Genomic DNA, 60,948 nt, shown 5'->3' on the forward strand with positions numbered 1-60,948 from the left:
GCCTTGCTCAAACCCAACACAGCCACCAACTAGTGTGGGATTGCGCATTTCAGAAGTGAGGTTCACTCAGTGTTAATCTGGCTGTTCTGCTTAGCATGGCAATGTCCACCACGGTCAGGGTGGTCCATTCCAGAAATTACATCAGGAGAGGTTTTCTGGGTGTTCCTCAGTGAATATACCTGTTATTGGGCTTGGTCCATGGCTTCACAGCAGAGTTGTTGTAGGACTTTTATTCTCTCTTTATAATCTAACTATCTAGACTGCACTTTTAAAACTGTATTTAAAATGTCTTAATACTTCTTTAAATCTATTTTCATTGAAATTCATTATAATCCTGAAAGGGCTTATACGTGATTCAATAAAAATTTGTTGTTAAAATGTTATTGATTTTTTTTGGTACTGCTAGGCCCTTCTTTTTCTCTGTCTTCCTTCCCAGAAGGAGTGTTTAGCAAAAGTGCTTAACACTATAGTTGTACTTAAAAAGTAGCTAATGGCATTACAGTTAGGATTACATATGTTCTTTTTTACTGGATGCATAAATCGAAATAAATAAGTTTAAAAGCCCCTAGAAAACCATTCAAAGGAACATTTCAAATCCTGAAAAGAACATATTATGCTGCTTCTTTTGAGACTAGGTCTGTTAATCCATAGGTTGGTAATCAATAGTTATGGTGGGCAACCAGCTCAGCACATGGTCTCCGAGACTGTCTGCAGTGCCAGCCTGCTGTGCCAAAGAGGAAAACACAGCAAAGCAAGAAGTCAAATCAGACTCCATTCAGTTTAACGGGACAGTTTCAAAAGGTCCTGCCACCACCCTGAGCTATTTCCTGCTACCACAGGGAGCAGCAGCCCCTGCCATCTGAAGAATGGGTATCTCACATCCAGGCTTTTGTGTCCTTGGTGCTCCTTGGATTTTCCCATAATAGGAACCACCTCAGCACTGGCACAGCTCTATCAGTCCAGTTCCTCCAGAAAGCCTTTCCAAGGTGACCTGAGGCTGAAGGGTGTCCAGTTTATTCTGACACAAGTATAAATTTTGATCTTGTATCACTTAGACTAGAAGCTTGGGTTGATTTGGGGGAGGAGGGAAAGGTGGTCAGAGCATTTTATCTCTACCAAAATAAGTATTACAGGCATGAAAGAACCTCTTTTGTCCTGTATTTGTCAGGCAATACCTTCCCATACCAATTAATCTAGTGGATCTGCTCAAGTACCATCTATGCAGCAAAAATACAACAAAAGGAAGAACAGTAATTCAGGTAGAGAGGGGAGGGAGACTACATCTGAATGACAGGGCAGGTTATTTTGTCAGATCTCTCAATGCATGTGCACTTGTTTCTGACTCACCTGGACAGGATTCATCACCCATCACTGCAAGTTATCCCCAGTTAAGCCATCGATGCCGGAGCACATTGTGCAGGCTGTCTCTGGAGTCATCAGGATAACAGGCACCTTTATAATGTGACTCACCTTGTGCTAATGCTGATATTTAACATAGTCAAGATGAATCGGGCCCTATTTCCTTCCCTTCACTGACTAAAAGGTAGCCTAGAGCAACCAGCTCTGACAGAGATGTCTGCACTATTGGCATCTTCAGTAGGGTGAAGTCCTGTACTGAGTCATTTAATATGACTTAAAACGTGATCATGGCATTGATTGTCTCAGATTTTTCTATTCATACAGAGCAAAATTCGAACAGGAAAGGAACAAGAAGGAACTTGTGTGAAGGAGCTGGTGTGACATGGTACTCCAGAGGTGAGTCACTCCGATAGCTGGGAGATGGGTGGATGGATAACTCATGACACTGTCGGCACACAGACACATTAGCCGCAGTGACAAAGTCATGAAACCTCTGTTTCTGCTGTAGGTGAAAAATTACAGTAAGAGAAAATCTGAGTCAATTCTGTAATTCAGCCTCCCTTCAGGTATGTGACACATAAGGTGTTAATCAGTTAAAGGACTGGGAAATAGTGAAGTGATCACTGTTCAGCTGTCCTGGATTCAGCAGTAGCAGTCATTTTTTTCTCCTTCTTAGTAGCTGGTGCAGTGCTGTGTTTTTTACTTTCAGCCTGGGAACAGCACTGATAACACCGATGTTTTTAGTTACTGCTCAAATGCTTAGTCTGACCAAGGACTTTGTGAGCCTCATGCTCTGCCAGGGAGGAGGGGAAGCCAGGAGGAAGCAGAGACAGGACACCTGACCCAAACTAGCCAAAGAGGTATTCCATACCACAGCACATCATGCCCAGGATGTAACTGGGGGTAGTTACCCAGAAGGGCTAGTTCACTGCCAGGGTCAGGCTGGGTATCGGTTGGCAGGTGGTGAGTGGTTGTATTATCTTCCCTTGTTATTTCCCTTATAATTATTATTATTATTGGTGGTAGCAGCAGTGGTTTTGTGTTATATTTTAGTTACTGGACTGTTCTTATCTCAGCCCGTGGGAGTTAAATTCTTTCGATTCTCCTCCCCATCCCTCCAGAAGTGGGGGAAGGAAAGGGAGGGAGTGAGAGAGCGACCGCATGATTTATGGCTGAGCTTAAACCATGACATCAGTATAGATGGATCAGAAAATTCAGGTTTCTGGATGCTGCATGTAGAGAATATGTGGTTTGAAAAGTGTATTGGGCAGCGCATTAGTGCTTGATCATCCACACTGGTTTTTGCAGGAAGACAAGCATGTCTGTTATTACCTCCCTATCATTTTAAAGTGAATTATTCCAGGCAGTGTCTGGAGTTGCAGATTTTCTTCTTCTAAATAGATATCAAAATATCACAGGGTATTTCAGTGCACATTTACAATACCTGCACATACTTGCTCAGCCAGGTACCTTTTAATCAGTGTACAAGTGGAATACAGTTGCAATAGAGGAACTCTAATGTCTGTGTAAATCTAGTTCAGAATTAACCTGCTACTGAAAGATGCCTTAAGGAGGGTATTCAATTTTATTTCTTATTATGGTGTAATTAGTGAAAAATGCAGGATTTTTAGATACCTTACACATTTCTGTCTCACATACTGTTGTGATTCGGGTAAAACCCTTTTGATGCTTGGAGTAATATCTGACATTCACTTGGTCAAGAAGGAGGAGAAGTTACATGACCCTTTATTTGGGAAAAGCTCATTGGAAAAGGCTACCACTGAAGCATGGACCTTGTGTCAGTGCCAGGCAGGAGTTGTGTCATCAAGCCACCACATTTCCTAGAACAGAGCTGTGATAAGGACTACCCCACCACTGGAGCTGGCAACATTATCCATGTCCTTGGGAAATGCTGGAAAACACCAGTAAACAGGAGCAGGAAAAGCCACAGACACAGGCAGGGCTTGAACAAGGCATAGAAAATATAAGCTTGTCTCAGTATGACTTACTTTTGGCCAACCCCTGTGGGCTGCTACTGCACATTCGAGTTTCTTCTCCCCAGCACAGTCCAACACTCAATTTTTTAATCAGCCTTTTAATGACTTTGATCTGACCCATAACAGTTCTTCTTTCCCTTTCTCTTTATGTTTAAATCTTTTCCAGTCTTCTGCAACTTTGCAAATCCTCCAAGGTACCAGCAGCTCCTTGATGGAACCTCAGGAGGGCTGAGATGCTCAGGATACAGGCAACCATGCAGGTCCGTAAGAACACAATGCAGAGATTTCCCAAGGTCTTTTTACAGGCTTAGCCCAGATCCAGTTGGACTTATTCTGGACTCATGTTAGATGAACATAACAAGTGGGCTTGAAATGACCCACGCAATTTTCCTCACGCTGCACCTAAGTTCTTCTGGAACTTGGCAAGGAATATGATACAGGTACAGGTGTACACAGTCAGCTCACATCCAGACAGTCTTTCTGAGAGAAGGCCTTAGCTTTGTCCTAAATGGAAGTTATTGGACTATTTCCAGACCCAACCTGACCCTGGAATTTGCAATGCTTTATTCATGTGGTGCTTTTGCTAATGAGTCATGTCAGACCCTAGGTATCTCTGCATCTGTGACACAGATAATCTCCAAACTGGATAATTCAACCACAGATGCCTGGGAGCTGGTTTTAGCTGCAGACACCTCTGTGATTGCTTCAGTGGTGTGCCCAAGTACTCTGGGATGATTTTCATTAGACCCAACCAAGCTGAAATCATCTAATTGAAGGAGTACTTCCTAATCTGTTTCTTCTAGTCTGAGCTCTTCCCCTTTCAACACTGCTGTTAATTGCATTAAACATCTGATAGTAGTTAATCTTTTTAGTGAATATGGACACAGAAAAGAAGAAGATATTAAACTAACTTGAGTGATCATGGAAGTCATGCTGGAATGGGACTCTCTCTCAAAGGGCTGGTTGCATTGCCAGATCTACCAGTCCTTATACAGGCAAAAGTAAGACAATACTTGCTGTGAAGATGCATCCTACTGATTCCTTCTTGAAAAGAGGAAGCCTAAGCACCACTTTGGCAAGGCAGCATGGCACTATTTGCACAAGCCATCACTGAGGTCTGAGAAGGAAGGAGGGTGCAAAGAAACAAGCAATGGACAGCTGTGAAATCCTGAGCTCTGCATTAACTCAGATTACTCTTTCACCCTTAGGTGAAGCAGAAAGCAAATAGCAGCAGGTGTTCAAAAGAGAAAACAGCTACAAACTCAATACAAACTCAACACTTGGTACCTTCCCTGCCTCCCACTCTCAATCTCTCATGTCTTATCTGCTGGTCTTCAGCCCACTGAGTTGTGACAGCACAACCATTTGCAGGGCTGTGTTTTGAACTGGATTAGGGACATAATCCGATTAAAAAAAAATCCTGCCAAGAAATGTCAGCTCTGTGATGGGAATGAGCAATTGTGAGAATAATTGAAACCAGCATCACCACTGAACACGTTGCATTAGGAAACCACAGCTCCAGTTCGATGGCCAGCCTGGCCGGGCTGCTCGGCATTGTTCTGATTTACAAAAGGATGTGCTGTTGGAAGTGGGGAGTCCTCTTTCCTGGGAATTCTTTAGTTCATTTTGTTTTACATAACTGAACACTGATGTCCTCCAGTCACAGCAAATGCTGTGGCTGTCTTCTCCAGTGCTCATGTTTGTTACCTTTCGCCATGAAAATGAAATTTAAAGATGGGAAACAGTGTTAGAAATGGGTGAGAGGTGAAAGTACGTATCAGGGGTTGCAGAGTGCAGAACATTAACTAAGGTTCCAGTTACAACAAAACAAAGCCTTACAAGCTCACCAAAGTCATAGGAAAAGCTGTACTTAAAAATAAAATACAAAATAGTACCTTCTCTTTGGCAAAACTGCCCATGGCTACATTCCAGAGGAGGTGCGTGTCAACCCATGGCACGAGGGCTGAGACTCCTGCTAGTAAGGCTTTCAGGGCAAAGTGCACATCTTACACGTTTTTATACTTCCAACCAAGGGCATAAAAGGGTAGAGTTGCTCCCATTCTTTCTGACATTTTTTCTTCTTGTCCATAGCAGAGGTTGACATTTTCAGGCTGCATCAATACCATGATGTTTAACAGCACCAGGAGCATCCCTCAGCACACTCCATCCTCTGCACCACAGAATTTTTAGCATAACTTGTGGCACATTTTGACCTGTGCCAAGGGCCTCTCTCCTGCAGTTTCTCTGTAGGGTTTAGGAGCCCCACGGGCCAGTGGCTGCTCCCAGCACCAGTTCCTATGTGGCCACCTTGCTTTGGAGAGTAAGAGAGTTTAATGCTACAGATGCAGGCTGCTATTTGCCAACTGGCCTCAGTGCCAGGGAATGGCCCCAGGCACATCTAATTTGTTTGTATAGACACAGCTTCAGTTTCTTTGTGCTGTGGTTCCTCTCTTGCTTGTGCTTTAAAACCTTTTTGGTAATAGTGTGCTTGTGAGCTGACTGGTATTTTAAACAGCAATTCATGGATTTAGCAGAATCCATTATTTCATTTTCTTATAATGAGTCCACTGTAAATATTCAGGTGTTCTGAGGCTTTACAGACACCTCCTGTAGAGCCAGGACAACTGCTAGCAATGGGCATCCAAGCTGAGTGTTTGGGTTAGGCAAGAGGCAAATCCTGTTTGCAAATGCTCCTTCTTACCTTGCACTAAAATTCCAGAGGTTTACTTGAGCTGGCCCTTTGTGAAAGAAACCAAACCTTTCTTGGCAAACCCCAAGCACAGTGGCAAGCCATGATCTTAATTTGCTAAGGCTGTTCTGGTTTAGGGAGTTGCCCTAATGAAACTGTCCTCTGAAGAGGAGAAGAAGGAGTCAGCCCCGAATGTCCTGTTATTTCTTATGGGGTTTATGGGCTCTGCCTGCATTTTGTCTGCAATTCCCCAACAGGACTGGTGTTCAACACAGCCAAACCAGCTGTATGTTGGAAAGCCAGGCAAATACTAATGCCCAATTTAACATGCAGCTCATGTGCCTTTAAATAGCAGTGAGAGCCGAGCCAAACCATCCACTGCAGCAATGTCTGGACATATGTGCAGAGCCCCCCTCCTCCCCTGAGCCCTCCCAGCCCGGAGCTGTGAGCACACACGAGCTGTGCGGAGGGGCTCGGATTGGTGCGTCTTCCTGTCACTTCACAGTCACCCCACTGACGTCTCCTCCACGCTGTTGACTTGATCCCGTTTGTAGCCAATATAATTATAACATGGAGAATCAACAACTGTTAACAATTTAGGTTAAATGTAATTTAATGCCCCGAGATTACTGCACTTAGATGAGATTTCGCTTCACGTGAACCATGCAGGGAGTATGAAGAGCTTCCATACTTCTGCTAAAGTAATTCTAGACAAAGGAAAGATTGACACTGGCTTCCTCAGACTCTATTAAATGCTTCAGTGACTTTGGCATGAGTTTCTAATCTGTCATTACTCCTGGAATTCCACATACAAGAACGGGATCTGTTTGAGAGCAGTGGTTCAAAATCCATCCTTCTTTGGGGGAGGGTGTCCACATATCTTAAAGAAGGAGAGCTCAAAATCACTGATCATCTCTAAGGGTTTGCTTAGTCCCTTGAAGAGACTATGCCTAATATTTCACTTGCAGTGTCATTGTTTCCATAAACTGTGAAAGACAGTGTGAAATGTTGCTGTTATAAGGTCTAAAAAGTAGTTCCACAAGTGTAGAGTCCATTGCAAAGTGCTCTTGTGCTACTGGAATGGCTTCCATGCAAGACATGCAGATTGCTGTTGCTGTGCTTTTGAATGATGCAAAAATGACTGAGACTGCTCAACAGAGCAGACACTCCCCCAGAGCACCCCCCCGAGAGGTTCATCAGCATGGCTCCTACCTTTGGTGGCCAGTTTCTAGGTGGACTGTGCTAGATTCTGGTCCCCAAGTCAGGGCCGGATCATTGAAACACATTTTGATAGAAGTTTCCAGCTCTGTACATCAATCCAAAAGGTTTCCTAACAAAGGATTACAGCTTTAAAGCTCATTTGCCTTCTCCCCAGATGCAGAATAGCCATTGCTTTTCCAGCCTTCTACGCTTCCACTGCCTAACTAGGAATGATGATATTTGTAAATGAAATTGCCAGCTATTCTCTAACTCCTAAGAAAGTCAACAAAAAATAGCCTCAAGTCCAGCAAGCTTAAGTGATTTGGTGACAGTGAGTCCTTTGTTAATCTTTAGTACTGAAAGGATATTTGACACACTAATGCATTTTGATGAAGCTATTTATGAGCTTGATTTTGATAGCCTGTATTAACCCATACCTCTGTGCTCCTGAGCGACTGCTTCAATGGCAGCATTTGGCTTTACTGTCAGCAGCTTGTTGGCGTGTTGGGTAACAGAACATAACAATTGGAGGAGCTTCCATATTTTGTATTATAGTGTCAAAAAGTCAGTGCTTACTATGGTCTTACTGACTTGTGGAGCTATCCAAGTAGACACATACTGTTTGTAAAGCACTTTGCTCCTGGGTGGCACGGAGTAACTGTTTTCCAGAAGCCCGTTGCAAGGCCACGGCTCTCCACTATACTCTCCAAGAGGCTTTCAAGCCAGCTTTGACTTGTACTAGCTGGGATCAGTGTGGTAATTTTCTTGATGGTGTCCTGACAAGAATCTCAGTCCTTGCATGGAGCTTTTCAGCAAAGCATACAAATAATGACAAAAAGAGTTCTGGCTACAAGTAGAAAAGTCAAGAGCTATTCATGCAAAGAAGAAAGACATCAATACCCTGTGACATGAGGCAAAGATGAGTTATGCAGAGTGCTTTCTAGCCTACCCAAGCTTTTTTAGTTGTTTGGTATTGTTTCCAAAATGTCTTCCAAATGTGTCCACAGAAACAGTTGTTCTCCAGCAGTACCACTAGTTTTCATAGCTCATATAATTTAATACCTATTAAAACTGCTCAGCTAGGTTGTAGAGGTTTAAAGTCAGTAAAACTGGGGGTGAGCATTACACACTTGGTGATTTACAAATGTCCATTGCTGTGATATCATTTGTTTTACTCAAAAAGGTACAAAATTGTGTAAGCTATGTTGCTTGAGCAGAGTCCCTGAGTTCACATTTTACATGTAAAACAGATCAGTACTTCTGATGTGAGTTCGTGGAAGCACAAAAATAAATAATGAACTTTGATCAAGAGTTTACCATGTGGGTCTCTGGAAGAACAAGAATAGCAGTATTTTATGCATTTCAACTATTTCACATTTAAAGCAAGATTAATCTCTTCACTCTTAACTGCAGGATTTGTAGTGTAGTGATGGATTTAATGATATGGTCATGTAAGCTATTGAAACGATTACTTTTCTAATTAGAAGTGGTCACCCAAAGTCAATGGCTCAGTCATGTAACAGGAAATATCATGGAATGGTTGCCAACTTCTTCCCCTTCAGATGAGCTTTCTGTCTGGAAGGACGTGGAATCCCTTTCAATCATGTAGACTAGATGTGGACACCCATCAGAAGCACACTCACTGATACCACTGAGAATACAGCAGAACTTTCCAAAGGAAGGAAGGGGCAGTGAATCACTGCAAACATGGGAAAAAAAAATCCCAAAGGGAAAGACTGGTTATGTTAATGTGGATCATGGACTACTTGTATTGTACATTAAATAGACCCCCAACGGAAACAAGACTGAACCTGGCAATGCAAATAAGATAAAAGACATGGATATTCACACAGATTACCTAAGGTGAACTGAAAGCTTCCAACAGCAAAATACAGAGCCATAAATACTGTTGGGAAGGAAATTAAGTGCACATGCACTCAAAGCAAGTGATATGAAGAATGAAACTACACCAAGGAACAGGGTCTAAAATTTACCTCAAAGGAAAGGAGGAAATGCACCATGACAGAATTGCCTAAGAAAAATGTGAAACAACTGTAGGTAAATAATGTTCCTGTCCAAAAAGTGGCTTTGTACAATTATTCTGAAGAGAAGCCACAGTGCCACTAAGTAGAGCTAATTGTTTTCTTTCTAATTCTTCATTCATTGACCCTATCCTCACGCTACATAATGAGATGAACTAATACTAGTGAACAAAAATATAATGACAACTGGCAGTCTTACACTTCAGTGATTGTGAGAAAGCATTTACCAACAGATGCTGTTATAGCAAGACACTGAAAATTTACAGATTTCTTTGTAAAATAATTTAAATTTTCCAGAATATTTCTCAGTACACCAGTGATTAAAGGATTGCTTTGATGTCACTGCCAGCATAGGTGAAGGTACATCATCTCCCTGCAATGTCTTATATTGCTGTGTGACAAATATCTGGCACAGAGACTGGAGCCCCAGGGGTGTTTGGCAGTCTTGGTTTGCTCAGGATATCTATTCATCAGCAGATGAGATACCACAAAAGACAGCTTAGTCAGAACAACAAAACTATAAGGTCTTATAATCAACAGGTCAAGAAACAAAGGCTATGAAAATAAATATGACCTTACGTGGCACCACTGTTCTAGAAGGAGCAACTGCAAGCATTGTTGTCACATTTATTTACCCAGGCAGTACATCTCACATCCCCTGTGACTCTGTTTGTGGTGCTGGGCTCAGATGGGCAAGGGAAGGACTACTGGTGAGAATACACAGTCTGACATAAATAATGTCTTCACTAAATTGTGGATCAGGGAGAAGCAATAGGTTTACCAAGTACTTTTTAAACAACTTGCAGTTGGAGATCTGTATCAGATGTCCACAATGAAATTATGAGACAATGATTGGTGACAATGTGAGATCACGAAAAGTAGAGATAAAGAAGGTAGAATACGTTGGCCATATCCTGACAATACTGAATATCAGACTTAGTGACCCAAGGGCCAGAGGAGAAGATGTTGACTTGGTGACTTGAGGAATGATTCTGCACGATGTGAAGGACTGAAGAAGTGGCCTTGCAGGTTAGCAGATGGATCACATTAAAAGTATTGCTCTACAATAGGATTAGTTAGGGGCAAATGAACTCTGCCTTATGTCCCACATGTGAGGGGTGGATTCCTTTAGAGCACCCTTTTATGCTGAAGTTTTCTTTGTATAGAAACCAGGCATATGGTCTCCCCACACTGTCAAGACAATGGCTATATTCATGCTGTCTACTGTAAGCAGCCTGGAGTTTCCTTCCATGACCAGTTTTCCCTACTTTTACACATTACAAGCCTGTAAACCTGCTAAAGGTTGCTTTGGACATCTCACTTCAAGCATAACCATGTGTGGTGGGTTGACCTTGGCTGGACACCAGGTGCCCACCAACTGGTCTATCACTCCCCTCCTTAGCTGGACTGGGGGGCAAAAATTATGATGAAAGGCTTATAGGTGGAGATAAGGACAGGGAGCTCACTCAGCAAATACAGGGCAAATAGACTGGGCTTGGGGAAATGAGCTTAATTTATTACCAATCAATTCAGAGTAGGCTAATAAGAAATAAAAAGTAGGCTAATAAGAAATAAAAATAAATAGAACACCTTCCCCCCACCCCTTCCTTCTTCCCAGGCTCAACTTCATTCCCGATTTTTCTACGTTCTCTCACCCAAGTGGCACAGGGGGATGTGGAATGGGAATTGTAGTCAGATCATTATATGTTGTCTCTGCCACTCCTTTCTCTTTATATTCTTCCCTTTCCAGTCCTCCATGAACCTCGTCAACGTGAGTCTTTCCCTTGGGCTGCAGTTCTTCACAAACTGCTCCAGTGTGGGTCCCTTTCACGGGGTGCAGTCCTTCAGCAACAGCCTGCTCTGGTGTGGGTCCCTTCTCTGGGATGCAGACCTTCAAGAAGAGACTGCTCCAGCCTGCGTCCCCCATGGGGTTACAAGTTCTGCAGCAAACCTGCTCCAATGAGGGCTCCTCTCTCCATGGGCCACAGGTCCTGCCCGGAGCCTGCTCCAGCGCGGGTCACAGCCTCCTTTGGGCATGCCCCTGCTCTGTTGTGGGGTCCTCCGTGGGCTGCAGGGGGGATAGCTCCATTGTGGACCTTCATGGGCTGCAGGGGGACAGCCTGCCTCACCATGGTCTTAGGGGAATCTTTACTCCAGTGCCTGAAGCACCTCCTCCTCTTCTTCTTCACCACAGTTGTTTTTCTCAAATATTCTCACTCCTCTCTTCCAGCTGCTATTGTACAGAAATTTCCACACCCCCCCCCCCCCTTAAATAGCTCGTCCCAGAGGCGCTACTACCACCACTGATGGGTTCAGTTTTGTCCAGTAGTGGGTCTATCTTGTAGCTGGCTGGCATTGTCTCTATCAGACATGGGGGAAGCCTCTAGCAGCTTCTCACAAAAGCTACCAGTGCATGCCCCCACTGCCAAAACCTTGCCGTGCAAACCCAATGCACTGTGTGCTTACTAGAAAAGATTTTCAGGTACAAATCATTCAACCAGGGTTTGGTTTCTATTGAATGTGCCAAGAAATTCACAACACATCACCAACTTTGATAGTTGATAGTGCCTTTTGTGACCACCCCTTACAGGAACAGGATTTAAAATATTTGTTTCTTTCCAGTTACACACTGATTTGGATTGCACTTAAAACAGGGGGGAGACTAAGTATGGTTACCGTATGTAATGCAAATCATCCTTTTAGATGGGTTTTAGAAACATGAAACATTAATTCCTCAAACATATCAAGGAACTGATATCTCTTAGTACTGTAACCCAGTAAAGTCCATTTCCAACAAGAAAGAGAGTTTTTTCTTAACTCAGCAAATATTTGCATTGAACTGTGTGAAGAGTGTTCATCATCCAGGGATACAGTCATAGGGCAGTAATAATTACACCAAGAGGTTTTGCAAGTTCCAACATGGCTGTTTACATGCCTGTTTTCAAACATAAATACCTACTAAAGGTGTGTACATGCCGAGGTATTTGTCCCTTCACCTCTCAAGGCTTATTAATGTATATATTCCATAGCTACATTGAGGATCATAGGCAATTACTGGAGAGCACATCACTCAAATCTCTTCACAACTCAATAAATACATATGTAAAGACAAAAGGAATTAAAAAGGAACAGATGGTGTTAGGAGATAGAAGAAATTAATCTTCTCTCGTTTTATCTTGAATCTGAAAGTACATTCTTCACTGAAGGTTTTTAACAACCGTGGAGAGAAAAAAGCGTATTTCAGACAAAGAACTAGGACAACATAATTGCTTAATACAGAGGCATGGACTGGCCAATTTTTTTAAATCACTCCCATAAAACTTAGAATTTTGGGGGATATCTGTCCGTTTCTGACTACTTTTGACCCTGAGGAGGTTTATGGCCCCAACAGGAGAGAGAGCAAGAGCAGGCTGCAGCCACCTCACCCTAGGTTTTGCTCATGGTAGCTCACCCCAAATGTGTCCTGTGAGGGTTTGGGGGCAATACTTTTTGGAGGACAAAGAGCTTGTTTCAAGCCAGATGAGTTCCCTGAGCCAGTTTATTGCCTGGCCACACAACTGTGTGTGCTGGCAGAAGGGAAGGATCAGAGGACGAGAGGTGGCATATGTGTGGCAGCTGGTAGAATGGGACTTGATCTGCACCAGGATCTGAGCTGGCTTAACATGACCATGCAACAAGAGTGTAACTTGGCGTTAAGGCATTGGAGTAATTGTAATTAAAGGTTTCTGTTTTCATTATAGATCTGGTTTGTCACTGAACTTGAGCTTGAACTGAACAAGCATACAGAAGCCATTATTTAAATGTCCAGTTCCATTCAGCTTCAGAGTTAAATCTCAGATCTGGACCAAGGGTCCATTGTACCAAGCTTTGTTACCCTGAGTTCAGTGTGTTCTTGCACTTCACCTTTCAGATATCTATTTCTTTCACTAACAGGACAGGTAGTCCAATGCAACACAGTGGCCTCCCCAAGAGGAAACACTGACATTTACATCTCCTCTCCAGCTTCCGGGCTCTCTTTGCACTTTGGGCCAGGAAAGCAACCAAACTTCATCACAGCAGAAGTTGCCCAGAAGGAACATGCTGGGGCAAGAGGCTCTGACAGATGTGGCCTATTAGGCTACTACCTCCCTTTCCTCCTCACCTTCTCTGGGAACCCACTAGCACAGGCTGTTCCTATATCACCAACTGGTCCTTTTTCACACATGGGAAGGAATTCAGCAATAGCTTTGTATGCTTGTTTTTAGACTGTAGCCCCATCCACATTTACTTTTAGAGACTTCTGAATTCAATTTACATGTATAATGCACAGTTAATTACAGGTTAAATTAAGCACACGAAAATCAAGATTTGATGATCTGTTTTATTAAATCAGGCTGTGTAAGATTAACAGCTATTACGAAATAAATGGAATATGTAGATAACTCTTACCATTTCAGTGGCTCATTTACAGAGCCATTAATTCTCTGGGATGCAGTGAACATACCAATGGGGACCAAGTTGCTCATGCTATAAATACAGTTCCATCCTTTGTCTTGTTTTTCATCAGGCTGCTGCCCAAGCACACCAAAACCTGAAATTTCCTATGGTTTAATGACTATCTAGTATTTTATACCTGAAGCTTTATGTCTTTTCTCTTTCTTACCTAAGTACAAGCTTTTAGAAACAATCTTTGCTAGGAATAATGAATTTTACTAGCAATATGCATCTTGCTATAATGTCAGGGTCTGTCTTTTCCATCCCTTAGGCAGAATAACAGCAAAATTAGAGGAGAGTGTTGCAATATCCCATCCTGTGTAAGACTTGAGAAGAACTTCGTGGTCAGCCCTTTTCCATGAAACCCTGTCAGGCTGTTGTTCAGAGCACTCTGGGGAGCAGGGTTCAGGTCTTACATGCAGAAACAGAGCTTATGTGTGAGTTTTCTACTGCACGGATACCACTGCCCATAGAGTGCTACATAAAACTGTGGATTTCTTTTCTCTGATAGGCTTTAGGATCCACCATCTAGCCAAAACTACTTGATGCATTTTTCTCAGCTATAAAAACAGTTTGGGATTAACTAAAACAACATTCAGAGACAAATTTGCTGTAAAAATAAAAACTACCAATTTACTCAGCTGCAGCTGTAAATGTCCTATGTTCTGCATGCCACGCTTAGTGAGGCATCTGTGGGGAAACAAGGATGTTTTCTAGGAATGAACTTAATTATTCAGTAGCAGTTCTTACAGTGATCAGAAAGAAAGGTGTACGCTATTTATTTATTTTAATACAAAAGAGCTGTTCTTTGAGGTACTGATCAAGCTAAACAGAAAATCAAATTAACTAAGTATGGGCTTCAATAGTACACACTGGCTTCTGCTGAGACTGAAGCAAATTATTCCCAAACAGAAGCAGTGCCCACCAAGAGAAATTACTTGATTAAAAACAACCTCCATGCTGCTTGACTCGGTATTCAGTATCTTTAACTTTGGACTAAGAAGGCAACATTCTCTGGGAAGATAAAAACCAAGCTGTATTTGAGTGGTTTTCTACATGAAATAAGCATAGCTATAACAGTGAAGATAAAGAAAAGAAAGACAAAACCAGGATTTAAGGAAAGGCTCTTATTTGAATTAATATTATTTATTTGCTTTGCGTCCATGCCTAACAGCACCCATCATGAAGCAATACCCTATTACGTGAGGCACTGTGCAATCACAAAAAGAAGGGGCAGGGTGTGCTCCAAGTGGTTCACCATTTAAATATAGCACTGCAGACAACAGGCAAGTATTGACTAATGGAGGAATACAAGGACAAGCAGTCCTGAACAATTTCTGCCCAATGTGGCTGCTACCAGAGGGTAGTTTCCAGCTGGACCTATGGAAGTGCTTTTGAGGTGTTCTTGGCAATGAGAGCCATGGGCAGATACTCAAAAGCATTTGCTGGAAGATGTGACAACAGGATGGTGGATGGTGGACATCTTCCAGGCCAGATGGAAGATAAGAAGCCCTTGGGGAAGGGTTTGTGAGTGAAGAAAAGGTTTATGGAACAGAGAAGAAGGGGGCAATAAAGAGGTGCAAGAAACATGGATGAGAGAGCTGGAAAAGTATTTCCTTGCTTCTGGGTGATGATCAGAGGGCTCTCCCAGTTCAGACAGGACATAGAGCACTTTCCTCAGATGAATGAACAGACACTTTCTTAGGAGAATCAAAAAATAAGCATGACACAACGCTTACTGTGAGTTGAGTCCATGGGACTCCTGCTTTGAATCCCTCAGCATGCAGTAGAAAATTGAAATTGTCCAGCCCCTTGAGCCAGGCAGGAGGGAGCACACCAACCAGCCCAGATCACCTGGATGTAAAGCTAAGGGTCAAACCAAGGAGAGGAGAGAAGGATTTATAGGAAGCAGAAATAAGTCAAAGCACCACTCCCCAGCACAACTTAGCTATTTTCTATCACTTCAAGCTCAGCAAAAACACAGGATTTGCCCACAGTTTCACCAGGATTTTCTTTTCTTCAGATAGAATGATTTTTTCAACAGGCCAAAACATGCAAAAATTAAACATCAGCACAGTTAAGGACAACTGAAACAGAGTTCTCAAAACTGTTCCTGGAACATATTACAGTCCTTTGTAGTACTGAAAAAAATGGGTTGCTTCAAACATTTCCCCATCATCCCAGGACAGTATTACTTATTGCAATTACCACTCACCTTAACAATTTGCTTCCTTTAGCTAACCAGGTTCATTAGTTCCTGCTTACAACAGTGCCTTTGTCAGCACCTGAGTGCCTCCAGCCCCCTAAGGCCCCCAGCCCAAAGCCAAGTCTCTCTCAAGTCCTGTAATTGGCAACATGAGGAGGCAACTCAGGTGTTAGTCAGGATGAATCACACACCAGAAATGCTCCTCTCTCTCAGTTGACTGTGGATGGAGCTGAGTAGGCCTGCCGCTAAAATCTGTGCTTAAATGTCTAACATGAGATAAAAATAGGCATCTGTAAGACTTTCAGCTTGTAATAGCTTCTTTTTTACCCTTCCCCTTGTTTCTAAACTTGTAGAACACACTTTTGTTTAAGTCCTGATGCAGAGATTTTGGCCCATAGGTGTGAGAGAAAGCTTCACGTCACTGAGAGCACACAACCCACAACCCTTCTGAGAACATAAAGAAGAAGAAGGAACAAAAAACAATGATTCACCTTTCTGTGCTTAAGTGTCTGGGGGTAAAACCACCTACTTTGAATGTGTAACTGAAGAAAATTGCTGTTTATGAGGTGGTGGTATGAGAAAAACTAATAATATGAAAGAGTTTGCCTTTTAGGGAGGAGAAGGACAAGAAGACACTAAGATAGGCTATCAGAGAGCAGGAGAGGGAAGAGAGGGATGATACCAGCAGAAGAAATGCTGGCAAAAAAGTGAATAAATAAAGCAAGTAATGACATTGATATGATACTGAATTAAAAACTAATCACGGGATCATGGAACCATATGTCAAGGACATGACAGGAAGTAGAGAGGTCATCTTGCCCCACCTCTAAATCTGATTATGCCTATATCAGTCTTTGCTGGTATTTTACAATCTGTTTCTAAAATACTGCAGGTCTCTCAGGCCATCTGTTCCAGAGCTTACTTTGTCCGAATGTCTTTCTGCATGACTTGCTGCCCTGGGCTTGGCACACATAAAGTTAGTTTGGTCCCCTCCTCTGGGTAGCAACCTTTTATCATAACCCAAAGAGCATTAACATCCTTTCCCCCTCTCCCTCCTCCCCTTCGGCCCTATCTTCTCTAGATCAACCAAACCAAATTCTTTCTCTTCTTTCCAGGTTGGTTTTGGGGGAGTTCTTTTGCCTTTAGGCAAAATGTTCCTCCCTGTCTTCCTCAGGGCACTGTCCAGCTGGAGTTGTGTGAAAAATGCACAGAATTCCAGATGTCTTGAAGGGATGAATAAAATGGAGAAAGAAATATTGACCTTATTTATGACTCTTCTTCCTATATCTGAGTATGGCATCTGCCTGCTTTTACAGCAACACCAAGTCTATGACTCATATTCACTCTAATCACCAGCTCCATCTCTGCAGAGCTGCTGCTTAGGCAGTTACCCAATTTGTATTTGTGTAGCCTATTACTACCCATATACCATGCTTTGCCCTTATTTTTACAGAGTTATTGGCCATTTATTTTAGGTTCTTGATGTAAATGGTCTAACGTGAGTGGACCCTGCCCATGGCAGGATGGTTGGAACTAGATGATCTTAAGGTCCTTTCCAACCCAAACCATTCTATGATTCTGTGATTCTATAATTGGTCAGGAAACATTCAATTCTAATCCTGCCTTTCAAAGGGTCTGTATTTCTCTCCTCCCCCAGCTTTTACCACCCACAGCACCAATGAGAGCATTGTCTATTCCTGTGTCAGGACCATTAATGGATAAATTGCCTTCTACTTGGCCTGGGACTGGTCCGTAGGTCATCTGTTTAATAAAGCCTTCAAGTCACAGACTCCAATAACTACCCTTTAAGCCCAGTTTTCCAGCAGACTTTTTATGTATTTACTCTATGTTTTCCCACCTTGTTCACGAGAGTGTTTTGTGGAGCAACACCTAAGCCTTGCTGAAGTTACTGTTAAGTCATTTCTCTGACACATGGGTGTTTCTCTGAGAATGTTGTACACATGTATACCCAGTCTATGGATGTGCCTTGTAAGAACTTGAGATTGGGAACTTTGTCAGTATTAATAGTATCTACTCGGATACTCTAATCCAAGCCAAGATAAAGGATAGCATGCATTCATAAGTCCACAGGCTGTTCAGTCTGGGTTCATGGAGACACTTAACTAGACTGCTGTGAAGAAGAAAAGGAGAAAAGACAGAAAATTTTTACATGGATCAACATGTCCTGAAGAAGATCATCCACTTGTCAATTCTGTCCTTGGTGACCACAGACAGTACCTCAGGTATTCAAAAGTGTATGGTGTTTTTTTCAGGTTGCTTTAAGTGAGATGGATCTCAGCACACCCTTACCCAAGGAAAAGTCATTTTCCAATCCTCTGAAAGGACACAGGGCTCTGTGAAGGCCAGAAAGGAGGTCCAAGTTAGCAGATTTTGCTTTAGCCAAAGTAATGGGCAACCCTGTGTCCTTCAATCCAGGCAGTTCACCTCAGATGAGCAGAATCAATTCCTATCAAGGTGAACCAGACCTATTCAAACTTCCAGGCAAAACTTGTCTCCTGACCTAAGTGAATCAAAAAATGGGTCTTCTGGCTATGAAATAAAGGTTATAGATTCTCTCCCCAGAGAACATTGTCCTTTACTGACAGCACCTTTACATCCTGGCATCAGAGCTGCTGATCACAACTACAGCTGCCTTTACCTTTCAGAGTACTGGAGTTGAACAGAGGTAAGTTTCCAAACTTCCATTAGGAGGCCCAGTTAATTTTTTGTAGAAGTCCAAGGAAACCTCAACAGAGAAGGAAGAATAAATCGTGATGGAGAAATGTGAAGAAGATTCGCATGGCATGCCCATCGATTTGCTAGTACAGAAGAGCGGACCCTGTTATATGGAGGGGATATATTCCTGAGAAATTGGCATAGTGCAGTATTATTTGAAGAGTCAACAACACATGCCAGCAAGACACAGGCAGACCCATGCTTGAAGTGGATCCCAAGTGAGCTGTAGAGTACATCTGTCCCTGACAGCTCAGGGAAGACAAGTCCTGACTAGAATTACATTCAGATTTGCCCATTTGAAGTCCAGGAATTAGACTGTCTTCAGCTTTCTGACTGTTATCCGAGGAGGGATGACCCTGTAGAGGAATACCACCCTGATGAACCCAAGCAGCTGTTTTAGTTGACATTTAGTTGACAATGGCAATGGGAATGGGGAATATGCTCCCCATGAGGATCTATTTGCCTGCATTCCCCATGTTTTAATGTAGTAGGGCGCTACCCGTCCTTAAGCTTTTACTTGGTTCTTTGAGCCTATGTCTTTTGCTCTGTGACCATCTCCAAGAGTTGGAATACTGATGATGAGTTTCACTAGTGGCCATTTGGGGACAGGAAATCTGAAGCAGGGTTGCACTGTGCCATGTTAAAATCAATGACCTCTTATCCAGTTACCATTTGGCTAACGGACAAGTCCTTGTATCATCCTAAAAGGCAGTGTCTTTGCTAATACTGATAAATAAAACTGGGTCAGGACCTGTTCTTCTGTCTTAAGGACAGATAATGTAGCATAGTTCACATCTGTTGGGGTAAACTCCTTCATTACCACCCATACTTCCTATAGGCAACAGTTACAGACTGAGCCTCAAAATTGCTTAGGGACTGCCAGTTGACACAGATCAAAACCATGAGAGGCAGTATGGCAGTAGCTAAGCAGCTGGGATGATTGCAGACAAGTGCTTAAGCCTGTACCCAGACCCTCTTTAGTTCATTATCATAGATGTCATCTTTGGTGCTGACATGGACTGGGCTGGAAATGCAAAGTCCAGGGCTCTGTTAAGACACAGAACATTTTCACAAGGAGAAATTTCTGCAGGCTTTCTTCTCCAGAGTCTTCTGCTACCTGCTGATTTTGAACCCCAGGGTTAAACTCTTGACAGTGTTGGAGGTTTACCTATAGCAAATGGGTTGCATGTCTAAACTCTGCATGCCCATATAAGCCCCTGCTCTGGGTGAGGTCACCAAGTCTGGACTTCAAAGAGAACTTCAAAAACCAGACCATCTCCATATGCACCAGGGCTCAGGACAAACTGGAGGCTCAGCAGCTCCAGGAGTCAAAATATCAAAGATTAAATAAAAATGCCTCTCCTGTTTTGGGGAGAGAAAAGTGCCAAGGGGGGAGAATGAATGAAAGGGGTATGTCAAGCCAACATCCATGTTGAAGATCTAAGAGTAAATCAAAGAAGGCTCCAGCCACAAATAGAGCTCCATCTAGATGTGCAAGGGGATCTGAGGCAGCATGGTCAATGACCAAAGTACATTATGCATGGTTGTGGCCTGACAGGTCAGAGGCAGGGCATGCACTTGCTTGATCATGATTAGTCTAGAAAAGACTGTGGCCATGAAATGTGGTGCCTGTTCAGTTTTAATGGATCTGTGAATGACTGCTACAAGAAATGTGAAGTCACCTGCTTTTTTTTTATCACCAAGGTCATTTGCAGAACTAGATTAAATAACAGATACATGCTGGCTATTCCTCATCTTTATTTTGTCTATGTTCTTACTTTCATCAGTATTTTTCTGAGAACTGAAGCTTAGCAGATTGATCTATAACTCCCCGAGAGCTTACTTCCCTGCCTTTCTGAATATAAAGACGTGTATCTTTTCCAGTCCTCTGATACATCACTATCCTCCTTGAGTGTCCAAAGACAGTGACTACTGGGTCTGCAGTTGGTTCAGCTGGCTCATAGTCACTCCAGGATAAATTTCAAGCCCAGAGGATCTGAAAATCATAGAATCACAGAATCATAGAATAGTTAAGGTTGGAAAGGACCTTAAGATCATCTAGTTCCAACCCCCCTGCCATGGGCAGGGACACCTCACACTAAACCATGCCAACCAAGGCTCTGTCCAAACTGGCCTTGAACACCGCCAGGGATGGAGCATTCACAACCTCCTTGGGCAACCCATTCCAGTGCTTCACCACCCTAACAGGAAAGAATTTCCTCCTTATATCCAATCTAAACTTCCCCTGTTTAAGTTTTAACCCATTACCACTTGTCCTATCACTACAGTCCCTAATGAAGAGTCCCTCTCCAGCATCCCTATAGGCCCCCTTCAGATACTGGAAGGCTGCTATGAGGTCTCCACGCAGACTTCTCTTCTCCAGGCTGAACAAACCCAACTTTCTCAGCCTGTCTTCATATGGGAGGTGCTCCAGTCCCCTGATCATCCTCGTGGCCCTCCTCTGGACTTGTTCCAACAGTTCCATGTCCTTTTTATGTTGAGGACACCAGAACTGCACACAATACTCCAGGTGAGGTCTCACGAGAGCAGAGTAGAGGGGCAGGATCACCTCCTTCGACCTGCTGTTCACGCTCCTTTTGATGCACCCCAGGATACGGTTGGCTTTCTGGGCTGCGAGCGCACACTGAAGCCGGCTCATGTTCATTTTCTCATCAACCAACACCCCCAAGTCCTTCTCCACAGGGCTGCTCTGAATCTCTTCTCTGCCCAACCTGTAGCTGTGCCTGGGATTGCTCTGACCCAGGTGTAGGACCTTGCACTTGTCATGGTTAAACCTCATGAGGTTGGCATCAGCCCACCTCACAAGTGTGTCCAGGTCCCTCTGGATGGCATTCCTCCTTTTCTATGAATTCTGCATCTTACTCTTTGCCTATTCAGGCAACACTGTAGCCATCCTTGTTAGCTGTGGTAGTGTTCAGATCCCAGCTGAAAGCCTCAGTGAAGACAAAAGAAAAAAAATCCCATTAATCAAATGTGATTGAACCCTTTGTTCCAATCTGTGCTCAATAAGAAAATTGTGTGCATTAACAAAATGAGGATCAGTTTATAAAACTCATAATAAAGGAAAGGTGAGGAAAGATGTGGTGTGGAGGGAAGATATGGACTTTGCACTGTGACCAGACTCCTCCAGTGACGATAAAGTTTGTTAATGAACCCCTAACTGAAATACTATTAATTTCTTTGTACAGACATGAGGAATTACTGAGCTATCAAGAAGCAAATCAAAGCAAGTTGAGAGCAATATAAGATTTCAAAAGACACAGTAAGAGTGGTGGCAGTGACTGCTGTGTTTGACAAATCTAATCACACTGGGGAGAAAAACAACAGAGTCTATGCAGCAGGCAGCCATGGACTTTAAAAGAGCACCTCATGCTGTATGCAATCAATTGCATATTTTATGGCAGTATGAAGGTAGGGAACAGGGAGAGCGCAGACATAATTGATCTGGATTCACAAAAGGGCTGGATATCTGTTTGAAAAAATGTGCTGGACATGAACATGTTTGGAGGATCAGCTGAGGAACTGTAAGTGATGACACCTTTCAGTTTCAGTTTCTCTCTTTTGGCCTCTCTGGTTTCTTCTACCCATCAGCTGCACAGCAAAGAGGGTTTCTTTCCCTTTGGCTTGCCCAACCTTTGATTTTCTCCGCAGCTTCCCCTGAACAACACCCCTCTCCTCTACTGCCTTGACTCATTGGCACCTTTCTCCTGCTGCCCCACTGTAATTCTGATGAGCTCTGAGTGGTTCTTCACCCCAGCTTAATTTCTGGAATCTAATGAGTGATTTAGGGCTCCCTGGGTAGGCAGTGGGTAACTAAGGGCTGCGGTCAATACAGACAGAAACACAGTTGTGCTGGGCAGGTCAGGACCAGGGTCCTCACCGTAAAGGGCATTGCATGCACTTCCTCAATCAAGTTATTTCAAACAGGCAGTGCAAGCAGCCTGCCTGCCAAGCACAAGCCTGGCAGAGAGGGGTGTATGGAAATGCCTTTCATGAGGTGGCTCCTAAACATCACCTGCCTTGGAGGTGTCTCACATTAGTCCTCCTGGCTCCTTTTCTGATACTCCTTCTGATTAAAAACGGATTCCAGAGAAGGGGTCCCGGTCCTTTCAGTGGCTGGGGCAAGTGATTTACCCAGGAAACATGGTGGCAGTCCCTGAGGGTTAAACCCGTGTCCATCAGTGAGCTGCCTGTCACTGGAGTGGGCTGGACAAGGAGGAAAAGAGGCCACCTCTGTCCCCCATGTAGGTGCAGCACTGCCATATAGAGAGGCAGGCTGAGAAATGGGATTTCAGGGATGTCAGCAGTAGTCAAGTTGGTAGGGACATGGAGAGGGGACAACAGAGCAGGCACACACCCACCCTCCTCCCTGCATCAGTGGCTGGGGCTGCTGCCAACACACCACTGGTGCCTTTTCCCTATGCTTATTGAAAGGAAGCAAAAGGAAGGACAACTGCCATGGATTTTGCTTTCTTGCCAACATATTTGGTGTCTTTCGTTTAGGGTTAAACCTGACAGTTCAAATTACCAGTGTGGACCTGCTCCACAAGCAAAGATGAAAATAAAACCTGTACTAAAACATGCGGCTAACACTGTGCAGCTCCATTTCTCCACCAAATAGAAAGTGTTTTCAGGATGAATTGGCCTCCACAGCAGTGTTAGGTGGCCCACGTTTGGACCCCCCACATACCCCCACTGCTCACAGGTTTAGGTACAAGCTCACGTGCAAAGGCAGTAGCATGTCCTCGGAGGAAATGAACAGCTTGAATGTGAAGGCAGCAGCTGGCCTGCAGGCTACCTGTTGGTCTTCATTATGTATTCAGAAAGCCTATATGCGGTGTCTTTGTAGCAGAAAAGTGATCATCTTTACTGTTGTTTCACATATAGAAATGCAAATGCAGAGGGCTAAAGCTCAGTCAGTGTAGGGGGTTGGAACTAGATGATATTAAGGTCCTTTCCAACCCTAACTATTCTATGATTCTGTGTGTTCATGTCCACAGAGGAATTGCTGGAAAAGCCAAGAAGCAGCTCAGTGCTCCCCTGCATGCAGCACCACCTCTAGAAAATGTCCACAGCTGATGGTAACTGCTTCTGAGAGCAGGACTTGGCTGAGCTGCTCTGCCCTGTCTTGCCTTCAAGTTAGATTTGGATCAGCATGGTGTGCCAAAAGAAGTTGTCATCTTTGAAGTTGTTCTTTCAAAGGAACATGAAGCAGATCTGTTTTACATAAAGAGGTCTAGCTAAATACAACCATTTGGGTGTCTGGCTGCTTATCTCATTTCAACCGTGACAGAAAGAAGTCCTCAACTGGTAGCTGCTGAGAGCTCAAGAAAAGACGAAAGAAGAGGAAAGGTAGATGCTCCAGGATGGGACTTCCTACTACCCATACTGACATTACTCCTGGTTATATTTGGCTTTGGCCAGCATAGTGCTGCCTCCTCCCTCTGCCAGATCAGTATGCAGTCACTGTGAGGATCTGCTCCCTTGCAGTTCGGGTGAGCAGCCACCCCCTGCGCCCCATCTCACCCTCTGGGGCTCCCTCTGGGACTTGTTGATGTTTGGAAGGGAAGCATCTGCAGTGCATTAGCATGGCCATGCTCTGATTCACAAGTCATCAAACCCCCACTGGTTTCAGAGAAGAGTGGTTGCTTCATCTTTCCAGCGCTGGTGTGGAGGAAGACACCTGTGCTCTTAAACTGGATTGGGGAGGCAAGCAGGAAGGAAGGCAGGAAAGAAGGAAGAGGAGATAGCTGCCTTTGCAGGCACCAGGTGTGAGCTGACTTTGACTTACATTCACTTCAAGTTATTTTTAATTGCATGTGCATTCCTGGGCCAGGGGTGTTCATAAAATGGGAATTTAATAAGTATAAAGAACAAACCTAAATGATTGCTGCTTTCATAACCCCCTGAGTGGTTGACAGTCATCGGAGCCCAGAGCCTTGTGCTGTGTCAACTCCATCACAGCTGGTCCTGTGCATCCTCAACCCTCCAAACCCACAACTGAAGTCATCACTGATGTTCTTCTGCGAGTGCTGCTATTTTCCCAGAGAGAAGGTGGTCCAGGTTCATGGCTGTGTGTTCATGTTTGTTATGCATACACTTTACATAGCGTTAAAACCCTGGATTTACCATGCAAATCAATGAGCAAAGGTTGAGCCGAGAGCTTTGCTTGGATCGAGCATCACTTCAGGTTTGATGTGAGCCTACTTCCCCCATTGCTTTTAAGGTTATCAGAAAATCTCTGGGCTTTCTCCTGCTGCAATTCTTTCAAATATTGGCAGTATTTTGGAGTTTCAGCTGTGCAAAACCCATCCCTCAGGATGGAGCTGCTGGCAGGAGGTCACGCAGTGTGTGGAGCAGGTAAAGGAAATTCTAAAGCAGTATATACAAGGGCTAATTAAAAAGGACCCTGACCATTAATGAGCTTGTTGTCAAAACAGCAGTAAATGTTGTACTTTTATGAAGAAGTAATTCATATCACCTGTTTAAATTGTCTCATTATAAATGAGTATTTATCACCTGTTTACATAGCAATATTTTTTTCTTAAGAAGACAGTCTGCCTTTGAGCAAACAGATAAAGATGCTTTGTTTGAATAGTCGTAAATCACCCTTCCACCATCCTTCTTTCTCCTATTACAGAGATCCTAATTCACTCTTCTTTGTTATTAATAGATGTTTGCTGGCTACTCTCAGTGTCACAGAAATCATAAAGACATAAAATGCACTGTAAATTACAAAGTCTTTCCCTCGGCCATAAATGGACACTAATCTATTTGTGGTAACTTCTGCATAAAGTGGCTTCCAGGAGACTTTTTTACAGATTCCTCATAATATTTACACATTGAGTGCAGATGAGTATTAAACAGATCTCACTTCAGCAGCAGGAGCACACCAAGCTCTTAGTGCCAGCTGAATCCTACTGCAGGGCAGCGATCATGATGGAAGAGGTGACACTGAGCTCCACTGAACAGGGATGGTGCTGAGAGCTAGGGAGCTCAAGCCCTCATGCCACCAAATGGAACAACTGGCCAAGAGCTCGTATCTCCTCATTCTCAGCCCTGGGTGCAGAGTTTGTGGATGGGATAAGGGGAAGCCTGCAGTGGAGTAGGCAAATGCTGTGGAAGCTTTGGCACCAAGCATATGCACCTTACCAGGGCTTGGAGAGGAACAGCAAGAGCCACGGCCATACACATGACGAGGTGCTTGGCAGGTCTACATAAACCCGTTCAAAGCAACCCATGGAATACACCATGCTTGCAGAGCAACGGATGTGTTGGGGAACACGGCTGGGGCTTGCAGGGATGCTGTGAGGTCCCTGGCATTGGCCAGAGGGACTCTTTGTCAAGTAGGGTTGCTGGTGCGCTCTTTGGAGACTGGGACCCAGCACCTCTTTGCCACTGGAAGCAGTCAGCCACACAGAGCAGTGACTCTCCTCTCTCCCCGTGCATATGCAAGGGGCTCTACAGCTTCAGAGCAGTGAGGAAGACAGGGCATGGAACAAAATTTAAGATGTCCTTTAATTTCTTCTTTTCTGACCACAACATTTAGACAAATTATATATATAGCATATATATTTGTTGCCCCAAAGTACCATGAGCTCAGCCAGACATAGAATCATAGAATCATTTAGGTTGGAAAAGACCTTTAAGATCATCAAGTCCAGCTGTTAACTTAGCATTGCTAAGTCCACTACTAAACCATGTGCCATGTCTACACATCTTTTAAATACCTCCAGGGTTGGTGACTCCACTTCCCTGGGCAGCCTGTTCCAATGCTTAACAACCCTTATGGCAAAGAAAATTTTCCTACTATCCAATCTAAACCACTTCTGGTACAACGTAAAGCTATTTTCTTTTGTCCTGTTGCTTGTTACATGGGAGAAGACACTGACACCCACCTTGTTACAGCCTCCTTGCAGGCACTGATAGAGATAGATGAGGTCTCACATGAGCCTCCTTGTTCTCCAGGCTAAACAATCCCATTTTCCTTAATTTTCCTCATAAGACTTATTCTCTAAAACAAATGAACTTTAGGTCCTTGCTAATAACAGTTTCTCAGAGGAAGACACCAAGCCTCACCAACCAAGTGTGCACCTAGGCACTCCTGTACATTGCTAACTGTACTGCTCTAGCCACCCCCCAGCATCCATTGGACTCAGTGTGAAAGCTGTGAAGGCCTCCTGTGCCTCTTTCATAGTGGCTGCTTGTAGTAGATCATCCCAAATAACTACGCTGCCTTAAAAAAGATCAGCCCATCTACAACAAATGTTACCTGTTTCCCTGATGTTCAAACATTACACCAGGCTCAGGCCACATGATTTCTGTCCCAGCAACTCTTCTGTGGACCAGCTTTGGCTGCCAGCAGGGAGGAAGAGGTACCCCCAAGCATCACCGCACAGTGACCGCTTGTGAAGGATCTGATTAACAGCTATGGGCTGAACTGTGCAGTCACTGGGCCTGAACCTGCCTATCTCCCTCTGGAGAGGAGAATGGCACAGGAAGGTGACACACACCCATCCCTGTGCCTTGCACAATGTGTGGTGGGCGCAGGACTCACCAGCCCAGTGCTTATGGAGTCCCCAGAGAGCGGTGGGGTCCAATTCCTCTTGGCAAGAGCAAAATGTAGCTCTTTGGCATATGGTTTGTGCTCTCCCATGGGGAAAGCAAGGCTCTGGTTCCCACAGTGGTAACGAGTTAAAATTTGCTGATTTGTTCCTCCAGCGCTCTTTATGAAGGCCTGAAATCAGACACTTCTAATCAAATGCAGAGAATTTTGTTCCTGCTCTTGTTCCCCTGGCACCAAAAGAAAAGGAAATCGGAAAGATAAGCTTTGGGACCACACTGCTTGTTCTTTTAGGGATTTTTAACAATTTTGTCCGCTGACATAAATCAGTTCTTTCTATAGGCTCTATGTGCCCCTGAGGGCGATGCACCAGCACCCCCCATCACCTGGATAACAAGATCAAGTGTTTCAGTTAATCAAATTGGCAGAAATGGGCACATTCAGACACAAAGAGAGAAGGCTTTGTGTGTGGATGCATTACCAAACCTCTCTCCTCCTCCACTGTAGTGCAATCCATTGCTCCAGCTGTATTTCTGCACCTCATGTCCCCACTCCCCCTGCCCTTCCTCTGAGCCTCTCGCCATTTTTTCCCTGGGTTTCTTTCCTCCTCCCTGGGAGCCTTGGAGGCTCTCGCTGCCTGCCCAGCTCCACCTCCTTTCCTCCCTGCTGCTTGCTCTCCCTCCTCCCCCTCATCTCCAGGCTTCTCAAACGCTCAAGGCTTCTGCTTCCAGTATTTTGCTTTCTTTTTCTTCCTCTTACCAGTTTCTCCCTCTCCGGGGCATTGAAGCAGCCCCTCCACCACTTTCTTAAGAACAAGGGTTGCTTTTTCATTTTCCCTATTTCTCCCTCGCCATCAAGAGCCAAGTGTATCCTTTGCTCATTGAGATTTTCTTCCTGTTTTCTCTTTTGTCTTCTCCTTCAGGATTATCTTTGATGGAGGTGCTATCCTGCTCTCCTTTTATACCTGCTTATTTAAATCCTTTTCCCCAGTTGTAACTATATCACTCAACAGCTGTGAGTGAGCAGCAAGACCCACATATTTTCCTTGCTTTCTTCTCCTGAAAGGCCTCCTGATACCTCAAAACTGAATTCATATTTTTCCACCTTTCCCCTTTCTCCATGGCTATTCAAACTCCAGTGAAATCTCTGCCACTGCAGCTCTAAACCTGGAGATTACTTATTTCTGACTCCTCCACCACCCTCTCTCTGCTCAAACAAAAGCCATCCCATGATTGCACTAATACTTTTGTAAATTCCTGGTAATTATCCTGTTTACTCATCCTTGCTGCTCAGGCATTGTTTCCTTCTCGTTCAGAATAATTATACATGTTCCTCCCCAAATGCTCATTTCTTGTCTTTGACCACAGCTCTTCCCACTCAAAATCCTGCCCTGGATTTGCCTTCCATGTCATGATCCTAGCTCTTGCCCTCATCTACAGAGCAGTCCCCGTTACTCTGTATGCTACAGCCACTGCGCTTGCCAAAGTGCTCAGCCCTGGCACAGAGCTGTGCTTGGGGATCCAAGCATCCCTTTTCTGTATTACAGTACATTTGTAGACAGTCTAGCATAAACACAGGGAAAACTGTGTTTATATTTGCAGAAAGGAATGTGTAGTTAAATCTCTCTTTTACCATACCACCTTCTCTTCCATATGTAAATTCAGATAAATGGAGTTTATGGGTTCTTAATTAACACCAAGGTTGAATTTTTGCAGCTTTCCCTTCAGGAATTTTACTGAGAGATAAATCTTTAGGTATCAGAAAAGGAGCGTTAGTTTATATGTCACATCCTTTTATAAACATGGGTTTCACACTGCTTCCTCCAACAGGGCAGGAGACAATGCACAGGCTCTGTAACACCGGCAGCTTTAAAAGAGAGTGCTGTTGTTGTTGACCTTGGGTACCGGAGTCAAACGTGCTGCAGAAGAGGCAGCACATGGGCAGTGGTACCTGCACCACTTCAGGGAGGGCTCCTTCCCAAGCTGTGGAGATACTCCAGCCTCATTCTGTATCCTTGGGAACCATGGGTCAGGGTGCAAAGGAAGGGCTGGTCTTGCACAGACACAGCACCTGGATCCATCAGGAAGAACAAGATGGCACAGTCCATGGCCATGTCTCCCCCAGGACCTGGGAGAAAGCCGGGGACCAGACCTGCCATACCGTCTTGCAAACAGAAGACAGGACAAATTGTGAATGAAACATAGAAATTAATTTCTAACCTGGAAATAACAAAGCAGAGAGACTTTTCCTTATCTTCCAGTGACAGCAGATGCACCCAGATATGATGACACTTCAACAAACCAGCTGCCGCCTCTGAGAACCTCAGAAATGCTAGTAATAATTACAAATGTATTTAAACTATATCTTTGCAATTTATAGCTGCAGTGCTTTTGAAATGTGGAACGAGCAACAGTAAATGCAGATTTCCCTGCAGGGGAAAGGTCTCTTCATCAAGGGATGACTACTACATTCGATGTTTCAGATTCCTCTTTTTAAAATGCCCAGTTGGGAAATTTGACCAGATTGCTTCATAAAACCAAAATAGTTCATCCACTTCAGATAGAATTAATCTAAACACGTACTTGAGCGTGAGAATAAAATCTAATTTGGAACAAATATATCTCTCTAACCTTTAGAGTAATTATAAAGAATGAAAATAGATGGTAATTAATTTTAATAATAGTTTAGCCTGTAAAATTGGTATCATTACATATTAAAATTTAAAAATATGCATTTTGAAAGCTTATGTATAAGTTTACAAAAAATAGCCATTAACCTCTTGACACTGATTGTCCCCTCTCCACTGCAGTTGCCTGAATACTCTCTGTGGCTTGCTTGCACCTACCTAGCCAAGGTGTTAGTGCTTTTATCTAGTCTCTGGAACAACAGATCCGTGCTCCTCCAGGGACCTCTTACAAGACTGAGGTCTTGATACCTCTCATAATTCTCCATTTCCCAGCCTCTCTTTATGCTATTTTGCTACCACTTCACCATTGAAAAGCAAGCCTGCTAACATCCTGTGTGAAGGAAATGCACTGCTGATAGACACATCAAAAAAGACGAGAGGAATGCAGGTACTTCAGGCAGCTCTGGGGTTTAAGTTACCTTTTATTGCTGGCATTAATAGAAAAATAAAATAAAGAAAGAATAGGCAAACATAATCAACAAATCAATCAAATCTAACCCAGAGTGAGATGCAAACCCAATCTTAGATTTTGTGTATTTAAATTAGGAGGAGGGACCCTACTTCTCTGCAATAGATGTTGCATTTGAAAGGATCACTGGAACATCTGCCTCATAGCGCAGTAGGCACCAGAGCCTACAAAACATCTCTGATGCCCAATAGTCAACATACATCCTGGAGCTGGAAACCGAAAGCCACAGCCCTAATGAGCCAGAGGAAGGGAACACAAAGACAAAAGGCATCACCGGCATCCCAGGCTCCTGCAATGCCGAACAATACTGCTTTTGTTACCAGTCACTGGTTCACCCCTGCTTCCACTGGACTCAGAGGGATTTTCATCACTGATTTCAGTAGGAGAACAGAGTTCTGTGCAGAGCAGAACCAAAATCATCCTCCTTCTTACCCTGGAAGTATGGCTGTGTTGTGGTTAATGCAACAATCGGAAAACGAAGACGATGAAATCCTTGTGGAAACATGTTCCAGTCTAGCTCTCTAGAAGCAGACAATTTTCTTAAGGCAGAGAAGCATAAAATATGCCATGCAAAAAACACCAGCGCCCAGATCTTGAAAATCTTTAGCTTGATCTAACCATAAGACTTCAAAACAAATAAACATTAGAATTGTCTTCTTTTTCAAGAGGTTGGAATTCACAAGCTCTGCGGCTGTAAGGGTTATTCATGTACTTTCTCTCCTCCCTCTTTTAATGAAAGTTTAGTCTCACATAATAACAGAACTCTTGGCAATACAATGTAAAAGAGTATTCTGAGGTGCAAGATGCTATTATGAGACACAGCAACATGATGACAACCCACACAGACCTGCTTATTCAAGGTGCTCTGTGGTTCATGGGAAATGCCGAACATGATGATTTTCTTGAGCAACAGGAGTTCCTTGTGAGACTGCAAGGAAAGTCTTCTCTCCACCAGTCCCTCACCGCGTTTTGAAGTTTGTCAGTATACCACAATTTGACTTTTAAGTTTCTGTGGTGAAATAAAACAAAACAAACCAACATTTTTTTACTAAAAGGAATATGAATTTCTCCTGGAATGAAATGCAGTCCCTGCTTCCAAGAATTGCACTCTTTTCCTGAAAGGGGAAAAGATCACTAGGGACTTGCTCCAAGGAGTCTTATCCTTTGCACATCCAATGAAAGGAGTCCAAATCTAAAAATACTTCATATTAGAGCCTAATTTGTGAGGGGTATTTGTTGCCAAGAATTCTCAGACTCCGTGCATCCACTTTATTGTTCTTGGCACAAAGGGCACTTCCATTCTGTTGCTATTGTTATTTGAGCAGTCTGAAACAAGACATAAAGTAATACCAAGTCTATCTCTATGTTAATTCTCTCCAGCAATGCTGTTGCCATAGCAAGGTTACACATGGATTTCAATGGGCACACACAGATTAAAATTTATCGGCTTTTAAAGTCAGTTCAGCATGTTTACACATCCTGTGTCTGTCTTCCAGATTCCTTGCAAACTCTGGGAATTTCACAATCTCGTCTTCTGGATGTAAGAATGCTTCTCTGACTCTATAAGAAAATACGAGATTAATTCACTACTTGTTCTCTAAAGGAGAAGAGTGAAAATGGCAATGCACGGCATCTTGTCAAATGTGTAAAATAGCCAAAACTTGATCATTATTTTACTCATCTGTGGTATTAATTTCTTAATAAAGTAAGCTATTTTCAGAGCATAGATGCACCATGACTTGTAATGGAATGATATTTGATTAAGAAGGTGCTACAGTCACCACATATCAAATCTGTCTTTACATATATATATATATATATATACACATATACATATATATCTACTGCTACTCATTATCAGCTATTTGAGTCAAAACAATTCACACATAACAAGGGTTCTACAATGTGTTCTGTTTATGTGCTGATACGTGAAATATATACTGAAGTGTTTTTAGGCTTTGAGTATATGAAAAATTGCTACCTTTTCAATTTTAAAAATGTCTAGCATGGGCTTTTATCCAGTTTTCTATGCTTTAAAATAAAAATATCAAAATAGCAAATGGAAGAAGATACATGGTTAGATTTAAGATAAAAATAAATCATCTTAAATTGTGACAAGTTCCTAAAATACTTTTAGGCAATGTGGACTATTAGTGTTTCAACTATAGCAAAAGACTGTGAAAAGCTTCATGAACAAATATTTACTAAAAGGTATTTGGGCGTGTATTCTCTAGTTGACAACACCAAGAAACTCATTCTTGTTCAGCCTCATGTCCTAGCCTTCCGCTACACAGCGATTTATTTGCTCTGAAGTTAAGGAAACAGAAGAATTCTCCCACCAACAAAACCAAATATAAATTCTGAAGATAATTAATATTTCTCTGGGACTATGAGTCTGCAGAGAAAGAGCACTGTGGATTAAAGGTGAGTAGGAGAGCAACGACTGGCCCCTTCTCTTGCAAGATTTATGGAGGATATAAACATGGACACACCATTAATTAAACAAGGTGAGTTTTCACTCCCAGCTTTGTCATTTTTTCCTTTCTGATTGGAAACTCTTTCCTCATCTTGTTAAGGGATTCCCAAAACACAGATCACACAAGTGTCTGAGTGCCAAATACAACACTGTCTCAGAGGATTATTGTCACTGGAGCCTGCCCTTCACCACCCTGAGTACTGGTAGATACTGCACTGTTGTGGTTCTTTTCCTGTGGATTATTTTTGCTTTGTTCCAAGTTACTGCATCCAAAACTATATTCTTGAAGGGCCTACTTGGCTCTGTTATATCAGTAACGGCTTCCCAGTATGGCACTACACAGGCAAGGCAAGCCATGACCAAGGATACCTTATCTCCTGTGCTGAGGAATTCAGCCTTGGACAGAGGGAGATGGTGTGCATCAGCAGGCAGCTGGGATAAGACCACAGGGATGGACAAGGACTCGGAATAGAGTCAGAAAAGAACAATTGTGCTCTTTGATGTCACCAGTGCATAAATATATCACATCTCTATTTTGTTTAAGCTGGCTGAGATGTGTAGTCAAGTCTTTTGGTAATAAATTATGGGAAAGAACAGTCATAGCCATGAACTCTTCCTCTCCATCTCCTTGCAATGCCCCCAAGCCTCGGAGCTGGGGGGGCCACAGTGGCTTCTCCATGTTTAGGACAGACACATACGATAAGCACTCAGATCAGGTGAGCATCTCACACCTCCTTCCTGAACCAGCGCCATCCATGGATGTCACACTGACATCTCTCTGCAGACAAAAGGCAATGCATCACACTGAGCACCATAATTCATCACAAGTGTGGAAAAGGCATTAAAGAAGCACAATGTAAGCATGTAGAAAGCTGGGTAACTGCAGACAACTAAGGAGGATGAAAGAGTAATGAATCATTCAGCGATATATATTTTGAAGAACAGTCTTTGGGAATGTGGTAACAGCCAGAAAATCTCCTGAACAAATACCAGTGCTGCCTTGGCTGGAAGGAGTCTGGCAGCTGAAGAACTCAATAAATGTATCCACACCAGTGCCAAACCAAGAAAGAGGACAGCCCCACACACTACATTTGCTTTTCTCTTTCCAAACCTACGGAGATATGGCTCATCAAAACTGCAATTGCAGGGAATGAAATGGAAAATGCCAAAATTGGTATACATTACGAAACAGGGTTTTGGAAGTAAAGGAATATGCTGTTTGTGTTACATTCTGCACCCTGTCACCACTGCCCAGTTGCAGGACAGCAGGTGATTCCTGTGACCATATTCTGAGAGGGACAGACAAGAGAAAATATGTATCCCAATTACTCTTTCTAAAAACTCAGACAAAATAACAACCCATAAAAATTCTGTGGGATAGGCAGAAAAGCTGTTTCTCTGAGGATGCTTAGTCACCACAGCATAAACATGTTTGGCTTGGGTAATAAGCAAGGGATCGGATTTAAGCTAAAACCAAAGGGTACTGGAACTGGCAGTTTCAACAGAGAGAGGCTTTTGGCCACCATCACAGAAAGATCTGGTGAGAGGACAGGGGTGCTGAACACTAATTCATTAGTCCAACTTTAACCAAATTCTGAGGGAGCCATGTGGCAAGCAGAGCAATGCTTTAATTGGAGCCTCCAGCTAGGACAGAAGAAAGGATCCTAGGTGAGAGATATCAAGCCACTAAAAGTGTTCCTGGCTGTTAAGGATATGTGGGTTTGGCACTTAGAGTTGCATTTACTCAATTATTTTGTGTTCAGTCTTGAACCTCGATGCCACGACCTCAGCTGATGCTGAAAGTCAGGTCAGCAAAGTCAAAAAATATTTACGTTTACTCTGTGTTAGGAAGCAATGTGTCCTATTGTTGTGGTTTAAGCCAGGACACCTATAAAGCCATGCATCTATGCTGTTGGGTGCCTCATGTCATCTTGCCAAGACTGGGATGGGAGCAGGTTTGGCCAAGTTCAGAGGAAAAAACCCTTCAAGCATGTTGGAACCCTCTGGCTAGGGCCAGGCAGCTGAGGAACATGACAGTGGAGAAGGAGCTGGGCAAACCTCTGAGCACCTCACTGGCTGCCTCTGGTACTTCCAGGACTTTTGTAGCAAGGCTTCATACATTCTGCACAAGCGCAGGCTTGTTGACTTGCAGAGGCCAAAATGTTCACATTTGAGTATAAAAGTTTGACAACTAAACGTCAATATTACATATCCCAGTAACTAACTTTATAGGATGAAATAGGAATTGCATCGCTTCAATGTCTTAAGTCCTGCTTTAGCTATAAGGCTCTCCAGCAGTGCTCAGAAACTCAATGTATTCCAAGAGCTATCTTTAAATCCTTTGAATTATTAGAAATTACGCCTAAACAACATGGCTCTGGTTTCCTTGTAGCTGCAGACTATGGGAGGCAAGAACTGAAAAGTCCCTGAGAAGTCACATATGAATCATAAGATGCACTACACCCAGTGCTTTACGGATGCAAGCCCTGTAGGGTATGACTCCTGAGGAAACATCTGCTTATTCTGCAAGAGGTAGAACAGCAACCAAATAGAAAACTAGACAGATTGGAAAACCAAGAATTGCTGCTCTTTATTTCTGACAATTTTATTCTCAGACCATCTAGGTGTGTTGAATGGTTTATCACAGAATTCTGCTCTTGGTGATTTGTTCTGCTGCTCAGTGCTTTTCTCTTGAGAACGTCTCTCTCGTACCTGTCCCTAGAAAAGAGTAAGCCATTTTTGCCTCAGAGCTAGACAAAATAAATCTGGTGAGGGACAATGAGGATGGCTGAGGGGCTGATTAACAAAGGGCAGGAGAGACAGGGCTCGTGCCACATGCTCGGACAGGCTGTGAGTGCTGCTCAGCTCACAGGTACCAGCATGGGGAAGGCTGGGTTATGGCAGGGATCTAGAAAACCCTCTGTACCCAGGGCAGCCGAGCTGGTAAATCACTGGCCATGACTGTGGTCTGCAAAAGCACCAGAGAGTGGACTGGCCTCTGCACAAACATCAAGGACACTGGAGTCTCCTAAGCAAACTAGAAATGCTACTTTATCCACTCCCACCCTCTGAAAGGACAAAATTTAGACTAGCAGAAAATGGTTGCCACGAGTAACAAGGTGTTTAACATGCTGGTGGTTTCAACAGTAGTGAGAGCTGGTGAGCACAGTTTTATGGGGAAGTGTATTCTGTCTGGGATACAGCCACAGCCCTGATGTCAGTTCCAAGGGAAAGCTCCTGCCTTCGGCCACATTGAGATAATTTGCATTTATCATTTCCTCCCTCACCAGAAAGGAGAAGTGTGAAGGAGGGAAGAGAAGGCTGAAATAGCAAGGAGTGAGTGAAGAAATGGTGCTGTGGTCACAATTCAAACCCATTTTCAAAAAGCTTTGCCCAGGTATCTGTGCCAAAAAGCAGCCATGTGCTCAGGAAGTATTTCAGTCCTCATAAACAAGGCAAGCCAGAGAGTACCGACAGGTTTCATGTCTTTACCCCTATCTCTTTCTTAGTAGTTTAACTTGAACTAGTTTGCCTTGGTTTTGCACGGTTCTGTGGTCTGCTGGGTCCCATAGTTACGCAGGGTCTGCTAATACACCCTTCTGCAATTTGAGAGTCCTTTCAGCTGAAGCTGTGGGACTTCTTTTGCTTGAGCTAAACTTGTACTGCGATCCCTGTATGTTCACACACCCAGAAGGCACGCTCTGATACACAGACCTGGAGGAAATAGTTATTTTCTGAATGATGGGGTTACTCTGTAGAAATTGGGAAGGGGCAACTTCTGGGGTTAGACACAGACATACAGCACAGGAGCTGGTCCCCCACCATCCATGTGTAGCTGGAAGCTACAAGGTCCATTGGTGCTCTTTCCCTTATTCTGGTGAGGAAGAGGACCAAAAATGTGTCCATTGATACATCCTTGAATGGCTCTTCGGTGGAGTCCATGGCCCCAGAGCAGTGCCAGGAGAAACATGCCCTTCTGAACATTTTTCCTGACGCTGAATAGGCTGGGTGGTCAGCTTCCACTCAAAGATTGATTTGAGCTGTCCACGCTGGAGATATGTCAGCCATGCCAACTCCAGGCATTTGGATCTTCAAGAGCAAGACCATCATCTTACCAATTTAATGAGGTACCATTCAGCAGTTGGCAGCCTACAGGTACTGCCAGTGAGTTATGCTGCTCCTTGGGTACTCTTCCAGCCCCCTCAAAGCACAGTTAACGGATTGCATCCATTTTTCAGGGCCTCTGATTGCACACCCCAAAGAAGTGGTAAATGCTCCATCCTTGGCAGTGTCCAAGGCCAGGCTGGACAGAGCCTTGGGCAACATGGTCTAGGGTGAGGCATCCCTGCCCATGACAGGGAGGTTGGAACTGGATGATCTTTAAGGCCCTTTCCAACCCAAACCATTCTATGATTCTATGATTTCTGGGATGCTGATGGCGTGTATGTTACCATTGCAGAAACGAAGGAAAATGATACAGAAGAACAGCAAATACAGTGTTGTGGTTGGGGCTGAGGTTCTGGTTAAGTCTCCCCTTAAAGGACTCTAGCTCAAACACATCAAAACTGTTTTGCATACCAAATCAATGCACAGTAAGTGGGAGTAATCAGGAAGTTCACTTCAAAATGGTTCTATAGCTTTGAACCAAAACATTTATGCAGACACAGCCTTAGGCAGTTAATTCACACCTAAATGTCAGTGAACATCTGTGTTCTCTGCAAAGTTAGGGGAGGGAGGCTGATGCTTTTCAAGACCTACAGGAGGAGATGATACTATCATTTACATATCTGTGTGCTAGTTGGATGCTGTGGATCCTTCTGATGGGTACTAGAGCAGACAGTAAAAAATAAGTGTCTGGTTAAAGCATGGGCAGCTCATCAGATGGGTGGAGGAATAGCAGCTCTTTGCTTAAAACACTCACACGTAGCTAAGGTATTAGTAACCACATTCGCATGCTGCTTTCCACCTAAGTAGGTCACTACTTAAGCAGCAGTCACTGCCTTTGAGCCCAACTCTGCAATTTGCAACAGCACATACAGCAGGCACCAGCGAGTAAGAGGGTGCAACCATCTGTCAAACCTATTACACCCTCTGATGATGTTCTCCTCTCCATGATCAGGCAGCCCTTTCTCTGGCTGTGCCTACGCTGTTGATCAGTCCTGCATTCTATTTGAGCTCAAGCCCAGCACCACCTACCACCCATGCTGGTTTTGTGAATGCTGAACTCCAAACCTGCCTGGAGTTGTATAAGCTTAATTTTTTTCATTATACTACCACATGGATCCAAGCTTTCCTTCAGTCAGTCCTGTCAGTCTAGACAGACTGACACCAGCTGAATTGAATTAATGTGGTCCACCAGAAGATACCCTGAAACTTGGGTCTTCCTAAGCACAGACCAGATGATTTATTTCTAAAGTGCAGCTACCAATATGAAAAGAACATAGACAGATAATATAGTTGAACCTGTTTAACATGCCCTCAAATCCATGATTCAGATAGCAACCTAAAATCATGACTAGTACATTTGATGGGACTTCTGTGCACATGAAGCCTAGAGCCAAGAATGGATATGCTTCAGGCTTTGCAAACCTACAGGCTTTACAATGAATTCCCATAAGTATTCCCAATTTTCATGGGAGTAGTAGAAGACTGCTTTGCTGTCAAAGGTCCTCTGCACCTCCCAACAGGTCCTAACACCGGGGAAATCCTACTATGACCACATTGCAATTGTTCAAAATCATGGTAGAGGTATGCAAATCATGGCTGCATATAACGGTGCCTGTGTCCTCTCCCTTTCCTATAGCCTTGCTCTCCATCAATTAAAAAAAAAACAAAACAACCACACACCCATTCTAAAACCCCAGAACTATGCCAACAAAACCTCTAATATGGATGCTTTTATACACCCAGCAACTCCTTTCTGCTCCTGTTAACTCCATCCTGGGAAGCTGTTTAACTTTCATCTTCATGGGCAGGGTTTGCCAGTTGCAGTTCTAGCAGGAAACCCCTTTAAGTGGAAACAAGCTCTGATATTATTGCTCCCATAGCAGCAAAAAGCTGCTTCTCTGCATGACTCTCATCTCCTAGGGTGTCTGCTGCCCAGACAGATTCCAGAGCTGTCTCCAGCCTGCTGCTCCTGTTCACAGGCAGGCCCTGGCTCCCTCCCAAGCCTTGTCTTCTCTGACCTACGACTGCCAACTCTGTGATTTTATTGCCAGGATCATGGTATTTGATGTTTTTTCTTACTGTCCCCATTCCTAGACTGAGAAAACTTATTTATAATTTAAAATTAAAATGAGATTCTGTTCTTCTTGGAGGCAAAGAAAACCTTGAAAAGCATGAAATCTAGTGACTCACAAAAGTTGCAGACGTATATGTATCATTTAAAAATCTTTTCACTTTTTTGAAGCCTATCTTGTGATGGGGAAAAGTGATTTACATGTTAATTAGCAACACTGCTGACATGAAATATTATTTCCTTGTCTAGTGCTCCTGCTATTACGTAGCATTCCAGTGAGGCAAGACAGAGAGCTGCAATTCTGAAATGGTGGTATTTTATCCTCAGTGGCCAAGAGAAAATCCTGCGCAATGCAGGAAGTCAACAGTCTTTTGGACCCAGGTTCCAAAGGAAGGAGTGCCTTGAGAGGGGAGATGCTGAGTAACAGCAGAGAAGACATGGTGATCCTAATATCCTGCCATGCATACAAATTGTGCCTAACCCAAGGACCCTCTTGCCCAGCCACTGCCCAGCTCACCTCTTCAGTGATTCCCTCAGGTAGATACCTAGTGAGCCTGGGCTAGGCACCACTACCGCCTCTTGAAAAACCATGGAGAAAATCACTCAGAGTAAGTGTGCTCCCAGTGCTCATTGACACACTGTTCTGCATTTATCAACACTGAAGTTACTCAAATAATAACTAAAAAAGAAAGTCTAGGCAGATTCCACCCCCGTTATCTCTTCCACTTTTGCAAAAAAAAAGTCGTTTCCAAACATTTAGTTTAATGGAAGACTTTTTTGCAAAAATAGAAGATGTTTTGATAAAAACATCAACAAAATAAATCATGCAACAACAACTGCTTTGTGCTTTCCTTTTCTTTTAAATAGGACATTTTTCATTAAGTCATGCTTTTATTTTTCAAGATCGTTTCAGGCAATCCTCCAAACTCCTTGAGGTTTTGTTTCATTCAGATTTTTCCAAGTAGGATGTGATCACTGTGATTATGACTTTTTTCTTAATACGAAGGGGATTCTTACACAATTTGGAAATATGGAAGAGAAAGCTGGATGTGAAGAAACAGACAATGACAAAAATGTTAAGCCAACTCGTAAGAATACAAACATCAGGGGAATATTAAAGACACCTGGTCTGGTGAAAAGATGGATGAAACAGCTTTCATTAGATACTGGACAACAAGGTGAAATTTATGTGCAGATGGAAGTAATTTATGCACAGTTCTTACACAAAGGATCATTATTTATTGCTAATAAATGAGCAAATTTGATGGATCTAATCAGTATTCAAATAATGTATTTTAAGAGCAGCTAGGGTATATTCTCTGTAGCTACAACCCACTGCACTCGGGAATTTTGTCAAATTACACAGAACTCCAGAAAAACACTGGATTGTGAAACAAGGGCACTGAAGTAGATGGAACAATTTCAAAAAATAAGAATTGACAGGAATTTCCTCCTCTACCTTTTAGCACTTGTCCAGAAGCAGTATAAGTACTGGGGCATTTCTGTTCAGCAGCATTAATTTAAGCATCCTGGATAGATGAGAGGATAAAAAGCTCCAAATGACACTAAGGTCATTATGTACAAAGTTTAGAATATCAAAGATTGGTACCTTATTTTTTCATTGTAGTTTTCAACCCATGATATTTCCCTCCCATTCTTGTTTCTGATTAAATTTCCTCTCTATTTCTTCACCATCTTTTTTAAGAAGAGTACTTAGGATGTCTTTAAAGGATCAATTTTCAAGACATCATTCATCTGTGCTCACTTGTAGAGGATGCTGTTGACCAGGTTAACCTCACTAAGTCTCTTCCAATCTGAATTATTCTATGTTACACACACACACAACTTCCTCAGCAATGGATGCATCTTTGAGAAGAAAAACAGCATAGGCAGCATTTGAAAGATTTAAACTTTGAGTTCTTTAAAAGGCCTAGGGATGAAAAGAAAAGTTGTCTATTCTCTAGGATAAGCTAAGGTACAAACAACTGAGAATTTATATGAAGAAAATCACACCTGACATTTACAGCCACATCAAAGCCCATTCAGATTCAGCACAGCACTGTTCCTGCACCTTCACAGGAAGAGGTTTCTTCCTGGAAAAAGTACTTAAGTGGAAGACATTTTGTGCCTGAGCTGTTTGACCCTTCCCACTGATGGCCACTCAACAGCAGCAGGAACAGCACTTCAGTCTTCCAGCTAGGACAAAAGATTGGTTTTAAGATCTTCTGTCCCCAGTTGCTTCCTCTATCAAACTGTCACTGGAAGAGTAAAAGAAAAAATTGGATACCCATTCCTCTGGAGGAGTGAAATTCCCCTCATCATCCCCCAGGACTGCAGGTACTAAGTGGAGATTATGCCACAACTTTGTGTATTAGTAGATTTAACACAAGGCAGAAGTCCACAGAAATCTTACTGGAAAGTGGTTTCTGGATGGGATAACTGGAGATAACAATGCAGATTCCAGGAAGGATTGCTGTGGCCTTGGGACAGTGTAGCACGGAAATTTGGGGCATGTTTAAAATATATATGGGATACAATGGCACTGGACAAATTAAAACTAGAAAAAAGATCTCCTAATGACAAAAAGGCGTGAGTGCATTTGTGTGTGTGCACATAAATACCAATTACAAGCTTCCATCAATTATTACATATATCACATATAAAATTTAGTCTTTGCTATACATATATATATTGCATAATTTGGAAATCCTTGATATCTGGAACCTTACACTGGAGCTTGGGTAGAGTGAAGGGTAAGTACAACTCAGCCCATGCCTTACCCCCTCTTTCCACTTTGTTTCAAGAAAACTTGTATCACTGGTCCCAGCCTGTGCCATCATCTCCCTGTAGCTGAGGAGACACATGTCCTTAGAGGGGGTGCAATGTGTTGTGTCAGTTTCCTACACAACTTGACACTGCACAGTTAGAATTACATGCTCATTGTTCACCACTTATCTTATGGAGCCATGGAACAAGTTCAGTTATAAATTATTTTTAACAATCCTGAAATGTACAAAACAAAACAAAAAAAAATCAAACAAAAAGAAAGGCAACAAACTATAAAAACATAGCACCTTCATTTTAGAATTTAAGTGTATGGATTCATGGGGAGACGGAAAGAAACTTCCCTTTTCATAAAATCTATGAAAAGGCATCTTGGCTCATGCAGATTCCATCACAAGGAATCATCACACCAGGTTCTTTCAGTTTGGTTTCCTACCTCTCATCCAGGAAATACCATTTGTTTAGAAACAGCATCTGGCATTTTGCGTAAAGTCCACTGCTGCCCAAAGATAAGGCTAGCATAACACTTAGTACAAGTCCATGCACTTGTGAACACGTCTTCTCCATCTTCACAGGTCATCCTATAGCAAGTTGATTTGGCTTGGGCAACATAAGCTGATATATAGGCTGCTCAGCTGCACAAGCAAAATAACAGGAAATTACAGATGGCTGAAGGCAAAGACAGTGAAGACCGAGGAAGTGGAAAGCAGCAGCCAGCGACACACACACAAAAATAACTGTCTTTCAGAGCAAGAATTTCACCTCCCATCTACATTAGGTTCACTCTATCTCACTCCTCAAAACTAGCCTAGGAAAACAGGGTAGGTAGAGCTCATGTGTTCCTGAAGTAGCAATGAGAAAACCCCAGAATGATCAGAGCAGTTCAAGGGATAGGGCTTTCCTGTTGGCAGTGTTTTAACTTCAATGCTGTTAGGTCTCAGCTTCTATAACCTCAAATAAGGAGGTTGAAGGAGAACTGGAATGGAATCTTACAGGCCCATGAACAGTATAGTGAACCACACACTTTCTGCTTGGCTGGGTATCTTGCACACCTGTTTGAGTAAAAATGAGCTGCCTGAATGAAGGCTCACTTTTTCCATCTCCAATAATGTCAAGGCTTTCTTAGCAGTTTCCTGGGGAGTTTCACAGTAAATAAATGGATAACCGAGACTCATTCTTAATATTAACCTTGAATTGTCAAGTCTTTTTACATAACAAAATGGCAGCAATGAGAAGAACTAAAAGATTTTTTTGGTAATTCTATAATTAGGCAGTAATGTTGAGGAAATATGCTTTATTTTTACAATATGGAAAAATGCCTTTGCCTTGATTAACAATAAGAAGTGTTCCAAAATTCTCCTTCATTGGCTTAACATACTTATTGGATGCCTCATGATAGTTTGGTAGCAAATCATCACAAGCAGTACACATTTGGAGTCCCTGCCAAGCAAAGCCCCTACCACAGAACACTCTGGAGTGAATCTGCCTCAGTCTTTCCTCAGTTAAGGAAGTTATGCTCACCGAAAATAAACAGTGGATGATGAAGCAAGGTGTTTCCTAAAAAATGCAATATCCAGGAATTTTCTGTTAGCTTAGTGAATATTATTGTACAGAGTGAAATGTTTCAAGCTGTTATAACACAGTCCTCAGGATTTAGAATTTCAAAGTTCATTCTCCAAGAGAGGTGTCCTGGGTTCAGCAGTAGCAGTCATGTTTCTCCTTCATGGTAGCTGGTGCAGTGCTGTGTTTTGACTTCCAGCCTGGGAACAGTGCTGATAACACCGATGTTTTCGGTTGCTGCTAAGTGATGTTTACCCTGACTAAGGACTTTGTGAGACTCATGCTCTGCCAGGGAGAAGGGGAAGCTGTGAGGAAGCAGAGACGGGGCGCCTGACCCAGGCTAGTCAAGGAGGTATTCCATACCACAGCACGTCATGCCCAGGGTGGGGGGTAACTGGGAGTTACCCGTAAGGACATGGGCTTCCGGGTGGGACTCATTTCTTGGCCGGTGGTATCGTATTCTCTTCCCTTGTTATTTTCTCTTACCATTGTTGTTGGTGGTGGTAGCGGCGGTGATTTGTGTTGTACATTGGTTGCTGGACTGTTCTTGTCTCAACCCGTGGGAGTTGCACTCTTTTGATCCTCCTCCCCTTTCCTCCAGGAGCAGGGAAGGAGAGAGCCCTGGGGAAGGGGGGGGGGGCCTCGATTGCTCTCAGCCTGGCACCACTCACTGGGAGCAAGTGAACAAGCTGTCTGGCTAGGGTTTAAACCACAACAGTTCTTTTTGGCGCCCAACGTGGGGCAAGAGGGGTTGGCATAATGACAGATCTGACTGGATTAATAGTCACTCATCACAGTGCTGATTTATTGGCTCTCAAGGTTGTTCCTCTTGATCTCACAGTTTCAGTATATCGTACCTTACTTCCATCCGGTATTTGCTGTATTAGCGTTTTTCAAGTGTGGGGCTTGGGCTAAGTTTTTTGTCCCATTGTACTTTACGGTAACGACTTGTAATACAATAGAATCATTGATCATGAAACTGATCTGGCTTATGTTCCCAGTGTGGTCACCACCTTTATACTTTGGGAGGTATATAATAGAAGTGCTTAGCAATTACACATCTTTTTTCTCCTTCTCAGGTGCTCAACCTGTGAAGAAGACATCCTTTTACCCTCCTAGTCGTCCCCCCAGACCATTTACATTTGAGAGTTTTGAAGTTTTTGAATGGCCTTTTAATGCTGAGTGTGATGGGAATCACCATGCTGGCACGCATACAGAGTGTTTTGCCCACGACTGATTTCAAGAGCTAAGCAGAGTCAGGTTTGGGTCTTGTCTGGGGTCAAACAGCGATGTAGGAGGACCAAGAGATTTTCCCTGAGGCTGGACAGCCATGAGTGGCAGGGTGTGTGGGATAGTATGGGCAAGTATCTAGGTCAGTGGGCCCCTCCAGTACTTTGGAATTTCACTACCAAACAACTGCAAAATCCAGAAGAATTAGTAAAACACTTAAATGAGGTGTGTGGTCATTCTGGCCATACCAGAGACGGACAAATCATGGCAACGTGCTGGGGCTTGGCCTATGCTTACAGGGCCTTGTTCAACACTATTCAGCACCTTCAAAAGGAAAAGAAGGTCAGCAGATCTGAGGGCAAAGCAACAGTCAGCGCAGCTACTCCAGCTCCAGGCACAGCAGCTTCACCACCCCTGCTGGGGTAACCGTGCTGTTCATTGCAGCCAAATTTTGAGTAACAACTGTATTTGTCACTGGGGGTGGTGATTTGTGTTGTACATCGGTCACTGGACTGTTCTTGTCTCAACCGTGGGAGTTGTACTCTTTCGATCCTCCTCCCCGCTCCTCCGGGACTGGGGAAGGAGAGAGCCCCGGGAGGGGCGGGGGGGGGGGGCCTCGATAGCTCTCAGCCCGGCACCACTCACTGGGAGTGAGTGAACAAGCTGTCTGGCTAGGGTTTAAACCACAACAAGAGGTAACTGGAATTTGGGTCTCTAAAAGTCCAGGATTTCTTACCTATTATCTCATTTGATATGAATCCCTGCAAAGCAATTTGCTCTGTGAAACTAGCCCTTTGCATCCAGATCTCCTATATTTGTGGACACAAGCAAAACCAGAGCATCTCAAGTCAAACAAAACATTCTGTTCAACACAAAAATCAGTGTTTTCAACTCATTCATATAAATCTGAATTATTCTGGTTCAGTTCACTGGGCCAAAAGGAAACAGGAGATTCTTTCAGTAATACTGGTTCCACATGCATATGAACCTTGGACTCAAACTTCGGCACTGATAGACTGTTTTAAATAGCATGAGGAGGCCAAGACCCTGCCTTGTTGAAGTAAGTGTAAAATTATTTGCGATCAAAGCTGCAATCTATAAACTGAATTCACTCTGCCCTTTCCTTCGGATAGGCAAGGAAACGCAGATACATGCAACATCCCCTATCCATTCAGAGCAAAATCCAAGTATCACAAGTCTTGCTTTTGCCAAACATATAAAACATGTTCCACATAAGGTTTGGGCATATACAAAGTTTGGTGTTTACAGGCTAGCAATGGATGGTTTCAAGGACCAGTTGTAAACTCTGGTCCTTTTGATGTGGAAACTTCTATGCAATGTTAGAGTACAGGAAAATTTTTTGCAAGGCACTGCTTTCTCCTCTTATGAGCTTCAGTCTCAGTGTATTTGTACAATGACTCAGAGGAAGGCACTGCCTCTTGAACATAAAACCTACACTAGGCAACAATCTATACTAGATAAAACGTCTAAACTTTCACCCTGACATCTGGGGCCATCACACAACTCTTTTTGACATGGTAGCATTTTGAAGTTCAGTAAGCTTTGAGTGACTGGATGAAAATTCAGATTTGGTAAAAGAAGTAGTACAACTTCCAGTACACAAAGCCACTGTATGATGTGAGCTGAAGGAACCAGCTACTGCAAGAGAAGTCTGGCAAGACAGTTTACCACAAGATTCCTGTTTAATATGAAACCACCCCTGCTGACTGAACTAGACTGGGCACTGTACACTGGATTTATTCTGGGCCTGCATTTTGTCAGTCTCAGAAGGAGCCCCATATGATAGGATGTTGAAATCACCGAGTTAAATCAAGCAAATCACACTTCTCACACCACTCAGGGTGTGTGTAGAGCAATCACATGGAGTCAGACCAGAAGTCCATCTAACCCATTACACCTTCTCCAACAGCATACATACAGGTAGAGCACAAAATTATTAGCCCTTTATGTAGAACAAATCCTAAGGCTTCCATGCTCAAATCTCAGTGCTGCAGCAATTTCGTGCACCCTTTCCAAGCTTCCTCAGCTCTGGTCTACAGCTAGAAAGTCAAACAAAAGCCAGTAAGTATTAACCTGTCCCAGTCTAAAACAGACTAGTTTTCTGATTATTTAGCTTCCTCAGCTGAGCACAGAGGTTTGAGAGGAGAAGAGGAAGGAGAAAAATGGACCACAGATAATCCTGTCCCGGATTGCCACAAACTGCCATGAAAACAATTATGAAATTAGCTCTCTTGGCTTCCCTGTAAACTGTTAGCTTCCACATGACACCCTGTTCTCACATCCTTTGCTGACCTATTTCAACACATTAATTTGCCAGAAAACCTGACTAAAGATTTCCCCCCTCCTAACTGACTTCAGACTGAAATAGCTCAGTTAAGAACCCGTAAATGCAGCTCTCGAAGGAGTTTAGACTACAGTGAAACTTCAGTCCAACCTGCTAACAGGGTATCAGCAAATCATACCATACCCCCAGTAAAGCTGCCACTTCAAAACCAAGAAGTCAAAGCACAACCAGGAGAAAAATAAGCAAGCCTTACGCATACAGCCCACACAAGAAGTCACTCAATAGAATTAAATTTACTTCACTGTATTTTGTACCCACAGAGAACATTTTGGGATAAGGCTCCAAACAAGGCAGCACAAATTTAATACAGTGTCTCCCATGTCGTACCTCTGGCAGCCCTAACTCTACCCTTGAAATCTGATCTAGCCCATCCTGTGCCTGTTTATGAGTTAACTGAAGAATCTGCACAAGACAACTGCCTATATTTTACCATCTTTCCACACAGGTCTTTCGAAAGAATACTATAAAAATAACCTAGCAGTAGGAGCACTGAAATCAACAATACTCTTAACATGTGTTTTTGAATGCAATGTGGAAGGTCAGAACTTAAAATACTTGGAGCCTTGGCATTTGGTCATGCTGCAGCTTATTTTACTGGGTTTTACATCAACACAATTTCACCTTCACATTTAAGCAGATATTATAGCTAGCCAGAGAAACAGCATGATAATATGTACCCTTGAACTTCCATTTCTTAATTCACTTCTGAAATGTGACGTGGCACTACTGCAGCAATCAGCAGGCAGCCTAACATTATGTAAACAGTTTCAAAACCCTGATGGATAGTTTGGAAGAATAAGAACTTTGCAGCCTGGCTAAGCAAAAACTAAAAACCATTAACAGGTTTTAGAGGAAGGTGGCTGCTCTAGGTTAGCACTACCAAGCTTTTACAAGCAACCTCCACACATCAAACTATCTTATTGCCTCTGTCAACAGCAGGCAATAAGGAGTCAAGAGACATCAGAAATTTTAAGTCTCCAAACCACTCTATAAGCAAGTTATGAAGTCATTTCTTCTATCACAGAAGCTGGTTAGTCAGTCTCATCTACCAGGATACCAGGTACATAAACAGTCTATCACCTACTATTTCTTAAGGAAATCACATTCTCCCTCATACACATTTTTGCTGCTCACGCACCAACTGCAAGGCGCAAGACCTAAAGAAAGCCTTTAATAAATCAATTTAAAGGGAGACCGCTTATCATGTAAAATGACAACATGGTATTTTTCAGTCAAAATAATCAAGCTACATCATGAGTTGTGCATCAGTGTCTACCATGAAACCCAGGAGAGGTTTATAAAAATAATTACATGCAAGTAATTATGTTAAATACGATTACCCATCATTAATCATCTCACAGTCATGGGATAACAACCAACACTATTTTGTGATTAAGAGATCAGGTATCAAGTCTTGCTCTTTCAGCAGAGAGGCACTTCAGTGTGATATTTGTGTCATGCGAGGTACTGACTTCTGGCTATCAGCACCAACATTGTATCGTAGTTCACCTTCAGACACCTATGCATCACTCTGATAAGTAGAAACATTCTTCACAAACTCTTAAGTGCGCTTACATAAAGCGCGTAGATGGTGTACTTCACCAAGGAACCCGTCCCTATACAGTTTCATTGAACTGAAACGCCACTGTTCTTTGACTTTTATTAAGTTCACTTAGGTTGACCAGATGAGCTTCCCCAAAGTAAACAGGGTTATAAAATATCAGAATGATTCTATCCTTAGGTGCTCAATAGAAACAAATACTTGGTTTAACTAGAAAACTTTAAAAATGACTTTAGATACAAAAGTGTAACAATTATACTGCGCAATACAACTTGATATATCACTAAGCCCATGAAATTAAAGGTTTTTTGCACCATCAAGAATAGCCACAAGTCCTGAACTTCCATTCTTTATGCATCCTTGACCAGAGTAAACCTAAAGTTGGGAATGCTTGGGATTCAAAATACCCTGAGCACATACTAGTGCAACACCACAAAGCATACATAAACCATCGGAAAAGGGAGAACAGGAAAGGTGGGGGAAAATTAGCAAGAATCAGATGGTGCTTTATTATACAAGCATGAAAGTAAGTTCCTTTGGAAAATAACTTCTCGGGTGGACTTCTGGACCAGTGAGGTAGCCCAATGGGAGAGAAAAAAAGTGGAAGCGGAACTTGGTCCCCACGCGTGATACCTGCCGGAGGGTCCCTCGCATCTCCCCGCACCCCGGCGGGGACGGGCCGAGGCCCAGGCTGCGCGGCCCGGCAAGCCGCCCCCCGTGCGGCTGGGGGTCCGGCCCCTACCAGAGCGGGCCATAAAGTGCAGCAGCGGAACACGATCCAGACAAGAGCAATGTAAACAGGTGACTGATATCGGTCTCTTAATCCGCACAGCGGGGAAGCTGAGGAGCCGGTCAGCACCCCCCGCCCAACCCCAACCCACTCGCGGCCTCAGGACGGCGCCACGGGGAAACGGCGCACCCGCACCACGGGAGACAGGTCCACACCGAGGATCCGCTGCGCTCGGCGCTGAGCCGCCGCCAGGCTCCGGCGGCTCCAGACGCTGCCCCGCACCCGGATGGAGGGGAAGGTGGTGAGGCTGGGGGTGGCCGCCTTCCAGATCTCCTCCAGCGACTTGCCGCCGAAGGGCTCCCAAGCGGCACCCCCCGCCGGGCTGTCCCGCTCGCTGTCCGCCTCCTCGCCCGGCGGGCACAACGCCAACGCCGCCTCTTCCCCACCATCGCAGGGGTCAGCGGCCACCGGTGCCCGCTCTTGCCGCTGCCTCTCCCGTACCCTCCTGCGGCGCCGCCTCCGCCGCCGCCGCTTGGAGCTGCCACCGGCCGTCGCGGCCCGGCGCTTGGCGTCCGCGGCTGGGAGGCGCCGCTTGCCGACGCGGCGGCGGGGTCGCTCCGCCGAGGGCGGCGGCGGGTCGGGGACAACGGCTCTGCAGGAGGCGTATCCGTAGACGTCCTTGCTGCGGAGGATGACCGGGGAGAATTCGTGCTTGAGGCTGCAGAGGAAGTTCCAGAGCTCCGAGTCGGAGCTCATGAACTCCGTGGACTTGGGCATGAAGAGCTTGAGGGCGTCGCCCAACGCCTTGGTGCCGGCGAAGGAGACCTGTGAACGCGAGTACACAACTTTCTCCGCCCCCCCTTCCAGCCCCCACGCAGCAGGCGCCGCTCCGCCGTCGGCTGTCTCCGCCAACACCGCCTGGTCTCCCGCAGCCGCCGCGGCGCTCCCCGTCTCTTGGTTCATCTTCCCGGCTCCTCTCTCCAGCGCCGCCTGCTTCCTACTGCGGGTCATGGAAGCAGAAGGACGGGGCGGGCGGGGTAAAAGATGCTGAGAAGAAAGAGCGGATCAGGGATGAGGAGCCGGCCGCACCTCGGCCGCCGCCGAGCGCCCACCGTCTCACCGCACCCTGGCGCCCTCCCGCCCGGTGGGAAGCGACGATCGATAGCCTACCGTCCGGCACAAAATGGCGCTTTAAAGTCCCAGGCGGGACTGCGCACCGGCCCGCCCTCCCTCCGCGCCCGGCGGTTGGCCCGTTTGAAACGCGTCAGGTGGGCCAAGCCCCGCCCTCCGCGAGGCGGCCATTGGGAGCGTGGCGAGTGCCCCGCGCAGCGGGTAGCAGGGAGCCGCTGGAGCGGCCTACCGTGGCGCGGCGGGTGGCGAGCCCCAGTTCCTAAGGGGTGTCCCGGCTGGTGCCCCTCAGCCCTTGTGCGGTGTCCCAGTTGGCGGCCCCTTTCCTCAAGCAACATGGCCGGTTCCCGCAGGGCTGGCACAACCGCTGCACCGCGTGCGGGTGTCGCACCTTGTCGCGAGGGTCAGGTTCTTCACAGGGTGGTGGGCAAGGATGGATTCAGCCCTGAAATGTGATTGAGTAAGGACTGGGTTGGAGGCTTCGATGGGCAGGGTCCTGTGGAGGAAGAGTGATGAGTGACATGTTAAAAAGGGGTAAACAGACATGAAATGGGGAAGGCCGCCATACATTGTTAAAGGCATCCATTGTCTTGCAGAGGAGTTTTTAACATGAACCTGTAGGTTGGTCATTCAACAACATCGTAAGTCACAGAATCACAGAACAGTTGAGGTTGGAAGGAACTTGTTGAGGTCGTAGGCTCCAAGCCCGTGCTCAAAACAGGGCAACCTAGAGCAGGTTGGCCCAGAGTCTGTCTAGATGACTCTTGATTATCCCCGGGGATGGAGACTCCTCTCTCTGGTGACCAGTGATATGACATCAGAAAACAGAACAAAGCTTCATCAGGGGAAGTTCAGATTGGGTGTTAGGAAAAACACTGAGGGGGTGGCTGGTCACTGGAACAGGTTCCCCAGGGAGCTTGTCATGGCACCAACCCTTTCAGAGTTCAGGGAGCATCTCAGTGATGCTCCTTGTCATATGGTTTAGCTTTAGGTCATCCTGCGAGGAGCAGGGAGTTGGACTTGATGATACTTATGGACCCCTTCCAGCTCAAGATATTCTATGATTCCATGATTCCACAACGTGAGGAGCCTGTGCCAGTGCTCAGTCACCCTCACAGTGAGAAGGGGTTTCCTGATGTTCAGAGGGAACCTCCTGTATTTCAGTTTGTGCTCATTCCCTCTGGTCCTGTCCCTGGGCACCAGTGAGAAGAGCCTGGTTCTGTCTTTGCACCCTGTCTTCACCTATCTATGTAATAATGAGATTCCCCCTGAGCCTTCTCTTCTCCAGATGGAGCAGTCCCAGCTCTCTCAGCCTTTTCTTGTAGGAGATGCGTCATCTCCTTTATCATCTTTGTGGCCCTTTGTTGGACTCTCTCCAGTATGTCCCTGTCTGTCTTTTCTGAGGAACCCAGAACTGGACACAGTGCCTCGTCAGCACTGAATAAAGTGGAAGGATCACCTTCCTCAAGCTGCTTGCCTAACACAGCCCAGGTCATTATTCATCCTCTTTGTGGCAAGGGCACATTGCTAACTCATGTTCAACCTGGTGTCCACCAAGACCCCTGGGCCCTTTTCTGCCAAGCTGCTTTCCGTCTGGGTGACCCCAAGCATGTCAGCCCATTTCTTCAGCCTGTGGACGCTAGAATATTCACAGCATTTTGGGGACAAAAATCAAGTCTTTGCGTTGGTTCAGCCCTTTGTGAGAGTCAACATCTTGCTGAGTCCACAACGCCATTTTCTCCTGCTTGACACCACTATGTTTGCAGCCTTATAACACAATTTTGTCAGCTGTTGTGAAACCCCATGTCCCTCTAGGTCATGCTTTCTGATACTTCAGAAACTGTTGGCACAGGGAGAATGTTCCATTAGGTTCCCGCATTGTTTCAGTTAAACCAGAGCTCTTTCCACAAGCCAGAACAGCAAGGTGTCAGCAAGGGCAGATGTGGTTTAACCTTCTCTACAAATCCAACTTGGGGTTTCATTAGACTCCTAACTAATTACTTTCTCTGAACATCAGTAAAGGGCGAGAAGTAATATTTTTCTTCATAGATAGTCTTTGTTCTGTAATTAATCTTTCAGTTTAGAATAGGGAAATGTTTTATTCTCAACTCATCAAGAACCTAAATTGGAATGTTTAGAAAGCCAGTCAAATAAGAGGCAGAAATTCTGCATAAGAAATTATTTCTTACTGCCAGTGGAAATAAATGGATTTTCTTTACATTATAATTTAGCTTGTGTTCATGGAAACTCAAGAATATTAATCCAAATAACCATTTGAAGTGGATATTAACAAAGCCATTTTAAATCTTCATAGGGACAGTCTCGAAGTGCAGCCGTATCCTAAACCAACTTTATAGATGACCCATTTCAAAAAACAACTTTCTCCAAACGATGGTGTTAGTACTGTTTTTAATTGGATTAATTTCACAGTGTACTTTAGAGCACAGTCATGCAGTCAGATTGATTTAACTGAGGGAGGTATCCTATAATGCAGAGGATAAGAGCCCAGAGCTGGAGGCATTACGGCCAGGCATCTCTTGATCCTGCTGTGCTGCAGTTAATCACACTGGCATACAAGTGCCCACTTGCAGCCACGGGGTCATCACAGCTTAGCAAGAGGCTCATCACCTGCAGGACCACAGGAGATGACCTCTGCTCACATTCACAGTGGAGGGAGCTCCCACACTATCAGCCTCAGCAGCTCAGCTGACCAGTGAGTCCTCATTAAACTGCAGAAACCCAGTTGCTTATAATCATTAGCCATAACCTTTTCCCTGAAATCACAGATATTTCTGGCATATGACTAAAAAATCTTTGAGGCAAGTTGGGGAATCTTCAGCAAGCAGTAGATGAGTCACTGTAGCTACAAATGAAAAGACGGAATAGCGCATGTGTTTGTTAATCAGCACTTATTCGCTAATTTTACTATTTTGCTTCCAGGATGGACAATACCATTTTAAGGCATGGAATGTAATCTCACTTTTACAATTTCATTATGAGGTTTCTGCAGTGTAACACTTTCATTTTAATACCTTTCAAAGTCATCTCAAGAAAATCCATGGTAATTGGCTATCTTTCAGTAATTTACAGTAGCTCAGTACAGTAATACTGATGATAATAAAAATGAATAATCCTTTGGAAATGTATAGCTCTTCATTTTAATCATACTACTTCTTGTAAGTATTAATTATCATTCATGGTACTCATGAGTTATGTAAGTAAATATTGCCTTTCTTTAACAGATGAATAAAATGAAGAAGTGGATTAAAATGGCTGGATTAAGATGTATAGACTCTATGACTATGATCTACAGATCTTAATTTTTCATAATTGTTATTCTAAAAACACAGTGAATGTCTACACTGGAGAAGACTAAGAGAAAGATAAGAGAAGAAGGGAAGGGAAAGGAAGGGAAAGGCAAGGGGAAAATATCTGTAATTTTTGTTCTCTTATTTGTTAGCATTCCTTTTCTTTATAGAATTCTTGAGAAGGAGGGGCAAAATACCAAATGATAAATTACTGCAGGGACACTTTATTTTCTTAAATAATTCCTGCCTAGTACCGTAAACCCACCAGTAACTGCTAATTATTTTAACTGCTAACAATGTTTTCTGTACATGTGATCACATCAAGTTTTGAGTCCTGATGAACCCTAAAATCCTGTATATTATGTCACACCACTTCTGCTGCTGGGGCTTTTCCTCCAGCATACTCATGCTCTTCTACCCAGATTAGCAATGTCAGTCTTACTGCCCAATGCCTTTAAAGATAACCACTCTTTTCCAATAGCTTTACCTTGGCTGTTGAGTGGTTGCATTAACTGGGAGCCTGCTGCAGTTAATTTGCTTCCTAGATGTTTTTAGCATACTTTTGGGGAAGTTTGCGTAACAGTGCAAGCATGACTCCACATCCATTCACAACTAAACAAACCAGATGTTACCCAATAATCATCAGGTTCCTGGGTCTGAGAAGTGCCCAAACAAGCACTGGCAAAATTCTTGAAAATACTTTCAAAGATAGACAGAAGCAAATAATTTACAAGAATAATCTCTCATCTAGTTATTAGGAACAAAAAAAAAAGCAAAAAAAGTGGGATTGCTATGTGTAGGAATTGCAGTTGCAGTCAAGAAGAGAAAGAAGATGTTAGGTATCACTGTGGAAGGGACAGAAAGCAAAACAGCAGACAGCATTCTGCTGAATACAAGTCCATTGTGCCTCCACAAGTCCCAAATACTGTGCATTTCTAGTCTTACCATATCTAAGAGGTTATAGCAATGATATGAAGAAGGGCAGCTAGGGTGATCAGAAATATGCAACAGTTTCTCTATGAAAAAGAGATTAAATAGGCTACAACTCTTCAGCTTAAAAAAAACATATGGCTGAGGAAGATGATAAAGGTTTATTAAAAACTGTGATAGTATAAAAAATATAGATAAGAAATTATTGTCTTAGTTTTTGTAATCCAAGAATGACAGGGAAACACATGAAGCTATAAATCAGAATACCAAAAAGACATACTTTTTTTCCCAGGTAACTCATAATTAGTCTGTGGGCTTCATTTCCCAGCAAAGTTCCCTAAATGGAAAAATGTACCCCAGTACTGAATATAAAGGAGAGCTGATCAAGAAGGTATTGCAGGGATTACAGAGCTCACCATTCAAAATGACTAGACATGAATGGGGAAAAAAAAAAAAATCCATCAAGAACTGTTGTGTGTGAAAACCAAGTCTAGCACCTTGGGATTAGAAAGCCCATAAACCAAGGGCTGAGAGAAGAAAAGAGAATATACGGGAGGAGATAACCCTCAATATCTGCACTGTTCTAACTCCCTACCCTTCCTCTTCAGCCTCTAACAGACAAGGACACTTGACTAGGTGGACCCTGGAGCTGGCCATCATGGCTGGTAGAACTCTACAACCTGTTAGAAGACAGAAGAGAGCAACCACAGGAATAAAACATAGTATTTCTTTCCCAGAGCTTTATTCTTGCAAGAGCTTGCAGAAGCTGGAAGAGGATATTCTAGGACTAAAAGGCAATGAAGCATTTGCAGAGGAAGAAACACAGAGGTTACAGAGTCCATATGCAGCCAGGAGCCACACTCAGGCAGAAGCCAACGAGGATGCAATCTGAGGTAAAGTGTATTCCACTGGCTGTGATTATTGCATGCTCATTTTTTCACTTTGTTCATAGCCTCAGTACACACTGTCAAAATGGTGACTGACTACTTGCAGAGGGGAAGAAAGGATATTTTTTTAAATAAGCCTTTTATTTCAATAGCATTTGTTGACAGTGTTTGGGAGAGGAAAATAATCTCTAACATATTTTAGCAGAAGATTCTGATACATTCAAAAACCCCCTGAAGCAATAGTAAAAATAAACACAATGAAGCATGCTTTGTGAGATACAGAAAGCACTCCTAGATTTTTTAGCAGAAGCTGTTTAACATTTGTTTCCACATTCTAGGAAGTAATCTGTATGTGACGCACATAACCATGCAAAGTGCGCAGCATTTATATCATTATTGCCCTGTTATTGCCCTGTTATTAATATATGCTGATGAAAACCATGCTGGTGGTCACTGCAGTCTTGAGGGTCAATAATCGTCCCTTGGTGTAATATGTTACAAGGTCCTTGATTTATGTATCCAAAGTGAAATATTTTCTTCCTAAACCTGTTTTTATTTCAGCTTTTTCCCCCCTCTTATTCCCTTCATTTACAGAATCATAGAATCATAAAATAGTTAAGGTTGGAAAGGACCTTAAGATCATCTAGTTCCAACCCCCCTGCCATGGGCAGGGACACCTCACACTAAACCATGCCACCCAAGGCTCTGTCCAGCCTGGCCTTGAACACTGCCAGGGATGGAGTGTTCACAACTTTCTTGGGCAACTCATTCCAGTGCATCACCCTTACAGTAAAGAACTTCCACCTTATATCCAATCTAAACTTCCCCTGTTTAAGTTTGAACCCGTTACCCCTTATCCTGTCACTACAGTCCCTAACAAAGAGTCCCTCCCCAGCATCCCTATAGGCCCCCTTCAGATACTGGAAGGCTGCTATGAGGTCTCCATGCAGCCTTCTCTTCTCCAGGCTGAACAGCCCCAACTTTCTCAGTCTATCTTCATATGGGAGGTGCTCCAGTCCCCTGATCGTCCTCATGGCCCTTCTCTGCACTTGCTCCAACAGTTCCGTGTCCTTTTTATGTTGAGGACAGCAGAACTGCACACAATACTCCGAGTGAGGTCTCACGAGAGCAGAGTAGAGTGGCAGGATCACCTCCTTTGACCTGCTGGTCACGCTTCTTTTGATGCAGCCCAGGATACGGTTGACTTTCTCTCATCGACCAACACCCCCATAGAATTATAGAATGGTTTGGGTTGAAAGGGGCCTTAATGATCATCCAGTTCCAACCCACCTGCATGGGCAGGGACACCTTTCACTCATCTGGGTTCTCAAAGCACTGTCCAACCTGGTCTTGAACACTGCCAGGGATGGGGCAGCCACAGCTTCTCTAGGCAGTCCACCTAGACCATCTCTTTAACTACCCATGTTGACTTTGATTGCATTATGCTTCCAAATCTATCTTTTCTACCCAGAAGATAGTTTAGCTGATGTTAAATTTACTATAGACAAGGTAGCAATACTTTAACTGTGCTTTCTTTGGAAAGCCAATGCAAAGTGAGAGACATGGTGGTCGCCACAATCTGTCTTCTCTGATTAAGCTAATAAGGTGAGAAATCAAATGGGGGAAGTACATAATAGAGCATGCAGGTCTTGGAAACTGAATATGCTAGATCAGGAGGAAAAACTTCAATATTCTTAAAGTAAATGCTTCCAGAATGAGTTTATTTCAGGGTACCTATTCCACTTTTTTCTCTGTTCCCGCCTATTTTATTCTAGGACAAATTCCAGATGGAGCTTCAGAAGGAGGATGCAGCTTTGCAGATCTCAGGCTGCAGGGAGTGCTTGGGGCCTCTCACTGGGGTGGGGGCAGCAGGAGATGGTCTTTAAGCCTGCAGACATGCATCATTAAGAATCTGTCAGCAGGTAAAGGAGACGTGAGAGGATTTCACCAGACTGCAGCAATGTGAGAAAAAAAGTGTTTCTACTGTAAGGTGATTGTACACTTGACCAGGTTGCCCAGAGAGGTTGTGGAGTCTCCATCATGTACAGGGGACAGTCCTGAGTATCCTGCTGTAGCTGGCCCTGCTTTCAAATTGGGGTTGGATTAGATGATCTGCAGAGGTTCCAGCCAACCTCCACAATTCTGTGATTCAATGATAACATTTTTGGGGGTTGGGTTGGTTTTGGTTTGGTTTTAGTTTGGTTTGGTTTTTTTCTTTTTTTTATATAATTTTCTTTTAAATTCTATTTTCTGCTGGTGTAATTTATGCTGGAACGTTCTCCTTCTATTTCTTCATTCACTTTCTCTCTAAAATATGCTTCCTGCTGTACATTCTTCAAAAGATAATCCTCGTTCATAAAACAGGAAGATGATCTGCACTACTTTCTAATACTGGTATGTTTTTAGTCGAAACTCTGTATTATCAAAGGTTTAAAATGGGTCAGTCTAGTACTGCTTTCTGAATATAATTCCAACATAGGAAATATGTTGCTCAAGAATATAGTTCTCATACATAACAGACCACGTCATCTTGTAATATTGATCACAGTGTTTCCTGAGACACTCCATTTAAAGCACTGAGACTATTAAAACAAATGTGAATGTCATTCATTTCTGTCAAAACAGACAGTTTTTAAAGCCTACTAGCAATTATTTAATACCCTTATTAATTAAATCTTATTTTTTGATACTGAGTGTTGCTGAGCTTGTCAGTTCAAAAATTCTTTTCATGATACACTCAAGCCTGTGCTTCCATTTTCCTTCCTACCAGATTCACGCACTACCAGATGAGCTGACAGTACAAATTCACTCCAGAACAGTGGGAGCACACAATTGATTTTTCTTTTTTGTTGAACTTGCCACAGGATACAATGCAATGTTTATATTGGATTTATGTTTTATGCTGGCCTAGGGACGACACGGTATGTGATCCAGCATAAAGTTCCTGGAGAGAAAGTTACCCTTCAAAATGCTTTGAATTAATTAGACTGAGGGAGTTGTTACCAGCTCAGCTTTGTGTGTGGTATGGATGTGGCTTTATTAAATGGATACTTACAGCAGCTTTACTGTGTCACTGGACTTCTTAGTCAGGCTCGCTCTTATTTATTCTCTCTCTGCACATGAATCTTGCAGACCTTTTTGCTCGCTGTGTTTGTTGTAATGGAAAGTGACAGAAACTGATTCTTTTTCAGGCCCTTGTCACTTTCACAGGGCAGAGGAGTGTGAACTTCAGGCACCTTAAGTGGAAAAGGATCTTGATCTCTTTTGTTTCAGCGAATGTTGTAAGCACTCAATTATAATGCAGATGTTGGCTGTTAGCATTAACACCTCCTTTTGAATCTCTCTTTTGTTCCTTGCGTTAGGCAAGGGCTTCAAAAGCCTGGAAAGCTTATCTCTGCACTTCTCAGTTCCTGCTGCAGAGGAGCAGTGGGTTTCAGTGGCTCACAGCATTGTAAACCGGCACAGGAAGCCTGGCTTAGGGAGCAAAGCAGGGGCCGGCTCACTTGGGATGAATTTCATTACTAAACTGAGATCCTGCCCTAACTCGAAACCTGCTGGAAGTATGTTCCTATTACTTTTAGTGGTATAATTTTCTATTCCTTGAATGATTTTCAAATGCCATTTTAGGACAAAATGCCTGAATTGTGATTTATATTAATTTCCCCAAATATTCTAATAATTTATAGTTTGGTAACACTTGGTTGGTAGTATTCCTTATAATCTATTTAGAACTATTGTGAATCCATGTCAGCACAGAACTAAACTGGGTAATTTGAATACATTAATTATTTTGACCATTTTCAAAAATATTGTTATAAAGAATAAAAATAGATTGAAAATACCTTGAGAACTGGGGTTTCAAATTGTTCATCTTAAAATGAAATAAAAGATTTGCTATAGCTGTAGATACTCTTCATTTCGATACAGACACAGATACTAGCTAAGATTTTGACCCTGTACATGATCTGCATTATTATAAAGCCTTGCCTCAAAAGGCAATAATATTCAAGGCAAGTTCATCCTTGGTGACCCTGGAATGGCTTCAGGTGGATGAGTAGCTCATTTACCAGTATTTTAAAATTGTCTTTCAGAAATGCAGTGAATTACTTAATGCGTGTATTCTCACAGAGGGGTATGAATGCCATCAACCAGCAATTGCATTAAATACTTTCCAAAATATTCAAGTGCCCCAAACTTTCATTATAAAGTGAAATAGTTACCAAAGTGAACAGATCACCCACATTCGATCCCCATTCCCCTCTGCTACCTTTGGAAGGCTCTTCCAAATAAGAAATGGTAGTGGTTTAATCTTTTGCTAATTTAATTAAACCCATGCCAAACCCTAGTGTTGTCACTTGCTCCAGTTTGTGTAGCATATTTCAGTTTATTTTATACTGGCTCTCATTCAATTTAAGCTCAATGAACCATTGTTGCTCACATTTAAGAGTACCCATGTAACAGTTACCACGGGTTCAATTAAAACCATCCAAGTAAGCCAGAATTTTCACTGCTCGTTGGCATTCTGTTACGTCTGCTTTTCGAGTCCTAAGATTTTGACACTAGGAGCCTAAATTTAAACTCCCAAAGTATTTTCCAGAGGGAGCTGCTAAATGCTTAGCATTTTCAGTTCATGGCCTAAGCCATTATTCCCTTGCAGGGAATGAGAACTGCAAATGTCCCATCACTTTGGGAAAATGTGGTCGTTATTAGAAGTGCAAATGAAGATTCCAGAGTCTAACCTCATGTTCAGTCTGAAACAAAGACTGGTGTCTTTAATCTCTGGACTGTAGCAATGGAGTGTACACATCATAACAGAGAAATACCACATTTATCCTGAGCATTACATATTACATGTGCCAGAACTATTTTTCCTTTCATATTCCTCATACTCTCCATTCCTTTTCTAGCTTCTTCCTGATCCAGATTCTTCCTGACTGTCCCTCCCTAACTGAATGCTGAATCATTGAAATTCCTATTCATTTGCTTCCTGCTAAAATGAGCCATTATTTCCAAACTCACCACTTCCTCCCAGTTATAAAGATATGTTACAATACAGGTTTGCTTTGTTTGCTGTGTGTTCTATTTTGTCCCACAATGGTTACAGAATTAAACAATTCAGATACAAAGTGAATATGAGAATATTCATATCTTCATGTGTACATGCCATTTACAATAGCAAAGGAAAAAATAAATCAGAAAAGAAACGATAAACTGAAAAGCTAAGGTTCTAGGACTAATGTAGAACTTACGAGTAATGAAGAGCTGAAAATGTTTGCCAGGTGCAATCTGTATTTGCATGAAATTTGGAGG

The 60,948-nt window shown here is 43.4% G+C and overlaps 1 protein-coding gene and 1 long non-coding RNA gene across 2 annotated transcripts; both read right to left on the reverse strand.

Annotated features, from left to right (window-relative positions):
• Positions 1-13,725: 13,725 nt before the first annotated feature.
• Positions 13,726-16,057, reverse strand: LOC130603803 (uncharacterized). The gene is made up of 3 exons (XR_008973287.1): positions 15,500-16,057; positions 14,398-14,450; positions 13,726-13,857 (listed from the first exon to the last, which is right to left on the reverse strand). It is a non-coding gene; the product is annotated as an uncharacterized LOC130603803 (long non-coding RNA).
• A 33,279-nt stretch (positions 16,058-49,336) lies between these two features.
• CCDC71L (coiled-coil domain containing 71 like) lies at positions 49,337-50,432 on the reverse strand. Its single transcript, XM_057417833.1, has one exon. It carries the CDS (start codon positions 50,394-50,396, stop codon positions 49,545-49,547), a length of 852 nt encoding a protein of 283 aa, XP_057273816.1. The 5' UTR covers positions 50,397-50,432; the 3' UTR covers positions 49,337-49,544.
• Between the last annotated feature and the right edge of the window lie 10,516 nt (positions 50,433-60,948).

This window comes from Pezoporus wallicus, unplaced genomic scaffold, assembly GCF_028554395.1.
Source record: "Pezoporus wallicus isolate ANWC-B61680 ecotype Strahan unplaced genomic scaffold, APGP_CSIRO_Pwel_v1 contig_5542, whole genome shotgun sequence".
In the NCBI taxonomy this organism is placed as follows: Eukaryota; Metazoa; Chordata; class Aves; order Psittaciformes; family Psittacidae; genus Pezoporus; species Pezoporus wallicus.

What these genes read in the sequence shown, in the direction of transcription:
- CCDC71L (XM_057417833.1), bottom strand. Translation starts at nt 50,396, where the DNA reads ATGACCCGCAGTAGGAAGCAGGCGGCGCTGGAGAGAGGAGCCGGGAAG.